A 65,287-nucleotide genomic window follows, 5' to 3' on the forward strand; every position below is an offset into this window, starting at 1 on the left:
GGTTTTACCAGCTAGAGATCAGTCAATGTATGGTCGGTGATGGGGGATCCTTGGATTATCTAAATAATAATAATAATAAGTTTTCTTGATGTCTATGAATTGTTGGTCATAAATATCAGAATCTACTCTCTTAGACTTCATGTTCACTATGGCCTATTTAATCTCCTCATAATCTTCAATGTCAAACTTATGAAAAAAAATTATATGAATAATAGAAGTTAGAACCATTGGACTCAAACAGAAAATCTCTCTCTTGCTTACCATACACTCTAATCAGTTGGACAAACATGGTGTTTCTTACACATATTATACCTGTATTTTATAAATTGTATTCTCACGATCTTACACGAGCTGAGACAAAGACTGAAAAATTCTAATAGATCAAATAAATATAGTCTAAATATTAAAAAACTTAAAACCAACAAAAAAAATAGAGAAAATCAACATAGATAAGAAATATATGAGAGAGAGAGGGCAGACTTGAAGAAACCTAGCATGCGGTTGGGGAGGGGCTGGAGAGTTAAATGGACTGCTGATTTATTTACCAGTAATAAGAAAAAATAAGCACAACCTAGCATGGGGTTGGGGAGTGGCTGGAGAGTTAAATCATAAATGGACTGCTAATTTATTTACCAGTAATAAGAAAAAATAAGCACAAACAGCTAATACACGTCATAAACTTTTGTGTTGGAAACCTTTATCAATCTTTAATTAGAAGCATAGAAAGGCAAAGATTACCCAGTAATAAACTATTATTCTTTGCAATAATCAGATGCCAACAAAACAAAAAGACAACCATTCTACAACACCAGCAAATACAATCACCAGTTTGTTCCTTTGATTTGAGAACCATATAGTCCCAAATCTTCTGCTAAGATAGCTTCTAAAATTCTATCATATTCATTCCCTCTACACCCCCAAATTCCAACAATATCAATATATTTGCATGCCCTTAACTTCCCAAAACCCCTCCTTCTCACCCAACCCTTACCACAACATTGAATTATTAATAATTCACTAACCTAACAAATTCAAGTAGAATTAAAGTTCAGCAACATATTAAATCTATCAACTAGCAATGCCATATCCCTGTCTTTTTTTGTCATCAACTCAACACAACTGTCAACAACAAAAACATGAAAACTCTCTCTCTCTCTCTCTCTCTCTCTCTCTCTCTCTCTCTCTCTCTCTCTCTCTCTCATGCAAGATAGGTAAGATCAATGGAACACTAATCGTTATCAAATATGAACTTTAGTGCAAAAAGAATATGGTAAAAGACCTTTAGCCCATCTTCAAGAAAGGGCCAAAAAAGAGTTCTAGTGAGCAGTATGAGCCTTCTTCTTGCCAATGAAGTTTCCTTTCCCGTGAGATTTCAAAGAATGCACACAAAGCATTTTTCAGCTTTTTACTTTCTTGCGGTCTCCAACTCAAAGGGTTGATTTGGTAGGATATAAGATGAAAAGAAGCTATGCACACATTTGACCAAGGGGGGCTCTGTTTTTCAGTTAGTACATGTCACCTTGTGTTGGGACGTTGCAAGTTCGAACCCCAAATGGTATGGTTGTATAACTGGTAAGGGGTCTGCCTAAACCAGCTTTCTCTGTCGAAAAAAGTATGCACACATTTCAAATGACCAAATTGATTAAAATGATAAAGAAAACTTGCAATTCTTGACGGGGGCATCTTTTTTATTCTAAAACAAATTAAAAAATAACATATAAACCATATTACATGTAATGCCATTGAAAAGATTTTTATAAAAGCATCTCAAAATTTTGCACAAGTGCCCTTCGTCTGTCTTTAAGAAGTAGACACACACACCATTGATTTTGTGAACCATTGTTAGCATCAATCTCTGTTTTTTTAGAATCAACGGTGGTTGAGATATAACTATTAGAAAACTTAACAATGATTTTAATGAATGAAAGGGAATAATATGTCTATTATCAGGAGGCTAGTACTTGGTAAAAAAATTATACACAGAATCTGCATACTAAAACTCATTGATCAACTTTATTGACAAAGTTACTCTATACAGTGAAATATGTGTTTTACAATTACATAAAAAAATAAGCATGTAAAACATCATAAAAAAGAAAAGAAATGTCGCATAAATTGTTTAGCCAAAGATTAAAATATCTTATGAATTCACCATTAAAGTATGCATATATAATGCTTGAAATTTTTATTAAAAGTTTTCTTTACTAACAACTTTATATTGAGTCATCCAAAGGAAAGTTTGTGCTTGCACTATAAAAAACAATGACCAATTAGGTACATCTCATGTATCAATCAGCCACTTAAATTGAATTGCAACTTAATTAAGAAACATCATATAAATTACTAAAACAAAAGTACATTATTAATAATCCACTTTTTTCATTAAAATGATAATGACTTTACTTATTTTCAGTAAAACTATAATAAATAAATAAAAATGTTATCCAAACAATGAATAAAGAATTTAAACTAAATACAAATAAAATTTGTTAATATAATTAAATCAAAATATGACAAAAATAGACTAAAGTTTGATAAAATAAAAGTCAAATACAAATAATACTCTCGCTTTTTGCTAAAATAATAACCTTTTATTTATTAAAAAATCTATAATATATAAATGAAAACATTCTTTAAAATAAAATAAGTTATTTTATTTTTGTTAAAAAGATGGTGTTTGCTTATAGAATGATTTATTTTAAATTATAATTATTTAAAATAAATAAAAATAATACATTGTAATTAAAACATGTGCATTTTTGTATTTTCCTTAAACATTACATATAGTACATGATTGTATTCCATAATAAAAATAAAAACATACTAAGAAAATAGAATTTTGTAATAATACATATAATTGAATTAATAACAAATTAAAAAATAATAATAGTCTTTAACATTATATAATAAGGAATAAAAAAAGTATAAATAAAACTACAACATAATGTATAATACCTTTGTTTGGGTTGTATGTGTAATGTAGTATTTTTTATAAAAAATATATATTACTTTTGTCATATATCATATTTTCATATAATATGCATTTGTTTATCTTATGACATGTATAAAAATATATTGTTTGTAAAAATCATACAAGTTTTCCATTATATGAAGAATATATATAAATTATATACTTTGATGTTTTGTTCGTACTTTAGCAGGATGCACGATGACTACTTCTCCATTCTCTCCTCCCAGTCATCCTTATCTCGCCACCATTCTTGGATGTGGTATGTTGTTCCCTTTGCTAGTGGCTTTCATTGCGACAACAACATGACATTGATGCTATGTAATTAATCGGTTTGTCCAAACTCAACTGGCTTTATGATGCAAGTGAGAACTATCTTTTTGAAAAACCCTTTTAAGTACAAGATGTCGAGATCCATACAAGATCAGTCATCGTATATATGTTTCCCGATCGAAGCGAGACCACTCTAGCATCGAGTCATTGTCAAAGAGCACTTTGTCTCTCCCCACATCAAAGAAGACAATTGCATAAACTGTAACTATATATATATATATTATTTTATATACATAAAGTCATTAAAATTATAATTATAAAGTCTATTAGCGATTATAAAATTTATAAGTAAATTAATATTTATTAATATTAAAAGAAAATTAATATTTAAGTTATGAAAGATGTATAAACAAGTATATGTAATGTTTTTTTTTTCTTTTGTGATATTGGTTTATTTATTATTCTTATTATTCTTATAATTCTTATAATTCTTATAAATGTAAATATAATTAATACTTTCCCTTTTTGTTAAAAAGTTATTGTTTTGCATATTCAAAAATCTATAATATATAAATGAAAATATTCTTTAAAATAAGTAAGTTATTATATTTTTTTAAAAAAGATGGTGCTTTGTTTTGAGGATAATTTATTTATTCATTATAGATTTTTAAAAATAAATAAATATATATTTTTCATTAAAAAAGTGCATTTTCATATTTTCCTTAAATTATTACATATAGCACATGATTTCATTTTTTAATAAAAATAAAAACATAATAAGAACATTAAATTTGTTAATAATGCATATAATTGAATTAGTGACAAAATGAATAAAAACTAATAGTCTTTAACATTATACAATAAAGAATGAAAAAGTATAAATAAAAATATAGCATAAAGTGTAATGCATCCATTTGGGTTGTATGTGTAATGTAATATATTTTTTATAAAAAATATATTACTTTTATAGTATATCATATTTTTCATAATTTATATGAAAAACAATCATATATTATGTATTTGTCTATCTTATGACATGTATAAAAAATATTGTTTGTTAAACTCATACAAGTTTTTATTTATATGAAAATAATGAAAATTGTTTATATAGATTATATACTTCAATTTTTTGTCTTATCAATTCAAGTTTGAGTTAGGTGCTTTTTGTTAATTTATGAATAAATAGTTGTTCAGACGTTATTATTTTATAAAGTTTGATTCGAAAAATGCCTTATTTATGCACTTGTCACAAAAAGACACCATCAATCACCTTACATTAGAGAATAGATACTAGTACGAGGATAGATTCTGATGCAAGGAATGCTCATTATCCTCATCAGTATTGTCTTCTTGTTCATGTGTGTGTGTTGAGGAACTGTCGTTGATAAAAGTTACACAACATAAATCTCTTTTTTGTACTGTCTTAATCTTTATGATATGGTACAAGCAAAATTTATAATTACATGATTTTATTTACAAAAAATCATTAAGTTATAATTATAAAGTTTAATTGCAATCATAAAGTTCATAATTAAATTAACATTAAAAATAGTATTTTACTTTATAAACAAAATTGGTTTATATAATCAAATCAAAATATGACAAAAAAGATGTCAAAATTTAATTCTACAATTTTTTTGTTCAATGTATATATGCCCTTATCTAGATGGGGTTTTGAATCATCATAATTGTACCTTTCACACAAGTTGCTTCAGTAGTAGAAAGTTGAGTGCAGAATTCACAAGTGGACCTAAGATGTAAGATAAGCATATTGGCTGCACTTAGTGTTATATGTTTTTTATTGGTTTGTTTCATGCATCATGTTTGACCTATTTATTAAATACATGGTGCATAAGAAATCTGTTGTGGTTGTTCATTTACTTATACATTACTTACTAAATTTTGATTGATTAAACTTTGACTAGGTAATGTTTTCAACATCAAAGCAATTAGATGTGTTTTTAGTAATATTCTTTCTTTTAACTTATTCTTCAATATCGAAATAAATCAATAAGTTGATAAGAAAAGTGTGGGTGGGTTAGTTGTGGAGAAGAACTTGAATGGAAGACAACAGAAGTCAACACTAAGTGAAATATCATACCTCGACATCAGAGGTGGCCAAACTTGGTATGAACATCTTTTAGTTGAATTCCTTGAACCATTCGCTATTTTAGTGATTGCTAATAGGGGTGGCAATTTCTGACCCGACCCGCCAACCCGCCTCTTAGGCGGGTTCGGGTTGGGCTTAAGCCAACCCATTTAATAAACGGGTCGACCCGCGTAACCCGTTTATTAAACAGGTCGGGTTCGGGTTGGGGGTATGCCAACCCGCCAACCCGGCTGACCCGTTTAATAAACGGGTTAGGCGGGTGGGTCAACCCGCCAACCCGTCTGCCCGACCCGTCAACCCGCCAACCCGACCCGTCGACCCGCCAACCTACCTACCTGCCAACCCGATCCATCAACCCGCCAACCTGACCCTCGAACCTGAAAACCCGTTTACCCGACCCAACCCATTTATTAAATGGGTTGGCGGGTCGTGTCGGGTTACCCGTTTATTAAACGGGTCGGGTTCGGGTTGAGGTATGCTGACACGCCAACCCGACCCGATTGCCACCCCTAATTGCTAATGTCCACTAAATTTAGCTTGGTGTTTACATACAAAATGACTTTTGCATGCCCATTATATATATATATATATATATATTGCAAGTTGATCACCAATAATGTATAAACAAAAACCTATTTAAATATTATTTAGCGATATAAAATGATAACAAAGTAAATATTTAAGCACATATACATAGATATTTAATAATGGTGTTAATTTCTTAGGTTTTAAAAGCATTTGTCATTATCTTAATATTTTTATATCAATTATCATCATTTTATAATAGAAGAATCTAAAAAAAATAAGAAAAATAATTAATAAAATGAACAAAACTTAACAAAATTTACAAACATGTCATATGTGAAGAAAATGTAACAAAAACCAAATTAGTAAAGTTGTTCCAAAGTCATTTCTTTTATAAAGTAAAATGAAGCTTTGTTAAGAATATTAAAAATGCTAACAAGGTGTTGGCAACATAGGGTAGAGTAAGAAAAAAAGAAAGAAAGAACAATTAATTCAAATTCAAAATTTCCTTAAAAAACAATGCTTTCTTTGCACAATTTTTTTATCATCTCGTACATTTTTATTAAAAAAATCAAAACATCACCCTTTTAAGAAAAAAAATTAATTATATTTTACATTTGTTTTGATAACTTTTTTATGAATTTTTTATTTAAATAATATAGTTTTTTAAATGTAAAAAAAACCATGTTTCATTGGGAAAAAAGGTAAAGTATTTATGAATGTAGCAATACAAACTACGCTTCCAATTAACTATGTTGTTAACATATATGGGATAAGAATAAACTCTTGCAAAATTTATACTAATGATGGTAAGCAATTATAATACTTATGGTATTCGGTTGCTATTATATTGTTTAAGCATTGATTTGTATTTTAGAATTTGTTTAAACCTTATAATTCATCATTTACTTTATTTACGTGGTTTCTTTTATATGTATTTTTAATAGTTTTAAATTAAAAACAAGTTTTCAAATAGACTGGTTCAAAATTATTCAAGTTGATTTATTTTTTAAACCGTATAAATTAAGTAAATGATAGCTTATATGGTTTAATCAAATTATAAAATATGCACTTAATACTTAAATAATATAACAACAAAATACCATAGTTATAAAAAATAAATAGAGTTAGGTTGTAACAATATAATTCAATTGAAACTCAGCAAGTATATGCCACGGCCTGCGAAATCGTCCATCTAATTGGTGGTCATGATTCGGAAATATTATATGGGAAACCATATTTGCTACAATCGTTTGTATGTATAAATTGATCATTTTTTATTTTTCATTTCTTTGTTTTGTTATGAAAACAACCATACAAATGTGATATGCGATGTACATGTTTTTCTTAGTGAGAATCAGCCCTTAAACTGTCTCTCTCGTGGATATTTTTTTTTTTTTAAACAAGGACCAACAATGTGCAATACTTTATGGGATCATAAAATCATGTTATTTCATTAAAAAAAATGAGTCAAAAGCCGGTAGGTACTATTTTGAACATGTTAAATCTAATTATGAGGTCTAATTGGGATCAAAACAACCTGAGTCATGGTGATCTAAAGGCCTTTATACATGCAAACATTTTTCACACATACCTCTCTCTCTCTCTCTCTCTCTCTCTCTCTATATATATATATATATATATGTGTGTGTGTGTGTGTGTGTGTGTGTGTGTGTGTGCATTTTCTTTGGACAAATTCATGATTTTGAGTGAAATTAGAAAATACCAACTTGAGAACTAACCACGTGAACTTTTGCTTAACTGTAAAATAATGAGGTGTGCGTTTGAATTGCCAAAAAATTTTAGGTATTAGTGAGTTATAACAAATTTTTTAGTATGCTTTGTAAATAAATCCATTATCAAAACAACACTAACAGTAACTAACTGTTCCCAAAACCGGTGGAACTAAAATTTGGTGTCGTTATTAATCTCCTGGTTTTCCCTCACTATTCACTCAACTAATTTCTAACCCAAACTGCCTTCCTCCCTATCTCTGGAACTATATATCTCCATCTCTCTCATCCTCTCCATAGTCCATACCATCACCATCTGTGTGTGTGTGTGCGCGTGCGGGTGTGATCATGGAGCCATTGGCTATAGTGGCATTCACCGGAGGTGTGATCGGGCAGATCGGGATCATCATAATGCGTTTTCGACCAGCTTTCGACGTAGTGCATCGGCTTATCGAGTGCCTCCGGCACCCGCGGCCGCCACCGCCGAGGGCCGTTACTGCTGCTGCCATTATGCAGGGTCTACAATCCTTGAGCAAACCCCATGAAGCTTGAACTTCTGTGACTTACTCACTGCGGCACCTCTATGAATCTTTGCCTACGATCTTGGTCAAATGCCAAAATTTGTCCCATTCCCATTCTTCTCATAATGGCCAATCTAGCTATAAGTTGGCTTTTAAAGCTCAAGTTTAGTGTTGTGTCCATTTTATAAAATCATCGATTCTTTGTAATCTCTCCAAGAATTTAATCTGGGTTATTATGAGGAAGTTATTCATAAGAAATGTAAAATGATTTGTTTATTTTTCAATTTGTGTTGACTCTGAACCATATCAGAAGTCCAGCTCCAGATTCAAGAGCAGGGTCCAAAAAATAACATGATGATACCAAATTCTTGTCATAGAGATTTGGATCCAGTTTGGAATCAAGCAAGATCGGATCCAAAAATTTGCAAGCAAAAAATGACTGGGCCCCGTCAGATCACAACACGGAACCAGACCCGCACCAGCAATGACAAATTACCTTTTGGTCTAAGTGGACTTTGGACCCATGTGAGCATGCCCAGTAAGCTCATTGAACCCAGTAGACATATCTCTCTCGGACAATGGTGCAATTGGGTTTGGGCTCTGACCAGATTTTGAACTGGATCCAACTTGTATAGTCAGATACGGGTAATTCAATACTGAATGCAAGACAGATCTGGAGAATATGTCGCTACTTCTCGGATCAAGATCCAAAATTAGGCAACCATTAAAAATCAGATTTGGGTCGGAATTCGACCAAACATGACCACTTTTATTTTCTTCAATGTAAAAGAAAAAAGTAAAGACAATGGAGAGTGGGCGTTTCATCCAGGGTTGTCAATGAGTTGGGTTTGTATCGGGTACCCAACTTGGACCTTACCCAAATACCCAAGTGTGGGCAGAAAAGATGGTGACCTGGATAATATTTGGGTTGACCCAAACCTAACCCAAATAATATGCAGTTGGTTTTGGGTTGTGACTTTTATTGGATATCCGGCTGACCCGGCTTGACCTGAGCCCTTATTCACTACCACCCCGCGGCACCGGTGGTAGCTATTCTCTATCTCCGTTGTTGTGGAAGCAACCCTCCGTGCTTTACAATACCCCAAGGAGCTAGACGTACCACTTACTCTCTCATTGTAAGCCACACAAGAATTAATATTCACATTCTTAATTAGTTAACTCCCATGACATACATACTTAACAAAAAATTTAGACTTCTACAATGGCCTCCATTGGGCACCAGTACACATGATTTTATTTTCACTGTTCAGACACTCATTAGCCATCACATTGGGGCATATAGATTACAAATTTATTTTTCAGAGGTCCAGAACAGATATGACATTTCTTATTGCCTTGCGACTCAGTTTAGACATTTCACTAAAGTGTCTCAAATCACATACTGACTTTCTTTGCATTTATCAGTTAATACCATCCAATTGGTTGTCAAACCATTCGTATTATTTGAATACATGAATTTTCTTTTTTATTGAAAAAGTGCATTCTTTCATAAATAAAAATGTTATATATATATATATATATATATTAATAATTGTCATAAAAAGCATGAGATAAAACTAATATGATGTTTAAAGATCATTTAGGCGTACTAATAGAACCGTATTTCATCAAAACATAAATCAGGACTAAAAGTCTATTTATAAACCAACACCATTTTCTAAATTCATCAAAACTTAAATCACAAACCAGAACTTATTTATAAACTGACACCATTTTCTAAACTTATCAAAACCAAAATCCATTTATAAACAGTCACCATTTTTTAAACTTATTAAAATCCAAAATCCCTTTATAGACCGGTTGCGTTTTTGTTTTTAAGCCAAAGAACTTAATATATAGCAAAATCGATATTGTTGTTGTTGTTGTTGTTGTTGTTGTTGTTGTTGTTGTTGTTGTTGTTTTATATATTCACAACATGAATCAAACTTTGCCTTCGCTTTTTTTTTCTCAAAGAAGCTAGTTATTTGATAAGTCCTTTAAAGTATATGAATCCGAGTTTGAGATTTCATTTTCTTAACCAAACAACAACAAGAACTAAACCCAATTAACAACTAATTACTTGTGTGGGTTTGGTTCATCCAGATGGGTCAGATATCTGACCGATTGAGAGGCCTAATTTCATCTGATCTAGTACCAAAAAAGTTCAAATGAGATATGGATGTTAGTACGTGGTTTGAGTCGGATCAAATCCAAGTTCACAATGGAACTTGTATTCCTCGAAAGAGTCAGAAATCCCTTGTTGACTCGGACAAAGTTGAGAAGTAGGGATGTGATGTAAATCCAAGGACGGATTTACAAAAAACTCTACCCAACTGCAAATTTATCTAAAAGAAGCATGAAATTAAAGAAAAACACAAAAAAAATAGAAAATAAAGAAAATAAAATAACTTATTCATCCCATTCAATTGTCCATCTACAAAAATCTTTCAGATGAAATTTTACCTAATTCTAAATAAAGTAAAATACTTAATCTGATAACCTTCTAAAAAAATAGCACTTATCTTAAAGATATGGATCAAACATAATGATTCAATATCCAAGAATTTTAAAATCTAAAATGAGTTCTTATGAACCCTAGGTCTTCAACTCTGCTCATGCATCATTCTCCCAAGGTTAGAGAAGGCTTGCCCTTAACTCTGAATTCTGCGTGTGCTTTTTTTTATCTCGTTTCACCTTATGGGTTATGGGCCCACAATATGAAATTGAATCTTTGTGCTACTCTATAAATTGAACAAATCAAATAGAATCTACCTCAACATGCATATTGAAACCAAAAACATTCTTTTCAAACCAACTAAAGTCACATAAGATGCTTTCAAAGTAAAACAAGTCAAACTGGATCTAGAGCATATGACTCAAACAAAATTTAAACCCACTATAAAGGAATATCATCCATATTTGTTTGTGGAAGCCCATATTGATCTTATCCATGCAAGATGAAAGTTTGGAGCAAGCTTGTGTTAGGCAAGATGGAGTTTAGATAGTTTCATATTTGATTTTTAAGGTTTGGATCATGAATATGTTTGGGTATGGGTAGGGTTTGCGGAAGGTCGCTCTAGATTGGGTCAAGTGGGTTTAGGATTGGATCTTTGGGACCTAAGGTGGTTTCCATCAGATCCAGTAGATAGGTTTGGATCCATCAAAAGATTTTGGATCCAAATAATCTTTAATTGGATACTGAACTTCAAATATGTCTTGAATGGATTTAAATGAAAGCTTATTTGGGTAGGCTCTAACAAAGTATTGGGTATCTTTTGGGCCAAAAGCGAGGAGTTGTTGATCCATGAATTTGACCCACATCAATTGCCTCATCTTGATTCATATTGAATCTTTGTTCATTTTTTTACTCTCATGGTTGAATTGCACATCCATCCACCACCATCTAGCAACCTTGTGAAACACAATAGTGGCTAAGAGGACATTTTGATACTCTGAAATTTGGTTCTCCTCGAAACTCCGCTCCATCACTTGAATCCAATCAAATAATGCATTTGGATTGTGGCGGCCTGTGAACTTTGAAATACCCAATTCATCACCATACTCAGCATAGATCCAATACTCTAACCATTGCTCTATAATTTTTTGTGGATATATGGATCTTAGAATATGTACTTGTTCTCGGTTCTTGATAAGGTTTGGGTATGCTCTTGATCGGTTGGGTTATTGTCAAGAGTTTGGTTTTGGTTTGAATATCAAAACCAAAAATGATGAAACACTAGAATGATACAAAGCTAAGCTAGTAATTAAAGGGTTTAGTCAAGAATATGGGTTAGACTATAAGGAAACATTTGCCCCAATAGTTAGGATGACCATAGTTAAAACCCTCATTACCATAACATCTATTAGAAAATGACTTATCTTTCAAATGGATGTTAAAAAAAAAAATCTAAATGAAACCCTTAATGAAAAAGGCTATATGAAACCTCCTTCCGAGTTACGTTTGGCATATGAAAAAGTTATTTATTTGCAAAAGGCTTTATATGGTCTAAAACGAGCGCTTAAGGCTTGGTATGACCGTTTTAGCGATGTGATGGTTCAATTAAGATTTAGATCTTGTTATTACTGATATTGCCTTGTTTGTTAAGTCTTCTGATGTAGGTATAGTTATTTTACTCATTTACATGGACGATGATAAACAATAAGTTAATCATATCAAAGATGTTCTCAAAAGCAACTTTGATATGATATATCTTGGTTTTCTTCGATACTTTCTTATAATAAAAGTTGTTTATTCACCTCGAAAGTATTTTTTAACTCAGACTAAGTATACAATTGAGATAGTTGAAAGGACAGGTCTTACTGATGAAAATAGAGTTGACATGCTAGAGGTCATCAATATAAAAATGAAGAAAGATAATAGAGAACCTCTGTAATATCCAACTCCATATCGCCAAATGATTAACACCCTAACTTACCTTTCTATTACTCGTCTTGATATTGCTCATGTTATTTATACTGCTAGTCAATTTTAACATTCTTCCACTACAATACATATGAGTGTTGTAATAAAAATAATTAGATATGTTAAAAATGCCATTAATTATGGTTTATTTTTATCATCTTCATCTCCATTAGATGTTATTACATATACTGACTTTGATTGGAGAGGAGATGTAAATGCTCGTCGCTTAACCACCAGTTTTTGTATTTTTGTAGGTGATTCCTTGATATCTTAGATATGCAAAAACCAATAAAAGGCATCACTGTCCTCTACATAAGCCAAAAATTGTGTCATCGCCACTACGACTTCTGAATTGGTGTGGTTACAATAATTACTAGAAGACTTAGGACTTTACATAAATCCTCAAGATTATGCTTTGATAACATGAGTGTCATCTATATTGCAAGCAATCATACATTTCACAAGCGTAGAATAAGATCAAGAAGCCTCCACACACCTCAAGCAAGAGGCACAATCACACACACAAGTAGTTCCAATAACAAGGGCAACTTTTGGGCCAATAAAGAAAACATAAGAGCTAAAAAATATAATCTTTATTGATGGTAAATGCACACAAAAAGCATAACTTTACAAGGGGCTCAAGGCCCATATTTATAGACAAAGGAGGGAGTGAGAGGCTCCTAAATAAAGCTGTTGGGGGCTCCCAGCAACTAGAAATCTAACCTTTGGGGAGCCCCCAAAGGTTATATTGTCAAGGACTTAAATGACCCTGACAATATAACAATGTCTAACAAAAAAGAAAAAGAAAAAAAAGGTTCAGCCTCTAATGGGTTGTTCCTATTACACAGGTAAAAACACCAAAATACCTCTAGAGGGTAAAACATATTACAATTATATATATATATATATAAGCACACATGTTCTAACAAAGCCAACAAAGCATATTGAAATGGATTGCATATTGAAATGGATTGCCATGATGTCCGTGAAGAATTCTTAAAGAAAACTATCACTCTACCATATGTACCATCTAGGGGTTGTTGATGGCTTGTCCAGGATTGGACAAAATGAACAAACATAATGGAACACAACATTGATTATGTTCTTTTTCTTTCAAGTCCAACAAATGTTCGTTGTTTGATGGGGAAAGAATGAAGAAGAAGAAACCCTAATCAATGAAAAAAAAACTAATCAATAAAATCAAACAAAAACCTAATCTATAAAAATCAAACAAAAACCCCTAATCTAAGAAAACCCTCACATATGAAAACCTAAAAATGCCCTAAAAAGAAATTTGATTCAAATTGTAATAAAAGAAAGAAGAAAGAAGAAAAGTGGAACCTTGCCAGCGGCCTCGCGTTGCCTTGATGATGGCCTCATCCCCAGTGGCCTCGCATCGCCTCACCGACCTCTCATCGCCTCGACGATGACCTCATCTCTGGCATCGGTGACCCTTTGACTGCAAAGGAGAGAGAGTCGAGGGACCTCTACCCCTGACTTTTTTTAACATGTGTTCCCTGCGTCCTGTTCTTTTTGTAACAGGGGGAGAGGTTATGAAAATAACACCTTTTTAAGGATGTGATGGACGTCGTTCTGAACACCCACCGCATCCAACATTTATTGAAAACACCATCCCCTGCGTTTATTTCGTCCCATTTCGGGTGGGGGACGGTGATTCAAACATACTTTTAAGTATCAACTGACGAATTTCTTCACTAAGGCGTTGTCCTCTCATAGATTTCACTTTCTACTTGGCAAATTCTCGGTTATGATTTCGTGAGTTAAATGAAAGTGTTAGCATATATATATATATATATAACTGAACATATTAGGCCCCATTTCTTATTTTGCCCCATAAGATTCAAGTGTTTTATGATAGATCTGAACTGATAGATGTGTTTAACATGCTTGATTTAGTGGGAATCAACTCTTCGATCATGTTTTTCCGACAAAAAAACATATTTTTTTTAGTCGAGAAAAACTAATACCTTCATAGCCATTGATTTTGGATCACCGAAAAAACATGTATACACGTCAGATTCCAGCAATTCAAAAGTCGGTTCCCACTAAACAAAACCTATAGATCACATCTACATTGTTAGACGTAAGAAAAAATACTTAAAACTATGATTTTTAAAGGGGCCTAACGAGACCTAAAGAAAAAGGGGGCATATATATATATATATATATATATATATATATATATATATATATATATATATATATATATATATATTTATTTGTGAATGTAATATGTTATACCCTTTAAGGGTATTTTGGTCTTTTGACGCTGATAATAGAAACAACACATTAGTGGCTGAATTGTTTTTTTTATTTTCTCTTTATTTTTTAGCCATGTTTGGCGTTTGCTATATTGTCAAAGGCATTATTGCCCTTGAAAATATAACCGTTGGGGAGACCCAATGGCTAGAAATATAGTCGTTGGGAGCTCCCAAGAGCTATATTTTGGAAGCTCCTCACACCCTTCTTTGTATATAAATATGGGCCTTGAGCCCCTTGTAATGTATGCATTATACTCTTAGTAAAGATTATATTTTTTTTTACCTCTTGTGTGTTCTTTATTGACTGACTCATAAGTGGCTCTTGTTCTTGGATCTACTTGAGTGTGTGTGATTGTGCCTATTGCTTGAGGTGTGTGGAAGCTCCTTGATTAGGGGGTAGTTGTCTACTCTGATCCATGTCAACCGCCATCATATTGGGCTTTTAAAAGGTTCTTTCATATTTTACTCAAATATGACCATACAAATGTATTCTACATGCTTGATTTTATAGGAATGGTTTATTGGAGCATTCAATTCTGACATGTGGGAAGGTTTTTATAAGGTTTGAAAATTGATTGTCTTAAATTTTCATAATTATTCAACTTAAAACTTCATGTTTTTTTATAAGAAAAACACAATCCCAAGTATCATTTTCTAGCAAATTGACTATGTCGAACACATCTGTGGGGTCAGATTTGTGAAGAACACCTCAAAAACCCCTGTGCGCTTGCGGTAGGCACCTACTTCGTATGTATATATATGTATGTATGCACAAGTTTATACAAGGATATAAGAAAGTTAAAATATTATCCTAGGTATTACAGGAGATTGAAAAAATGATTGCTTTGTCATGATACAACATAAGTCCATAATAGTTGTTAAAAAAGGGGAAAAAACAAGAGCGGGAGATTGCAAGTGGCTCCTCCTATTCCATAAGTTGGAAATTAAGGGCAAAGGAAAGATACTTGTATGTTGATCCAGCCAAACATTGAATCATATTTGGAATGTTATAGTAGCTTGCATTCACCTGGCTGTAAATGAAGTATCAATGTCATAGTTCATACATGAGCCAGAAAGGGAAAATGACAAAAATTATTTGCAAAAAATCTAAAAGGCACACTGCATTAATTAGGGATTATCTACTTGGATTAACCAACATAACCTAGTAAATAACCAAGGAAGGGCTTCAAATGAAGTAGTTTATAGCTTTAGATTTCTCAGGACTGTTTGTCCAGCAGACATATTTTACTGGGTTATTAGATTAAGAGGGGTTAACTAGAGAAGTTTGTTAGCATAATTTCATGTTTTTTCAGTTGTCCTAATAGAGTTAATTCATTTTCTTTCCTTATGTTCCTTACATTTAGTTGTATAGACTGTGTTATAGATTTCATGAATTGGTATGATAAGTATATTGTGTAACCTTTTGTAGGCTTTCGGTGATGTCTTAAATCATCAATGTGCACAAAAACAAGATTTTAGATATTTAATGTCCTACTTTTTTTGAAAATTCTCACATGTTATGCAATTTTTGTGCATCTTGTGATGAAAGTTGTTATAACATGTTTTGTTTTAGAAGTTCACTAGTGTTAGGCCATTGAGTGTCAAATGCTACTACTTAAAGAAAGATTATCTATTTTAAGTTTTTAACTTTAAGCACTAGACAATTTTACATCAATTCTATTAATGTTTAAATGATGAAAGATAGATGCACAAGTGTGGGATATAGGAAGGTAGAACAAACTATTCTAGCAAAATTTTGAATATTAGCTAGACAATTACAAAAATGGTTTATTAGACATGGTAATAAATTCATTTTTTTATGTTAGAGGATTAGTTGTTTTCAGTGGATTTTATTCCATAAAATATAAAGAAAAAACTCAAGTATAATTTTAATTTTAAAGCTTTGATGTTTACTCAAATTTGGACTTGTACTCTGTGAATTATTTCACGATATAAATTTAGATGGGATAATCAAAATCCACAAAAGAAAATTCAAGATAATCATGTTTGGTCTTAAACAAAAAAAATGAAAAGAATTATCTATGTTCCTGCAGGCCTGATAGCCAAAAGGAGGGTAGGGGCTGCGCCCCTACCCGCTGGCCGGAAAAGGAAAAATGGGGAGGGCAAGGGTTGCACCCCTACCCACCGACCTGTCAGAGAGAGGGAGGGCAGGGGTCGTGCCCTTGCCCGCCGTCTGAAAAAAAGATGGAGGGTAGGGGTTGCACCCCTGTCCGCCGATTAGATAGAGAGAAGGAGGAAAGGGGTCGTGCCCCTGCCTGTCGGTCTTGAAAAGAGAGGGAGGGCAGGGGCTGCGCCAGGCCAAAAAGTATATATATTTGTTTAAATTTCCGGTTTCTACAAATTTGGGGGTTTACCTCTGTGATCAAAAGTACAAAAGCCAAAAGAAAGCAGGTAGCCAGGATGCAGGTAGAAAGTGTGAGATCTCAAAACATGCTGCATCGTGCCAGGTGCTCAAAATAAGACAGTAAAGAACAAAAGCCAAAGCAAAGCATGCCCATAGGATAATCAATTATAGATATTAATGACAAAGTAACTATGCATGCAATTGTCTATGAACAATTAATTCTACAAGCAGAGAGTAGCTAAGCAAAGTAAAATAACTATCACAGATCAAGCACGGTATTATGCTACATGTTTTATGATATCCCAGATAGCTGACTGAGTCCGCTCCAAAGGGGAGGCCAGTGGCTAAGAGAGAATTTTTCAAAGGCATTTGTGGCCATAGATGCATTCGACTTCTAGCGAAGTGCCTGAGAGCTACCACCTAGGATAATTACAGTAGTCCCTTTCCCCTAATTCTGATGACTGGGGAAGCCGAGTCATTTGCCTGTGGGGTAATCGTTAACGACCTATCCATCAGAGTTTTTGTACCATCCATCATCTCTCTTGATGAACCGTAGGAGGCGAATGGGCACGATGGGGGTTTCTTAACCGTTGCCTCATTCTATATGCTCTAGTTTGTTAGATCCACTCGAGCATCTCACCTGTGAAGGCGCAACATCACCTTTTTGTGTGTTTCAACACGTGCTCAGTAAGCATGAGTTTCCCAATAGATAACCCAACACAAAATCTACATAAGTAAATCCATGCTCAGTCTTTACAACAAAGGTAACGTACAAACTTAGGATCGCTACAGATCCACACATTTCTCTCAAGCAACTCGACTCGGGGCGAAGCTAGCTGCGTTCAGCAGAGTACAGGGAAAAGGCTAGCTTAGCTATGCAACTGTACACTCGAGAAGACTGAAAAATAAACTATATAGAGGAAAAACTCCTTGAGGTTTCAGCGCCGATACACGATTTCGTGTCTTTTCGAAAAGAGCGAAAAATCGGTAAGCACAACCGTACACCCTATGAGGCTTGCCTAAGCAGAGTTTCAAGAGGCAAGGCCTCGCACCGAGCGCGACAACTCAGAAAGAAACAAGGGAAACAAAGATGCAACAGTCAATGCGGAAAGTAAAGGCATAATATATGCAGAAAAGTAAAGACAAATAGGAAATGCAGAAAAATAACGCGGAAAGTAAATGCGGCATGTAAATACAGAAAAATAAGTGCTGAAAAGTAAATGCAGAAGTATGCTTAGGAAAGTAAATGCAAGGAACTAGTTATCATTTGCTTTTCCATATTTATTCATTTTGTTTTAGCATTTTGTTCGTTTATAGTCTTTTCACGCAACTTGCCCCTACCTTAGGGGGTTGCGAGGCTGCTCGCGCGCCTACGAGCGTAGGTGATGATGGTCTCGGGCCACAGGGCATGAGTGGGCTCTGTTGCGCAAACTGCAAAGATACAACGAGTTGATATGATATTAAAAAAACAAGAGAAAGACAGGGCAGGAGCACAGTGCCCTGCCAGAAACTTAAAAGGCAGTAGGGGCCCCACCCCTACTTGCCAAAAGAGTAACAGAGGCAGGGGCGATGCGAGGGCCGGCTATAAGAGCGAGACTGTCCCTGCTCGTAGGCAACAGGGAGGCAGGGGGGATCCTGCCGCCTAGACGAGCCCAGCTCTGCCTGAATGCTAAAAAAGAGGTAGAGGCAGGAGCTTTCCCCTGCCTGTGCACTGGAAATGTCGAGAGCGGCATGAGCTTGGCCCCTGCCGACCCGTCAGTCAGGCCGAAAGTGGCAGAGCCCCGACCCCTGTCGACCTGCAGGGGCCTAGCCCCTTGTTGATCTACGAAAAGACAGATAGGGGCAGAGGCTTGGCCCCTGCCGACCTGCCAGAAAAACAGAAGATGGCAGGGGCTCGGACCCTGTCGACAAGAAGAACGGGAGGTGGCAGGAACTCGGCCCCTGCCGGCCCACAAAAGCCCAGGTGGCAGAGCCTTGCCCCCTGTCGGCTTGCCAGTAAACACCAAGGCCGAGGGGGGCAGAAAATCACAAAGGCATCTGACAGAAACATGCCTACCGAAAAATCACAAAAAACAAAGCGACAAGGGGCGAAGCCCCCATGCCTGCCAGAAAATTACAGAGGCAGGGGGCTCCGCTCTCTGCTAGATGGGAGGAGGCAGGGAGGCTCCGCTCCCTGCCTGTCGGAAAACCCGAGCAGCAGGGGGGGGGGGGGGGGGGGGGGGCTGAGGCCCCTGCCTGACAGGAAAAGCGAAGAGTAAGAAGGCATATAGAAGAAGAGGAAAAAGACAACGAAGGGGGGGGGGGGACTTTACCTGCGGCCGGCGAGGCGGCGGATGTCGACAGGGGCCGTTGGCGCGACTGCCGGAAAGGGGAGCAACGGGAGGGCGAGGGAAAAAGGTGCATCGACCTGGCGTTGCCGACACACACAGGGAGATGAAGAAGACAACGAGGGGGAGAAGGGGAGGTCGGCGATGGTCGCCATCAACAAAGAGAGAGAGATGAGAGGCATGGGAGGTCGGTAGGTCGCCGACGAGGGCTCCGAAAAAAAAAATGAGAGGGAGCGAGGGTGCAGGGGACATAGGGAAGAGGAAGGCCGACAGGTGGGGGAGGGGGCTTGCCCCTCCTCCTGTGTAACCTATTAAGGATGCAGGGCGGTGGGGCAGTGCCCCGACCCCGATGCCCTCTTGGATCCAGGTCAGACTTGGGTCCAATATTTCTTTTTCACGTGCATTTTGCATATTTGCTCGAGGAGTGGTTATTAACAACCTGTCCATCGGAGTTTTTGTACCATCTCATCCTTTCCCTCGACGGAAACAAAGAGACGAATGGGTACGTCAGGTTCTATTTTAACTGACGACCCATTCTGCATGCTCTGATCTTTCAAAACAAAACGAACATCTTACCTGTGAAGGCGATGATCACCATTTATGTGATTTTCATGTTATCATTGTGCATTTGCACGCTTCGATGTTACCATAACCTCTCATCCAATCATCGTAGTATTAACATGTCATGTATGTCTGATAGTACCGTTACGATGAGAGGGGTATCCGTTTCTCAAAAAGAAACCCCAACTTAATTGTGTGGTGAAAGAAACGATGTAACCATTTTAGTTTAATTTGACATGCTCTGGTATTTCAAATCACTTTTATATATATCATTGTGCAATTTGCACGTTACGAGATCACCACAAATCTCTCATCCAATTACCGTAGTATCAACATGCTGCGCATGTCTCGCGATGTTGCTTACGATAAAAGGAGTATGGGTTTCTTAGAAGAAATCCCATCCAGTCACGTCCCCATGCTCCCAACTGGGGGTATTCGGGTCATATCGGATATTAAACCGAAGTTCGTAAACACTTCTTCCTATTGTGCCGGTTTGGGAAAAACTTAGCTGCAATTAGGCAACCCTCGAGTGTTCGATTTTGCTTTTCAAAACTACGCATATTTGAATGCTAGATTCATGCAAGAAATCCCTTTTCTTTCAAGTTTTAGCGCACATGTGTAAATTTGTGTCTTTTGTAAAGATCAAGCATGATACATGGTAGGGAAGAGTACACAATTGCGTACCTTATAAAGTCGTATATATGTACGTATAATACATATATTACATAACGCAGGCCTGTGTACATTACAACGCGACAACAATGTATAAAGCAAGACTCGATGTGTGAAACCGCACATTAAGCTAAATAAATACATAAGTGCACGAATTTCGAAACTGTACCCTGGCTAAATAAATGTGTAAGCGGTGCACGAGGTACGAAACCGTACCTTCGCTAAATAAATGCATAAGCAATGCACGAGGTACGAAATTGTACCTACGCTAAATAAATGCGTAAGCAGTGCACGAGGTACAAAACCGTACCTTAGCCAAATAAATGTGTAAGCAGTAGCCTATGCACATGAAAGCGCTGCGGCAAATGACATAAGGCAAGGCTCGATGTGCGAAACCACACATCGAGCTAAATAAATGCGTAAGCAAAAACCTGTGCACGTAAAAGCGTGGCGGCAAAGTAAATGACATAAAGGAAAAGGAAGGACAAGTATTGCAAAACTGCATCCTTGAGTTAAAAGCGTACATATAATATATATATATATATATATATATATATATATATATATATATATATAATTATGTTTATTTACAAGTTTTAGCATTGTCTTTTCTTTGTTTTTCGTGCAACTTTCCCCTACCTTGGAGATTGCCAGATTTGCTGACGATTTCGAGCATAGGTTATCAAGGGCTTGTGCCTCGATGCACATGTCGAGTCCATTGCGCTCATGGGCTGCACTAAAAGATATTTTATTGCACTGCGAAAGAGAACGATGCAATCACTTAAAATAAATATAATAAGCAATGCTTGCGTCGCAAGGGTCGAACCCAAACCGGATTCGAGCCGACCAGCTGAGCCGGGGTGAGCTGAGTTGGGATCGGCGAGGATCGAGCTCACTCGGGCGAGTGAGTCGGTTAGGCCTCAACCGAGTCGGGCTCGGTTCGGCAAAAAGGAAAGCAGGGGAAACAGGGAGTGGGCTCGGTTTCTAGGTTGAGCCTTGCCCCAAGCTTGGATCCAACCAAGGACTCGGGTTGGGCTCGGTGTGGCTGTCGAGCCTGACCCGAACCATGGCAAGGGACCCAGCCTAGGCTCGGTCCTTCCCCAACGCTGGACTGGGCTCGGTTTAGATCCAGCCCATCAACAAGAGGGCAGAGGCGTCGCCCCTGCCAGCTGACTGTCATGATAGAACTCTAAAATCAATAAAAATATTCTATTTCAATATATATCTCATCAAGTTATTTAAATAAACTTAGTTTTGATCTACTACGTCAACATTTACTTATCCAACCTCATCATGTTCACGAATTAAGCAATTTTAAAAGATGTTTGACATGAGACTAACCATATAATATGTTTCTACATGTATATTAGTAAGAGACTATGACACTATAATCATATTTATCAATTACCATGCTTTTATATCAAACTCTGACAAAAAATTTCCACTACTCAAATTCTTAATGACAAAAAATATTTATAATAAAACATAATAAATCTTATGCAACACAAGTATCATTAAACATTCATAATGATAAACATATTTTGTAGCAATACATTTGTATTATCATACCATCACAAGAACTTTTACATAAAAATCAAACAATGTATTATACATATATCATGTATGCAATTTGAAGTAAACGTCAAGTTACAGTCATTTTAAATCTAAGTATAATCATAGATATAAATTCAGATTCATTGTATTCACTTGGGTCCAAATGCAAATTTGTAGATCTATTAAAAATCTATATCAAACTAGATCCATGTATAAGCAAGATCCAAAAATGAACTATTTGTCAAACATATCATACAACATTACAAAATAGTGATAGAACTCATACTCTGAACCAAAATGTCCAAACTCTCTCTTGTGATGGTAGAGATTCAACCCTAACAATAAATGAATTCACAATAAGCCATATTCAATCACTATCTTTATTGACTGACATCCTCTCACTTGCCCATAAATGTATATAAACTTCCTCCAACTTGAAGGCAAATTTTTATTATTCAGTTTAAATAAATCTAAAATATATGCTTCATACTATAGCTAATTCTATAAACAAAGACAAATCCAACATCCAAGAACCATATAATAGAAATAACCATTTTTTTAGTAAAAAAAAGATTAATCAATAATATTCATATATGACATGATTACATTAAATTAGATCATGCAAATCTTATTATCTGTAATTTTATTATGATTTTATAAATAGTAAACCAAAACATTTAAACTACAATTCTACAAGTATAACATGATTGAACATCTAAACAGAAAATATTTCTAAGGTCAGCATCAATATGTAATAAACCAGTTATTTTGCGAATTCAGAAACTCAAACAGCTAAACTGTAAATTTCATAAGTTCTGACGTCCCCTTTGTTAAAATACGAGCTTTCTTTTTTTAATTACTCAAAAACAAAACCACTATTAAAGAAATATCGTGCATTTTAACCACTTTTTTTTTTTTTTGAAAAAAGAAAAGAACCCGTTGAAATAGGGTTTTAGACAAAAGGATTTGATACAAGGGACGCGCAGCCGTCCCTCCCAGGGAGGTTTCGGGCCGATCGGGAAGCCCAATGGAAGAGGGCGATGTCTCCAGCGACGACGCTCCCCACTGTACTCTCCGCGGCAACACAGCAGACAAAAAAGAATGGGGGTGGGGGGGGGGGGGGGTGCGCGGGGGCGGGGGCGGAAACGATGTCCTGCCGGCCCTCTCAGGCGACTCATAAGAACAGGATGGCGGCCCTGCGACCACCGTAACCGGCGAAGCTTCTGCGATCACCCGCAGGAACCAGCCGGCCAACGACCAGCGAAGAAAAATATATTTGTGAGACCCATTGGCCACATTTGGATCCAACTTTTCTGCTGTTAGTTTGCTGCGTGGATAGGTCACTGGATTTTGTGATATTGTTGGTTGCATGCTTCTGTGTAGTTGAAGAATGTAATTCGTGAAATGTTAATAAGGAAAAAGTTATTTTTCTTTTTTGGTCCCTGGGGAAATCAGTTTTGAAATCGTTTAAGGTTAAAGTTTTAGAAGCAAACAGTATGGGATGTTGGGGAATTTGGATTTTTGAGAATTGTTTTGAAGATTTGGAATGTGATCTAGGTATGTCGTGTTGCTGTCGTTCTGTCTGTTTCTGCTGTTGTGATACTTATTCGTGTTTGTGATGACAATTCCAAAGGCTTGTCTCTCAAAACATTCGCAGTGGCCGCCTAAGAGCTTTCGCCTTCGCCAGGTTTGAGAGTTGGTGCTGCTAATTCTTTCTTGGATGTCTGAGGCTGTGCAGCCAGAAAGTTTGCGAATATTTTCGTTCTTGGTGATGCATGTTATTACAATTGCTAATGGCTCTATTAGTTTACTACTGTTTTGTAAAGGATCCTTCTCTCTAGTCTTGAGGACATGAAAAGTATTGCATACTTGCTCCTTTTCTATTTCATGATATTTTGTATTTATACTCCTCCCTTGGAGAAGGCTTGTGCAAGCGCTGCAATTTTTCTTTGTGGGTTCAGTTTTATGTCAAATACGATAATTCCAAAGGCTTGTTTCTCAAAACATTCGCAGTGGCTGCTTAAGAGCTCCCGCCTTCTCCAGGCTGGAGAGCTGGTGCTGCTAATTCTTCCTTGGATGTCAGATGCTATGCAGCCAGAAAATTTGCGAATATTCTCGTTCATGGTTATGTATGTTATTACAATTGCTAATAGCTGTATTAGTTTACTTCTATTTTGTAAAGGATCCTTTTATCTAGTCTTGAGGACTTGAAAAGTATTGCATACGCTAGCCTTTTATTTCATGATATTTTGTATTTATACTCCCTAGAAGATGAGTTGTTCTTTATGAATGTTTGTGCAAGCACTGCAAATTTTCTTTGTGAGTTCACTTTTATGTCAATGATGATAATTCCAAAGGCTTGCTTCTCAAAACATTCGCAGTGGCTGCCTAAGAGCTTTCGCCTTCGCCAGGCTTGAGAGCTGGTGCTGCTAATTCTTCCTTGGATGTTTGAGACATGTAGTGATTAGTATGCGTAGATTTCCACATTATGCTAATTTATGTGCAATAAATTGTAATGACGAATTTGTTTCTCTATGGTCGCATGCTGTGGGTGATGAAGAGGATTTCCTAACTGGATGTTTTTCAGATAACTCTATAAGCAGTGCAATGGCGGGGCTGCTAGGGATATTGTTTAATGCTTTGCTTTTGAAACATTAACTTCTTAGGATGAATTATCATATAGACAAATTCAGTTTTTGAGACCATTTTAAGATCACTGGCAATGATGGACTATTGAACTCATTAGCATAAACATCTATTTGGTTCAAGAAATGTATCTGTCACTGCACTTTTGTTATTTCTTGGCCTCTTTTGTCAATTTTTGTTTCTTTCATTCTTCTGCATTTTCTTTTGAGGTGTTTATTTAGAGGAGATGGCTTTTGTCCCTCTGCACTTTTGATTCTATTCTTGTTTATCTTGCCCCACTATCCAATAACCACCTCCTTAACTGCACTTCAAGGGTCCACTATCTTAGTTGTTCATTCGATTTCTTTTGTGAGACCCATTGGCCACATTTGGATCCAACTTTTCTGCTGTTAGTTTGCTGCGTGGATAGGTCACTGGATTTTGTGTTATTGTTGGTTGCATGCTTCTGTGTAGTTGAAGAATGTAATTCGTGAAATGTTAATAAGGAAAAAGTTATTTTTCTTTTTTGCTCCCTGGGGAAATCAGTTTTGAAATCGTTTAAGGTTAAAGTTTTAGAAGCAAACAATATGGGATGTTGGGGAATTTGGATTTTTGAGAATTGTTTTGAAGATTTGGAATGTGATCTGGGTATGTCGTGTTGCTGTCGTTCTGTCTGTTTCTGCTGTTGTGATACTTATTCGTGTCTGTGATGACAATTCCAAAGGTTTGTTTCTCAAAACATTCGCAGTGGCCGCCTAAGAGCTTTCGCCTTTGCCAGGCTTGAGAGCTAGTGCTGCTAATCCTTCCTTGGATGTCTGAGACTGTAGCTGTAAAATTTTTTACTCCTCCGGCTTTAGGTGTTGTATGCAATCATCATAGCTAATAGTTCCAATAGTTTTGTATTTCATGATCTTTTGAAGTAAGATACTTCCCAAGTTGATTGGTTATCATGCTGCTTTCATATGGTGTCTGTGGTGCCTGTTTTCTTTTCTTTTCTTCTTTTTTTTGTCAGAAGGGTTTAATTGATTATAGTTTTGTGGTTTAACCGTAATTTTCTATGTTGGTATATCTTATTACACATCAATATGCTCGACTTTTGACTGCCATGTTATCATGATATGAGTTTGCTGCTAGATAGTTTACTGGATTTTGTGATATTGTGGGTTGCAAGTCTCTGTGCAGCTGAAGAATGTAATTTGTGAAAATGTTTTAAATTCATTGTTTTTGTGGGGGAAATTAAGTTTCAAATCGTTTAAGTGGTTAAACTTTTGGTACAAGCAATATGGGATGTTGGGGGATTGGGATATTTGAGAACTCCAGTGAAGATTTGGAATGTGATCGAGGTTTGATGGTGTTTGTGTAGATGTGTTTGTTTCTGTTGTAGTGGTACTTATTCCTGTCTGTGATGACAATTCCAATGGCTTGTTTCTCAAAACATTCGCAGTGGCCGCCTAAGAGCTTTCGCCTTCGCCAGGCTTGAGAGCTGGTGCTGCTAATTCTTCCTTGGATGTCTGAGACTGTAGCCATGAAATTTTTTTCTGTTCTGGCTCTAGGTGTTGTATGCAATTATAATATTTAATAGTTCCAATAGTTTTCTATTTCATGATATGTGGAACTTAGACACTTTTTAAGTTGTTTTTGGTGAAAGTTTGTGCACGTGCTGTAGGTTTTCTTTGTCTGTCTACTTGTATGTGAATGATGACAATTCCAAAGGCTTGTTTCTCAAAACATTTGTGGCGGCTGCGCCTAAGAGCTTTCGAGCTAGTGCTGCTAATTCTTTCTTGGATGTCTGCGACTATTAATAGCATTTTTACTATTTTGGCTCTTGGAGTTGTATGCAAATTTAATGGCTAATAGTTCTAATAGTTTGTCTTGTTGTTTCTATTGCATGACCTTTTGAATTTATATACTTCCCAAGATGTTTTTGGTGAAAGTTTGTGCAATCGCCTTAGATTTTCCTTGGGAGTTTACTTATATGTCGATGATGAAAACTCCAAGGGCTTGTTTCTCAAAACATTTGCAGTGGCCGCCTAAGAGCTTTCACCTTTGCAAGCTAGTGCTGCTAATTCTTCCTTAACAATGCTTGGTTGTAAATTTTTTTTAATTCTTGCCAGGCTTGAGAGTTAGTCCTGTAGTTTGTTTAAGCTCTCTTATGTTTTCCAAGTTCTATTCATATCGGCTAGATGTCTAGCTGTATCTTCATCCCACTGTTCTTGTCCCTTAACAATGCTGGGTTGTAAACTTTTTTTAACGAATTACTGAATGAGTCTTCCTTAGAGTTTTTTGGTGCTGGTTTTTTTAATGCTTTTGGTTAGTTGCTCTGTGAAGTTTTTTATTTTGTTTGTGTTCATGTGTCAATGATGACAACTCCAAAGGCTTGTTTCTCAAAACATTCGCAGTGGCTGCCTTAGAGCTTTCGCCTTCGCCAGGTTTGAGAGCTGGTGCTGCTAATTCTTTCTTGGATGTCTGAGGCTGTGCAGCCAGAAAGTTTGCGAATATTTTCGTTCTTGGTGATGCATGTTATTACAATTGCTAATGGCTCTATTAGTTTACTACTGTTTTGTAAAGGATCCTTCTCTCTAGTCTTGAGGACATGAAAAGTATTGCATACTTGCTCCTTCTCTATTTCATGATATTTTGTATTTATACTCCTCCCTTGGAGAATGTTTGTGCAAGCGCTGCAATTTTTCTTTGTGGGTTCAGTTTTAGGTCAATGATGATAATTCCAAAGGCTTGTTTCTCAAAACATTCGCAGTGACTGCTTAGGAGCTCCCGCCTTCGCCAGGCTGGAGATCTGGTGCTGCTAATTCTTCTTTGGATGTCAGATGCTATGCAGCCAGAAAATTTGCGAATATTCTCGTTCTTGGTTATGTATGTTATTACAATTGCTAATAGCTCTATTAGTTTACTTCTGTTTTGTAAAGGATCCTTTTCTCTAGTCTTGAGGACTTGAAAAGTATTGCATACGCTAGCCTTTTATTTCATGATATTTTGTATTTATACTCCCTAGAAGATGAGTTTTTCTTTATAAATGCTTGTGCAAGCACTGCAAATTTTCTTTGTGAGTTCACTTTTATCATGTCAATGATGATAATTCCAAAGGCTTGTTTCTCAAAACATTCGCAGTGGCTGCCTAAGAGCTTTCGCCTTCGCCAGGCTTGAGAGCTGGTGCTGCTAATTCTTCCTTGGATGTCTGAGACATGTAGTGATTAGTGTGCGTAGATTTCCACATTATGCTAATTTATGTGCCATAAATTGTAATGACGAATTTGTTTCTCTATGGTCGCGTGCTGTGGGTGATGAAGAGGATTTCATAACTGGATGTTTTTCAGATAACTCTATAAGCAGTGCAATGGCGGGGCTGCTAGGGATCTTGTTTAATGTTTTGCTTTTGAAACATTAACTTCTTAGGATGAATTATCATATAGACAAATTCAGTTTTTGAGACCATTTTAAGATCACTAGCAATGATGGACTATTGAACTCATTAGCATAAACATCTATGTGGTTCAAGAAATGTATCTGTCACTCCACTTTTGTTATTTCTTGGCCTCTGTTGTCAATTTTTTTGTTTCTTTCATTCTTCTGCATTTTCTTTTGAGGTGTTTATTTAGAGGAGATGGCCTTTGTCCCTCTGCACTTTTGATTCTATTCTTGTTTATCTTGCCCCACTATCCAATAACCACCTCCTTAACTGCACTTCAAGGGTCCACTATCTTAGTTGTTCATTCGATTTCTTTTGTGAGACCCATTGGCCACATTTGGATCCAACTTTTCTGCTGTTAGTTTGCTGCGTGGATAGGTCACTGGATTTTGTGTTATTGTTGGTTGCATGCTTCTGTGTAGTTGAAGAATGTAATTCGTGAAATGTTAATAAGGAAAAAGTTATTTTTCTTTTTTGGTCCCTGGGGAAATCAGTTTTGAAATCGTTTAAGGTTAAAGTTTTAGAAGCAAACAATATGGGAGGTTGGGGAATTTGGATTTTTGAGAATTGTTTTGAAGATTTGGAATGTGATCTGGGTATGTCGTGTTGCTGTCGTGTTGCTGTCGTTCTGTCTGTTTCTGCTGCTGTGATACTTATTCGTGTCTGTGATGACAATTCCAAAGGCTTGTTTCTCAAAACATTCGCAGTGGCCGCCTAAGAGCTTTCGCCTTTGCCAGGCTTGAGAGCTAGTGCTGCTAATCCTTCCTTGGATGTCTGAGACTGTAGCTGTAAAATTTTTTACTCCTCCGGCTCTAGGTGTTGTATGCAATCATCATAGCTAATAGTTCCAATAGTTTTGTATTTCATGATCTTTTGAAGTAAGATACTTCCCAAGTTGATTGGTTATCATGCTGCTTTCATATGGTGTCTGTGGTGCCTGTTTTCTTTTCTTTTCTTCTTTTTTTTGTCAGAAGGGTTTAATTCATTATAGTTTTGTGGTTTAACCGTAAGTTTCTTTGTTGGTATATCTTATTACACATCAATATGCTCGACTTTTGACTGCCATGTTATCATGATATGAGTTTGCTGCTAGATAGTTTACTGGATTTTGTGATATTGTGGGTTGCAAGTTTCTGTGCAGCTGAAGAATGTAATTTGTGAAAATGTTTTAAATTCATTGTTTTTGTGGGGGAAAATAAGTTTCAAATCGTTTAAGTGGTTAAACTTTTGGTACAAGCAATATGGGATGTTGGGGGATTGGGATATTTGAGAACTCCAGTGAAGATTTGGAATGTGATCGAGGTTTGATGGTGTTTGTGTCGATGTGTTTGTTTCTGCTGTAGTGGTACTTATTCCTGTCTGTGATGACAATTCCAATGGCTTGTTTCTCAAAACATTCGCAGTGGCCGCCTAAGAGCTTTCGCCTTCGCCAGGCTTGAGAGCTAGTGCTGCTAATCCTTCCTTGGATGTCTGAGACTGTAGCTGTAATTTTTTTTACTCCTCCAGCTCTAGGTGTTGTATGCAATCATCATAGGTAATAGTTCCAATAGTTTTCTATTTCATGATCTTTTGAAGTTAGATACTTCCCAAGTTGATTGGTTATCATGCTGCTTTCATATGGTGTCTGTGGTGCCTGTTTTCTTTTCTTTTCTTCTTCTTTTTTTTCAGATGGGTTTAATTGATTATAGTTTTGTTGTTTAACCGTAATTTTCTATTTTGGTATATCTTATTACACATCAATATGCTCGACTTTTGACTGCCATGTTATCATGATATGAGTTTGCTGCTAGATAGTTTACTGGATTTTGTGATATTGTGGGTTGCAAGTTTCTGTGCAGCTGAAGAATGTAATTTGTGAAATTGTTTTAAATTCATTGTTTTTGTGGGGGAAATTAAGTTTCGAATCGTTTAAGTGGTTAAACTTTTGGTACAAGCAATATGGGATGTTGGGGGATTGGGATATTTGAGAACTCCATTGAAGATTTGGAATGTGATCAAGGTTTGATGGTGTTTGTGTAGATGTGTTTGTTTCTGCTGTAGTGGTACTTATTCCTGTCTGTGATGACAATTCCAATGGCTTGTTTCTCAAAACATTCGCAGTGGCCGCCTAAGAGCTTTCGCCTTCGCCAGGCTTGAGAGCTGGTGCTGCTAATTCTTCCTGGGATGTCTGAGACATGTAGTGATTAGTGTGCATAGATTTCCACATTATGCTAATTTATGTGCCATAAATTGTAATGACGAATTTGTTTCTCTATGGTCGCATGCTGTGGATGATGAAGAGGATTTCGTAAGTGGGTGTTTTTCAGATAACTCTATAAGCAGTGCAATGGCGGGGCTGCTAGGGATCTTGCTTACTGCTTTGCTTTTGAAACATTAACTTCTTAGGATGAATTATCATATATACAAATTCACTTTTTGAGACCATTTTAAGATTACTAGCAATGATGGACTATTGAACTCATTAGCATAAACATCTATTTGGTTCAAGAAATATATGTCACTCCACTTTTGTTACTTCTTGGCCTCTTTGTCAATTTTTTTGTTTCTTTCATTCTTCTGCATTTTCTTTTGAGGTGTTTATTTAGAGGAGATGGCCTTTGTCCCTCTGCACTTTTGATTCTATTCTTGTTTATCTTGCCCCACTATCCAATAACCACCTCCTTAACTGCACTTCAAGGGTCCACTATCTTAGTTGTTCATTCGATTTCTTTTGTGAGACCCATTGGCCACATTTGGATCCAACTTTTCTGCTGTTAGTTTGCTGCGTGGATAGGTCACTGGATTTTGTGTTATTGTTGGTTGCATGCTTCTGTGTAGTTGAAGAATGTAATTCGTGAAATGTTAATAAAGAAAAAGTTATTTTTCTTTTTTGGTCCCTGGGGAAATCAGTTTTGAAATCGTTTAAGGTTAAAGTTTTAGAAGCAAACAATATGGGATGTTGGGGAATTTGGATTTTTGAGAATTGTTTTGAAGATTTGGAATGTGATCTAGGTATGTCGTGTTGCTGTCTGTCTGTCTGTTTCTGCTGTTGTGATACTTATTCGTGTCTGTGATGACAATTCCAAAGGCTTGTTTCTCAAAACATTCGCAGTGGCCGCCTAAGAGCTTTCGCCTTTGCCAGGCTTGAGAGCTCGTGCTGCTAATCCTTCCTTGGATGTCTGAGACTGTAGCTGTAAAATTTTTTACTCCTCCGGCTCTAGGTGTTGTATGCAATCATCATAGCTAATAGTTCCAATAGTTTTCTATTTCATGATCTTTTGAAGTTAGATACTTCCCAAGTTGATTGGTTATCATGCTGCGTTCATATGGTGTCTGTGGTGCCTGTTTTCTTTTCTTTTCTTCTTTTTTTTCAGAAGTGTTTAATTGATTATAGTTTTGTTGTTTAACCGTAATTTTCTATTTTGGTATATCTTATTACTCATCAATATGCTCGACTTTTGACTGCCATGTTATCACGATATGAGTTTGCTGCTAGATAGTTTACTGGATTTTGTGATATTGTGGGTTGCAAGTTTCTGTGCAGCTGAAGAATGTAATTTGTGAAATTGTTTTAAATTCATTGTTTTTGTGGGGTAAATTAAGTTTCAAATCGTTTAAGTGGTTAAACTTTTGGTACAAGCAATATGGGATGTTGGGGGATTGGGATTTTTGACAACTCCAGTGAAGATTTGGAATGTGATCGAGGTTTGATGGTGTTTGTGTAGCTGTGTTTGTTTCTGCTGTAGTGGTACTTATTCCTGTCTGTGATGACAATTCCAATGGCTTGTTTCTCAAAACATTCGCAGTGGCCGCCTAAGAGCTTTCGCCTTCGCCAGGCTTGAGAGCTGGTGCTGCTAATTCTTCCTTGGATGTCTGAGACTGGCTGTAAAAATTTTTACTCCGGCTCTAGGTGTTGTTTGGCCCGTTAATGGATGGAGCCGACCGGCCAGTTTCTATTGTATTATATATAATATGATGCAGTCACTTGAATATGCGAACTAATGTGTGAACCACAAATTTCTTGGATTTTTTTTAAAATTTAACTGTACGAATGTGATTTTTACATGCTTGGTTTTATAATAACCATATTGAGTCATCTGATTTTGATGCATAAATGAATTTTTTTTTAAGGTTTTAAGATCAATCTCTCATAATCTTCATGAATATTCAATCATTCTACCATCTTGTTTTTTCATCAAAAAATACACGTTGGTTCCTTGCAATTTTACCATGCTAATTACATCCACATGGTTGGATTTTCCAAAAACAGTGCTTGAAATGCTCATACTTTTAGTTCTCATATTTCAGTGACTCGTAATATATATATATATATATATATATATATATATATATATATATATATATATATATATATATATATATATATATATAGCTTGGGTCTGCCTGATGCCCAACGTCTTTGTGTTATAAATTCAAAAAAAAATGATGAAAATTTGTTTTTAAGGGTGAAGTTAGGTTTGTAGTTTTTGTGGTGAAATCACGCAGGGGTTGGGGGGGGGGTTGAAATCAGGTAGCCCTCAGGCCTGTGTTCTTCTGGTCATATATATGAGCTGTTGCAGGGTTCTGGTGCGTTGATTAGGTTGTGGATCTAAAGGCTGACAGGATATTCTCGTCGACTTCTGTGACCGTTCTAATAGTTCTCCAAACAGGGAGCTAATCAGGGCCCTCTCTTTTCGTAGCTTTGCATTTTGTTCTGAACCAACTTTGAAGTGGTTTATGTCTGTATGTATTATTTCCATTTGTATAAGCGGCAGAAATTACTGAAAGGAAATATTGTACTCTGTTGAATTCGTGAGAGAGAGAGAGCTGTAAAACCTGTTATGTGGAATGAGTAGAGGCCAAAATTATTGTGAAGTTCACACTTTTCAGGTTGCCTGATGCCCAAGCATGATAGTTCTGTCTATCCATCTTTCCAAAAATGGCCATCTGTGAGGGGCACCATAATGGAAGGGGTCTATCATTTTGTTTTTATATCCCCAATGTCAAGATAAGAAAAGAGGGGAAATGGGAACTATATGTTTTTGGATTTTCATAATTTTTGATGTTTTCTTAATATTCTGACCCGATGTGATGTATATGTTTGTTTGTATAGGAATCATTTCTTGGGTCATTTTGATTCCGAAGCATGAATAGGTTTTTATAAGGTTTAAAAAACCAAGAGTCCAATTTTTATAATTTTTGTGGTCTAAATACCATTTTTTCATCCAAAATGCATGCATGATGTAAGCTGCTATTTTTTAGTAAATCAATCATGTTGATCCATCTACAGGTCAGAATTTCCAAAAATAGATTAAAAAATATACCGGAAATCTATGTTTAGTAGGTTTCCATTTTTCAGAAAATGAGTAATTGATGGTTCAATGCAATTTTTATTAATCGTTTTTGCTAGTAGCTTAATGATAAGTAAAAAAAGGCAGTTTGTCAACAATGCATTTGTCAAGGGACTAATAATCAGTCTTTTCATGCCTTTATTAGGAAAAATCTTGGATAAAATAGACAAAAATTAAAATGTTTTATATCCTTGATCACCAAAGGGATCATCCGTTGGTATTTCATAGTGCCCAACTTTATCTTTGAAGAAACACTGTAGAGTTATCACATTACACTGAATAACCAAAGCAATGTCTTTTAGGCATTCTAATCCATCGTATCTGGATGCCGACTAATTTTTAAGATGAACTGCAGTGATTAACCTATGTGATCGGTACCCAACGGGGCTCTGCTTGTTTGGTAGGAGCAGCTAGTGCACGTCACCATGTGTTGGGACGTTGCAGGTTCAAAACCCATTGGTATAGTTGTATAACTGGTAGGGGGTCTGCATAACCCTAGCTTGTCTTTAAAAAAAAAAAACTATGTGATCAGCAGGTTTATAAGTCAAGTTGAATGCTCACGCTGTAATCCTGCTGGCACATGGCGGATGCCTTTGCTGAGGCACACAAGGCTGGGTGGTCATGTCCTCAACTTGGAGTTTTACCTCATAAGGAGTCTATCTCATTAAGTGACCTGGTTTTCGTCAAAAAAAGACAGCTTGATATAGACTTCAATGTGATCCATCCACAGACTATTATGAGACAAGCATCTTATTTTCAGAAATATCAAAATGCCAATGATATTACATGTATGTTACTATGTCACATAGGTGCGGGTGCGGTGATGCAGCTCTTTAAAAAAACTTGGGTGTGAGGGTGCGGGGAGGGTATATATATATATATATTAACAGTTTTAAGTTAACACTAATGAAATAAAAACAATTATCATATCATCAATTCATCATGCAATAAATCAAATTAATAATCTACAATTGCTATTCCTTATCAATAAAAAATAACACCACACTCCTGCAGAGGTGCATATATATATATATATATATATATATATATATATATATATATATATATATATATGTGTGTGTGCATTTATGTATTTATATATATAATATAAACAAAACTGAAATTCATTAGGGTTAAATGAATCTACTTTTGAATGGAAATGGACCTCAGTGTGGTTGACTTCACCTAACACAAAGGAAGCTGAGTTCAAGTGTCGCACCCGCATGGGTGCGGGTGTGGTGCCCTGTTAAAAGAGTCCGTGTTACGTAGGCCTGTTACTGTAAAAATGTAAAAGTTGATGTTTCTACATACTTTAAATTCTTAAAATCTTAATCCTTTTACAAATATACTTTTAATTTATGGTGAGATTTCTCTTACCAGGAAAATCCCAATACTAGGACTTGTGACTTCAATATCATGCCATCTGTTTGATCGAAACCCTAAAAGACTGAAACTGGGTAGATACAGGCCATCAGGCAACAAATTTCTATCGGACAGATTGGCTCATCAATGCAACTAACTGGAGGAGCTAACATGCCATCCAATCACGGCTCCAAAGGGGATTGGTGTAGTGGGGTGAGTCTTGGCCACTAAACGGGTGATCAAGGTTCGATTCTCATGGACAGGGATCTTAGCCTAGGAGTTTTACGCCAGCACGATGATTGGTAGGTATGGCAGGCCGAGCCAGCGTAATCAGGTTTTTGTGCTGGGTGTGATTTTTTCATATTATAAAATCAGAAAAAAACGCCATTCAATGGACGACAGCGATAGACCATGGCCATTTTGAGGACTCGATGCTTCAAGGGTGCGTACGATCATTTGTGCAACTTGGAAGATCTATGATGGTGTATACACAATTCAAAGTCTTGCTACTTCCACTCTCTTTTCAAGATTGTACACACTAAAAACCAGCAAACGTGAAACAAAATAACTCACCACCAAAATCCATATGAACACCACATACTTATTCCTCCAAAATATGTGCAAACTCCTCCCCTTTTAAACCATCTTCTCACCAGGAAGGTAGGACGGCTTCCCACTTTCCACCTGATTCTTCTTCTTGTGGAAAATACCACTCAAACTTGACAACATCTTCTTCTTCTTTAAGGTCGACGACCTCTCCATTTTCTGGCTGCTGTTCACCAGCTTTTCCTGCCAGCGAGCTTTCACTACTGCTGTGGTGGCTGGCCCTACATCTGAAACCCTGTTAACCTCATCCTCCTTTTGGTTCACTGGCGGTCGTGGAGGCAGTTCGACAGAAGCCCGCTTCTTCTGCTCGCGTTCCCGCCATCTCTTCAGCTCTCCTTCTACCGCCTTCTTTGCTGCTGCTGCCATCTCAGACTTCTTGAGAGCTTCCTCTGTTGCAGCCTCCATCTCTTTGATTTCCTTCCTGATTGATTCCAGCTTCTTCAGTGCCTCCTGCTCGCTTGCCCTAACGGCTTCCACTTGCGCCATGGCAGCAGATATCTTCATCCCAGCCAGTGTGTCAGCATCATTCATCTTCCTCGTCAAAGAATCATATTCCTCCTTGGATATCGTAATGTTGGCGCCGTGTTCTGACGATGATGCACGGGCAGCACTTGCCTTCTCAGATAATAACTTGATCTGATTGAGAGCATCGGCTTCAGCAGCCTTAGCTTCTTCGGCCTCCCTCAAAGCGACCCACAGTCTCTTCTCGGCATCTTCAAGAGCGGTTCTCGTAGCCTCCGCCTCCCTTTTCAGCTCTTGCGCTTCTTGCCTCATTTTATCTGCCTCCACCTTCGCCTCTTCCGACTCTGAAGACAGCTGCTTAAGAGCCAACACAAGTTCATCAGATGCACCTTTTACTTTTGCCTCCGTGGCAAGTGCCATGACAAGCTCAGCCTTGGCATTTTGAAGCTTGGCGTGCAGTTCTGCAGCAATATTCTCGGCTTCAGCCTCTTTTTCCTCCAATTCTTGGTGATCCTTCTTCACATTCTCAAGTTCCACCTTCAATGACTCCAGTAGATTTCTCTGAGATTCTTCTTCTTCTGCAACTTTGTGGAGAGTTCCCTTGGCTTCAGTTAGATCTGCAGTTATATTTGCCAACGAATTTAACGTCAATGCTTTCACTGAATCAAGCTGCTTCTGCACACTTCCAACTTCATTCATTTTCACTGTCAATTTGGCCTCAAGATCTTCAGCACTCTCAGCATGGACCTCCTTTCGTAATGCTTCGAGTTTCTTTTGCGTTTGTTGGACGGGTGGACTAGACTGGTTTTCCTCAAGGGATTTCACAATATCTGCGTGCTCCTGCAGGGCTTGCATGTGAGCATGCTTGACTTGGGTGAGGGAGGCATTAGCAGCAGTGATCTCCACAGTCAGTTCACGTGCACGCTCCGTGTTGGCTTGAATGGCTTGTGCTGCATCAGTCACCTGCTGAATTGCAGAAGCCTTGGCATCCATTGATGCAGAAAACTCTTGCCGCATCCTTCTCAGCTCTTGCTTGGCCCCATCAAGCTCTGTCATGGCACTTGAATAGCGTTCCCTTGTTTTGCCCAATTCGGTTTGCCATGAAGTTTCATTGCTTATTGGTTGGCCGGAAGTTGCAGCTTCAAGTTCCTTGGCTTGAACCCTGGATGCTTCAGTCGCCTTAATAGCAGATTCCATAGACTCATTTATGCTATTTAGCTTTTGAGTCAGATCATTGACAGTTTTCCTTGCCTTCTCAAGTTCATCCAGGGCTTGGGCTTTTGTTGTCTCTGCATTCCGTAGCTGTTCCTTGTATTTGTTCAGTTCCTTCTGAGCCAAGTGAAGCTGTGTATCCTTTGCAACTCTTTTCTGCTCACAAATACCACAAAGAGGTTTATGACCGTCAGTAAACCTTTTTTGGTGGGCAACCAAGATTTGTAATCATCAAAATTTACATGTAAATAGCAACTTTACAATTTAGAAATGATCTGGTAAGAACTGCCGATAAGGTTCTTGAGAGTTCCCATTTTGTATGGTATGTAACATGAAGGAGTTTTTTCAAATAAGATAAGATCACAATCAGGTACATTTACAATTGGCAAATCCTTATCATTCTAATTCCATCTAGATACACGAGGTTTGCAGCCAAGAATCAGACAGCCGTATGCAAAAAGCCTCGACCAATTAGACCCAAGGTAGTTTATCCAGACAAGGAAGCTACTCGACTGAAGCTCCCTGTGTAGAGTGAGTGAGTTGAAGTGCTTCGTGTGTGTAGATTTTACAGGATTCTCATCGTTATACAAATCAAATAACTATTCTGTGAAATCTATTGTAGTGTGTCAACTCTCAATATCTTCATCAAGATTAACAGAACTTCAATTAAGTCTCAAGCATACAAGGTCAGTTTCATTGTTAGGATTAAAAAACAATTACAGTTATACAAATCAAATAGGTCAAACATAATAAATTAATCAAGGAATACCTCAAGATAAGGTGGCTTGGGCTTCTTCACAATGAGTTTCTCTGCAGATAATGCGCCTTCACCAAACAAGGTAACAGCAGCTTTAACAGATTCAAAGGGTGCACTGGTGTCAATCTCCCCGACCTCTGCTTTTGCAGAATCATTCACGCTTTGACGTGCTTTAACAACCATCATACTTTTGAGTTTTGACTATAAAAAGCAACAAGACTCTGCAAACATAATTAACATACGAGAATAAAACAACAGAACCAAGAAGAACAAAAGGAACACCAAAAGAATGCAGAAGAACAAACAGTGAATCAAGGGCAAATGATGAGCTAAAATATTTAAAATCACAAAAGATAATATTAAATTTTGAATTTGAAAATATATTAAATTGGAAAGTAACATCCCTCGTCAAAGAATTTTTTCTCGTATCGTTTTGTGACTTTTGTCAACTTGAAACCATATGGGTTTAATAATGTAACAAAGCAGGCCCTGGCGTATGAGTCCCTGACTGATTGGACTCAGCACACAGTATCAGTTGATCCCTCCCCACTTGACCAAGGCACTTTGTTCTCTGCTTTCAACATTATTATAATGTATGTCTACTCATTTTCACCAGATTCGAAAATTTGTGTGACAGAGCACACAACCCAGATCTAATTCAAGTAACCATTCTAAGGCTGCTGTTAAATTACAATTCCTCAACCCTAAAGCACAACAGGGAAACAGGGAAAATAAAATGAATTACACTAGTGATTGAATTTAAGGAGGCCAAAACATTGAAATCATGAGAAATGTAAGTAAATACCCATATTAACTAGCATGATTTCTGCAAATTATAAAAGAAGACCAATTATGACAGCTAAAAGTTGAATGTATCATACTTTTTTGACCCAAAGAGATCTTGAGAACATGTCGACTTGAGTTTGCATCTCTTCCTACATTTTCTTGGTGGCACAGGGATACTCCAATGCACTCACTAGTCATGTCCCCTTATGCTATACTATCCCTAGAGGGACCACAGAAAATAGCACGTCCTCGGTCCTTTTAGTCAAGTTCATGTGACAGCATTTTCTTATTCTTTCTAAAGCTTCTGGTACATGTCTGAAATGTTTCTCATTTATATAAATTTCCATCAAGTCTCATTGGTTTCACCTTAGGGAAGGGAAAACTAGAGTATAGTAGATCGTGGACATCTTGAAAAATCCCCCACTATCACCCAAAGAGTTGGTCTTTTGCAGTTTTTGAGAAACAAAAAGGGAAATCTGAAGTTATGGGAAAAAAAGGAAATCCAAAATCCCTTCTGGTGAAAAGGTAATTAAGGATTTTCTGTTAGTGTAATGTCATTACACATTCCTCTCTTCTACAAAATCAAAATCTACCCTATACCCTCCAAAAGTTCCACTCACAAATAACCTAAATCACATCGTGATGACATGTAAGTCTCAGAATTCCATTGAACCTACTGATCATTATTGTTTCCCATGAGACAATTGGGGTTTGGAATTGAATGTTACAGACATGCATTTCTATCATTTCCTTGTCATTCCAAATAATGGCATAGATAAATTCTTCAAAAGTTTGCAAGCACAGTATGGGAGGATCATTTGTCTTCTTATCATTTAGTTAGTTATAGATTTCCCTTTCTCAGTGATAAGGCTTTTCTTGAAAGCGTTGACATGTCAGGCAGGAGACCATCCAGATTTTGTAAGGAACTCTTAGAGTTTGGGCGGAGAAAATGAGGAGCGTATTATGGTAAGCCACACACAAACACACACCATTGTAAGGAGTAACGAGTATGAGATATATATAACTTTTACATGAGGTTCATCCTAGAAAATACATAGGCATCTCTTGCAATGGGAATGCTGCAGCCTCTAGTGGAGCGTGTGAGGGGGACATATTTCAAATTTTCAACAAACACCCTCAATTCCATGTTGATCGTGATTTTAATCAATCGGGTATTTCACTTGTACTCCTCCTAAGAAAAATTCGTTTCCTGGATAAATTTCAAGCAAGCGGTACGTTGATGCCCCACTCATCCAGAAAATTAGGATAAGTTGAGACTTTCATTTTACACTACTGTGTAACGACCAAGCTTCTCCACAAGTGAGCGCACCGCTAAAGAGTCACGCGAAAGAGCGCGAAAATGCTCTTCACTAAAAAAGGTTAATCTGACACCTAACCAGGCGGCAGAGCCTGAAAAGACTCGGAATTGAGGACCCGAAACTAGCTCGACTCGGCCTATTAGTCCTTGGGAATGACTCAATCGATACGTTTACCGACTCGGCTATGCTTCAACCTTCGTTGTCTTCACAAACCATGATTAGCAGAGCCAGGGTGGACATGGAGGAAGACGAACGTAACTTTAACCGGTCAACCCCTGGCCGGACAACACGATGCATCGAGATGCACCGTGTTTCCCAAAAAGACCACGGAGAAATGAGCAAATCGACATGCGAAAATTGCTATCTTTGCTAAGAAATAGGGAAGGAAAAACAGAGAAAATCCAAAAAAAAAATCTCCATTAACATCAACTACGTTCCATAATGATGAACAACAACGAAAGCTAACGATCGAATGTTCAAGAACATCCAAAAAAATCAAACAAGAACCGTATCTTACCTGAAAACGACGGAAAATCGAGCCTGAAAACGCCGTCCGCTATCTTAAAAAATCCTTCCTTTCCCCTCCGTTCACCCGTTTCGATCATCGCCCATGGCGACCGTCAAAAACCACCAGAAACCAAGAGGAGGACGAAGATCGGTTGATCCTCACACGATCCGCCGTAAATCAGCTCGATCGCCTCCCTCCAACTCTTCCGGCGCCTCGGAAGCCTTCCTCTGAGCGAGCTCCCCGAAGCGATGGGGGAAGGAAACGGAAACGGAGAGGCGTCGCGATAATCGGGATTTCCGTTCGGTTTCTGGCTGAGCGGGAGGCTTCCGGACACGGGACAGCGGTTTCCCGGCAGCGGTTTCCGTACGCGCGATTGGCGGTATTGTTATATATATATACAGAGAGAGAGAGAGAGAGAGTTTGAAAGTTTGAAAGCAGTTTTAGGGCTCCTTATATTTGTTTCTCGGCCTTCCTACTTTTCCACCGTCCGAAAAATGTCCCACCCAGAGAGGAAGACAACGAATGGCCTAGAGGCGAATTTTCACCCTTTGAATTTCCAAATATTACGATTGAGCCATTACGTACATACTGAAGCCAAAAAGTTTTGAATTCAACAAAACAAAAGAGAAAAGTCGGAGTTTCCAAGGGGCACGTTTGAAAGCAAGAAAATTCTAACACGACGAAAACAATTTGCCTAACTAGTTTGGACAACTTTTCTAAATGATTTTTTTTTTTTTACTTTGTGTAGTGTGAGAAAAACAAAATAAAAAATGTGAAAAAAAATACAAGGTTATCAGTATATGTCGAAACACTTCGTATCGGCAAAATTTCTATACACTGCAGACTTGAACCGGATGTTTTTTAATAAATGTAAAAAATACCAAAAAAATATTTTTTTAATATTATTTTTAAATCATTTTAATGGTTTTAACAAGTGTCATGCTATGATTGATACATAATATTTATTATTATTTTTTAGCCGATACAGAACAATCCAGCTGAGTATTAGTATCGGCTGATACAAACGATTCAGGGCCGATACCGATACTGACAACATTGAAAAATGAGAGAGAGAGAGAGCTTGAAATGGTGGTGGGTGAGAAGAAGATGAGAATGAAGAACTTGTTGTGGCCGCTTATGAGATGAGATGTGTTGTGAGTGAATGGTCGTCCTAATCAAAAAGAATTTTTATATGAAAATTTTTCTTTACTCTCGGGTACAAGAATTTTTTTCTATAAAAAATCTCACTTTTTGAATGAAGTTTGAAAGCAAAAAAAAATCACCTATGAGAAGTTTTGATAGAATAACTTTTCTAAATGAAAATTGTTTACTTGTTTGTGTAACATGAGAAAAACAGAATGAAAATGTGAGAAAAATGAGAGGGTTGGGGGTTGATCAACCCTCTCTACCGTGTGTGTGTATATATATATATATATATATATATATATATATATATATATATATATATATATATATATATAGAGAGAGAGAGAGAGAGAGAGAGAGAGAGAGAGGATGGACCACACCCAAAAGGGAGAGAAAGAGTGAGTGGTGGTGGGTTGGAAGAAGATGAAGATAGAAGAAGCTCTTGTTGTGGCAACTCATGGGATGAGATGAGATCTATTGCGGGTGAATGGTAGACCTAATCAAAAAGAATTTTTGATAAAAAAATTGAGTGTAGGATTTTTGTTTTTATAAAAAATGAAACTTTTTAAAAAAACTTTTTTTTTCCAAATTTTTCTCATTTGGAATGGTTGGAAAAGTTGTCATATTTTCTTTCCTACTTACATTTTTTATCATTTTTTCACTTTCAAACTTGCTCTTAAAAAAACTTCTTTCAAAAAAAAAAAAATCATTTGAAATGATTGAAAAGCTTACCATTTTTTCTTTTCTACTTGCATTTTTCTTACCATTTTCTTGCTTTCAAATGTGCCTACGTATGAAAGTGAGAAATGATTTTATAAGGAAGAAAATTTTACATGCAAGAAATTTTCTCTCGTTTCAAACCAAGGAGAAAGGCAAACATTTTACTTTTCCAACCCCCATTTTTTCTTATTATCTTTCACTTTCAAATGTTTTGAAAGGGGGGAAAGAATGTCATAAGAAAGAAAGTTTTGCCCATGAAAAGTTTTCATATGATAACTTTTCTTTATGATTTTTTTTCTCATTTTGTGTGGCATGAGATATGATAAGAAATCAAGTTGAAGAAAAGTTAAGAGAGTTTTGATTGGGGTGAGGGCTCGATTGATCGTTACCCATGGCGAAGCCCTTAGAGGAATGATCGATGCGCCTTTTTCCTTATGATCTTTTCACTTCGCAAAGCTAGGGCTTTCATAGAGTTTCCCCAGTAAGCTTTTTTGGTGCTATGCTCTCAAAACTGAAAAACTTTCTATCTTTGAGATGAAAATATTTTTTGTCAAAATTAAAAAAAAAACTTTTCTTTCAATTTTTTTTATTGTGTGGACCATATGGAAAAGTTGCCACTTTTCTTTCTAAGTTGCATTTTTTATAGCATTTTCCCACTTTCATATGTGCTTTTACTGTGTGTTTGGTTATAGTAGGAAAATTATTGAGAACACAAATTCTCCTTGAGCCCCACAATTTCTGGGTTTTAGGAGATCTGAGAATTTGTCGTTTGCTATCTTTTTTAAATTCTTAAAAAAGATAAAAATAGCCATTTTAATTCTAATTGCCAATTATAGAGGTAATGGATTGAATTTTTAAAACATGTCGGCTCATATCTTTTTGTTATTTTGTGTAATGTCATGTCAATTTACAGTTTAGCACATACTGAATTAATAGTTTCCTTGTCAACCATATTTGGATCCACCACAAAATAAATATCCAAAATTTTAAATAGTCTGATTAAACAAATCCAAAACCTCATTTAAGCACACATTCGGATCTTATTTTAAGGATCCTTATCCAAAATTAAACTATTGTATTTTTTTTTTAAAGGCAAGCTGGGGTTAGGCAGACCCGGCCAGTTATTATTAAACATACCACTGGGGTTTGAACCTGCAATGTCTCCTCACAAGGTATACAATGGCAGTTCCTACCAACCATGAGGAGCCACTGTTGGTTAAACTAGTTATTGGGAGTGCCTAACTAAGTCAGGGAAGCGCGCTCTAAAGTGGGAAGACTCGCTTCCCTCTGGCATCATTTTTGTTTCCAACTAGTTTTCCTTTTGCTTTCCACTCACTTTTTTCTTATTTTTGTGTTCTGCATGTTAATAATATTAGTAGTTGTTTTGCTTCTCCCTTGCTTCTCACTCATCTTCCTCCTTATGTTTCTTTTTCACTTCTTACACGCTTCCACAATCGCTTCCCAAAACGAGACCAGCTTCACGCTTCTTAATACTTTTTAACACGCGCTTCTCTGCCTTGGCTTCACGCAACAATTGCAGTACCCATTTCGCTTCGTCGTAACTATGGTCCAATCAGAGCTGATCCACTTATACGTATATGTTGTTTTCATTTAGTATTTTTCATATTCCAAAATGTGCCCCTAGACCTTGGGTTTTTCAAGAAGCATAGTGTACAGTTTTGGAGGGATAATGCAAAAAGGCTGAGGTTAGTTTTGTCACTAAAAGAATGGCTAAAGTTGCTTTTTCATATTGAGGATCGCCTTTTAACGCGTTTGGATTGGAAGGGAGATAGGCGTTGGACTTTCTTTTCCAAGCACTCGCTTCTCAATGCCTAATAATAAAAAAAAAAGAACATTCTAAAAGATGACTTTAATTTTCCATTCCTTTGATGATGATATGAGAAATTACCATTGCTTTTTAGGTTTTATTTGGGAATAGGTGTTAGAGGGATTTGCAAGGAGTTCGAGAAAATACAAAAACTGGATTTCAAAGAAAATAAATTTCAAAGGAAATAAATTTCAAAGGAGTTGTGAATTCCTTCTATTGTTTGGAAACATAAGTAACTCTTCCAAATATTTAAGCTTTCAATTTCTCCTTATTCCTCACCATGTTGCAGGTGGGTGTAGTTGTAAGCCTCTTGACTACACCATTATTGCAGTCAATAATAGGGTAAAATAGGTGAACATAAGATTTAATGCGGTAAAATGTGGTAAAAAATTTTAACCATAAAAAATTTAAGAACCCACCGAAATCCTTGTAATTCTAGGAATTGTAAATATCTTCTCTTTATCAGAAGAGGTAAATTTTGAAATTTCAAGTATTTGAAGTTGGCTGATTCCCAGTCACATTCACACTTCCCTCCACTTCTATCTTCCAAACACAATCCAAATCTGTTTGGACCCTGTCAAGTCATGTAATCGTCTTTGACGCCGTCTAGCCCTTTCGATACCCTTCTCTCAAAGAGAACCTTAGGCCATGTTTGGGGAGCGTTGAATCAACGGTTGTGTTGTGGTTTTCACCGTGCTCTCGTACTCTCCTTTTTAGTTTGAGAGTGGTGGGGTTGATGAAACAAGGAGTAGGGATTGACACCACGTCTCACTTTTCATACAACAACAACAACTACGCCTTCATCCCAAAACAATTGGGGTCGGCGATATGATCCAACAAAGAAAATCATTATGGGTCTTCCACATGAATCCTTCTCCTCCAATCATTTCTATCCAATGCCATGTCCTCGGTGAGGTTTAAAGCATTTATATCATGTCCTATCATCTCCATCCAAGTCTTCCTAGGCCTACCCCAAAGTCTCACTTTTCATAGAGGATGTTTTTGGCAACTTCATCTCTCAACATCACACATTGACAAAACCATACTTTGTCCACCCACCCATTACAAGGCTCCTCAACACAACCTTAATCTTTGTTTCAAAGGTGGATTAGTATACTCAATGTTGTTAAAATATTTTTTTTTTTAAACAAATAATCTAATCAAGCCAAACCGTTTTTTGAATCAAAAGGTTTTTTATTAAAAAAAACAGAAAAACAAAAAACTAAGAAAAACAAAATTTGACTGATTTTGGTCTCTAACGATTCTGGTGGGTCAGTTGCTTTGAATAAGTTAAAAGGCAAATGGACCAAGTTTGACATCATTTTTTTAGGGGTTAGGTAGACCCCACTAGTTACAATTGGGTTTTGAACCTTCAACATCCCGACACAAGGTGACATGCACTAACTGCTCCTACCAAACAAGTAGAGCCCCGTTGGTTATACTATCCCGGGAAAGGGGTCTCAAGTTTAAAATCTGCTTGTAAATATTTTCGGTTTAATACAACTTTCTTCAATATGGATCCCATCACATTACATATAATGGTATATTCATCCTAGGGGTGGCAATCGTGTCGGGTTGGCGGGTCTACCCGACGGGTTGGCGGGTCAGCATACCTCAACCCGAACCCAACCCGTTTATTAAACAGGTCGGCTGTGGCAAACACGAACCCGTCCTGTTTAATAAACTGGTAACCCGACACGACCCGCCAACCCATTTAATAAATGGGTTGGGTCGGGTAAACGGGTTCTCAGGTTCGCGGGTCGGGTTGACGGGTCGTGTCAGGTTTTGCCACCCCTAATTCATCCTATCTCTGTCATAGCCGTCCAACTAATGGCTAAAATTAGTCCACATTGATCGCCTACCAAACTAATGGTTTCTCTCGTCTGGTAGGGGCAACTTGTGAATGTCACCACAAGTTCAAAACCCACGGCTGGCATCCCTTGTCACAAGGTCGAAGCTCAGTGTACTCTCCGGTGGGCAGAGAGACCTTAAGGGTTTTACCAAATGGAGGCCAGCCAAGGTGCGGTCGGCGATGGGGAGAGGTGTTTTCCCTTGGATTATCCAAAAAAAAAAATGTGAAGTAATCTTAACCGTTCAAATTCATCGGTTGGACAATTAGGATCGACATGGGATCATACAGCATCATATGCCATAAGATAGGATCCTTCTTCCACTTTAAATTGTTTGAAGCACCGGGTAGAACTTTCCAATGCGACGAAGATTGGGAATTTGGTTTTTGGGAGGTGTCTCTTGTATTTCCTCCATGGCGTTTGTTGGAAAGTGCTTTCCCGCATTTGTGTGTGCTTTCCAAGTCTCATCCATAGTAACAGATATTAGTGACATTTTTTAAATATTATAATTTTATCATGATATTCAAAACCCGACGTAATCCCATTGTTTTTATATAATTTTAATTTTTTCATTTTATTTCTATGTACCTTCTTCTAATACTTTTTTTCGAGAAAATCCTACACCTATCCAAACAGGATATTATGGCCGATGTGAAAAGCTAGTGAGTCATTGAGGGTATATTCGTCATATAACTAACGGCTACAAATATATCCGTTTCGTTACCCTCGTGAGCCTTTTTAGCTGTCAAGGAGTGAGTTTTCGAGGGATTTTTAAGTGATTTTTGTCAGAAAAAAACAAAGCTAAAAAGATCAGACAATTTTCAGCTTATTTTTAAATGACTAAACTACCCTCGATTCAGAATCTGTTCACCTGTCTCGAGGATATTTTCTTTGACTTTCCCTGGTTCGAAGCAGGGGATACGCTGAGCCTGACTGGGTCCACAATGGGTCTGAGCCAGAAACCAACCCGGGTCTGAGCAACTGCTTCAAATTGTCGAGTTCTATACACAACTCGGGCTAAGTCAACCCCCAAAAATTTCTCACTGGGAGCGGTCTTGGGGCAGACTTGCTCGATCTTTAAAGGTGGTGCCGGCGACACTTGACCAGTCCATCCAGGCATTGTGAGGCGTGGTCAAGTTGTATAGACAAGGGCCAGTCAAGTCAGCAATATGCAGGAGAATACCCTGGTCAAGTTCTTGGTTTGACAAGACTCAGTTGGCTCGACCAATTCTTGTGTAGGCTCGACAAGGGTTTTGTGTCAGCTTGCCCAACCAAACCAAGACCCACTGCATCTAGGCCAAGACTCAGTTGAATATATTGATTTTTAAATATAATATTACAAAATTTTCATTTACTGGCCAACCTTTTGCCCTTAATTTTAAATATGGGCCACACGTTTATGAAATTCTAAACATGAGCTGAACTTTTCCTAAAAACTATCAAAACTACTCTCTCTCTCTCTCTCTCTCTCTCTCTCTCTCTATATATATATATATATATATATATATATATATATATATATATATATATATATATATATATATATATTAAAGGGGGATGGTCCTACTTTTTTTGTTGTACTTTCAAGTTTTTTTTGTTGGATTTGTATTATTAAATGTGTTTATTGTTGTTTACTCAAAACATGTATTTGATTAAGATTTTTTATACCTAGATGTATATCTTAAAAGGGCGAAGAAATCAATGGTTGATATTATACTAGAATGTGATAATAAAATATTTATATTTTATATTAAATTAATTTAAAATAAAGTTTGTTTTTTTAAGTAAACAAGCCATGATAATTGATAGACACATCTAATGGTTGAAATCCAGAAAAAATACTTGAAAGTATGACTTTTAGAGGGTCTTAATAGGACCTAACAAATAAAGGGCTAACACCATCCCCCTTCTCATGTGGCCGTGTGTATGTGCCACAGTATGGTCTCATGGTACAAAACATATATATATATATATATATATATATATATATAAGATGAGTGTTCACAGCTTAGGTGTGAACTCTTAGAGGGCACTACTGGTGTAGGTATTATTATTTTTTGATAATTTGACTATATGAATGTGTTTGACATGTTTAGTTTGCTTTGTGTTTTTTTTATAGAAAAAAATATGAATTTATAGTTTAAAAAAATATAGGCAGGTGATCTTTTAGCCTTTTAAAAAACCTGTTTACTTATTTAGAATTTGATGATTCAAAAACTGGTATTTACTGATTTATCCATGAGCACGGTGTATTCAAATTTTCACCATTTTTTTTTATTTTAAAAAAATTCTTTGATAATTTTAAGATTTTGTTTGTAATTTGAACCACACCAATATGATACACAAGGTTTATTTGGTATTCCATGTGGTAAGCCGGGTCCTGTGTCAAGCTAAAGACCCAGGATCGAATCCCCCTGAGTAACCTCTGCCTAACTTTAAAAAGAAACGTATTTTGAATCATGTAATTGTGACATTTAAGCAGTTTTTTCTAAGGTTGCAAGAATTAACGGCCAACAATGTAATATAGTTTCATGACCTATCCCAAAAAGCCAAAGGGATTTGATGCAGACGTGGATGGCATCTTTTGTAATTGGGAAAGTAGTGCAAAATGTCTCTTTCTTAGAGTTTGGGTCGTCTAAGTAACTAGGCATGGAGCAGGAACGAAGGACATGAAATAAGAAGGATAGAGATGAAAATTAAAAATCAGTGCGGACCCCTGCCCACCTGAAGCGGACCAGGTCATGCTGAACATGAGCGTTTTTTGCTGATGCCGACATCGTGGCCATCCGATTTGCATTTTAAAAAGTTCAAAAGTCAGCAAAACCACGTGGCATTCATCCAAAATGCAAACAGACGGCCACGATGTCGGCATGAGCAAAAACGTTCATGTTCAGCATGACCTGATCCGCTCCCCTGACCACCTGGGAGTACACCTACCTTTCACCTTGCAGCAAGCGACATCACTTGTGGATTTCAAACTTGTGACATCTTGTCAACTTGATGATGTTCACAACTCTCTCTTAGCAAGAGAAAAACTCTTTTCATTAAGGATCACATATTAGATGGCATCCAATTGATAAAATCCTTGCGGACCACGAAAGAACCGGCCCAGCTTCGACCATGAATGGATTAGAGCTCTTGACGTCAAGAGTGATTTTATGTTTATTGATATAAATCAATGAATTACAAAAAAGTGGTCGATTTCGCATACCGAAGGCATGCTTAATCATCTCTGACTAATAAGTAATGAGACCCACAAAGACTCTCACGGAGAAATAGGGATGGCAGTGGACCCGGGGAAAGCGGGGCCCCACCCCACCTCGCCCCGTTTGGACTGGGGATGAAGGGTATGAAATGGGGATGGAGGCGGGGACGAAGGTTAAAATCCATCTCCGTCCAGAGATAGAGGTGAGGATGGACGTACACTTTCCCCCGCCCTGCCACGATTCCTGCCTCATCCTCGCCCCGACCCCATCCCCACCACTTTTCCTCACAATAGCCCCGCCCCGCCTCATCCCCGTTTGAACCGGGGATGGAGGACGTGAAACGGGGATGAAGGTTCAAATCCATCTCCGTCGGGGATGGAGGTTCTAATCTTCTGCCATCCCTACGGAGAAACTTAATCTCTATTTAGTGGACCACTTGAAAGTGACATCCCTCGTTACAGTGACCAGAACAATGTTGTCAGTATCGGTATCAGCCCTGAGAACCTGAGAATTTGAGATCTATGACTATGGTCCTACACCTGTCCAAACAGGCAAACAGGATATTATGGCCGATGTGAAAAGCTAGTGAGTCAATGAGGGCATATTCGTCATATAACTAACGGCTACAAATATATCGGTTTCATTACCATCGTGAACCTTTTTTGCTGTCAAGGGCTGAGTTTTCGAGGGATTTTTAAGTAATTTTTGTCAGAGCAAAACAAAGCTAAAAAAGATCAGACATTTTTCAGCTTATTTTTAAATGACGAAACTACCCTTGATACTGAATCTGTTGACCTGTCTCGAGGATATTTTCTTTGACTTTTCCTGGTTCGAAGCAGGGGACACGCTGAGCCTGACTGGGTCCACAATGGGTCCGAGCCTAGAGTCAGGTTCAGTAGAGGGCTCGCAGAAACCAACCTGGGTCTGAGCAACTGCTTCAAATTGTCGAGTTCTATACACCACTCGGGCTAAGTCAACCCACAAAAAATTCTCACTGGGAGCGGTCTTGGGGCAGACTTGCTCAATCTTTAAAGGTGGTGCCGGCGAGACTTGACCGATCCATCCAGGCATTGTGAGGCATGGTCAAGTTGTATAGACAAGGGCCGGTCAAGTCAGCAATATGCAGGAGAATGCCCTGGTCAAGTTCTTGGTTGAATCAGACTCGGTTGGCTCGGCCAATTCTTGTGTAGGCTCGATATCGGTTTTGTGTCAGCTTGCCCAACCCAACCAAGATCCACAAAATCTAGGCCAAGACTCAGTTGGACGAATAGGCATAATATATTTATTTTTATATTATATAATATTACAAATTTTTCAGGCCAACCTTTTGCCCCTAATTTTAAATATGGGCCACACGTTTCTGAAATTCTAAATATGAACTATCAAACAAGACCCTCTCTCTCTCTCTCTCTCTCTCTATATATATATATATATATATATATATATATATATATTAAACGGGGATGGTCCTACATTTTTGTTGTACTTTCAAGTTTTTTTGTTGGATTTGTATTATTAAATGTGTTTATTGTTGTTTACTCAATAAAAATGTATTTGATTAAGATTTTTATGCCCAGATGTCTATTTTAAAGGGGCCAAAGAATAAATGGTTGATATTATGTTAAAATATGCTAATAAAATATTTATATTTTTATATCAAATTAATTTTAAAAAAAATTTGTTTTTTTCGTAGACAAGCCATGATAATTGATAAACACATCAAATGGTTGAGATCGAGAATTAAGAAAATACTTGAAAGTATGACTTTTAGAGGGTCTTAATATGACCTAACAAATAAAGGGCTAAGACCATCCCCCTTCTCATATTGTGTGTGTGCGTGTATGTGCCACCGTATGGTCTCATGGTACAAAACCACCAAACACACACACACACACATATATATATATATATATATATATATATATATATATATATATATACACACTCCACACTGGTGTAGATAATGTTTTTCGATAATTTGACTATATGAATGTGTTTGACATGTTTCATTTGCTAAGAATCGACTTTTGATTTGTGCTTTTTTATCAAAAAAATATGAATTTGTAATGTTTAAAAAATATAAGCAAGTGATATTTTAACCTTTGAAAAAAACTGTTTACTTATTTAGAATTTGTTGATTCAAGAACTGGTATTTACTAATTTGAACGTATAGAATACATCTATATGGTCAAAATAAAAAAAATGGTAAAAATTTGAATACACTGTTCTCATGGATAAATCAGTCTACACTTCTCTCTCTCTCTCTCTCTCTCTCTCTCTCTCTCTCTATATATATATATATATATATATATATATATATATATATATATATATATATATTTAGGTGACGAAGGTATGAAACTATTGGGTAGAAATCACGCCGCATGACCTAAAATTCTTTTATAATTTTAAGATTTTGTTTGTAATTTGAGTAAATAGGAGAGAGAAAGAGAGAGGAAGAGATGAAATAAGAGAAAGAGAGAAAATATAAGAAAGAGGGGGGGGGGGGGCGGGGCGGGGCATGAACCCCTACTCTTCAAATAGGGTCCATCTTTCCTTAAAAAAAAATCTCTAACTCGCATATGCCTCTCAAATTTACAGCCTCTTTATAATATATATATATATATATATATATATATATATATATATATATATATAGAGAGAGAGAGAGAGAGAGAGAGAGAGTCACTAGAATATTAAAACTGAAAATATGAAAACTAATGTGTGAACCACAATTTTCATAATTTTTTTATTCTTTTCTCTTGAATCTAACCATACGTATGTGATCTACATGCTTGGTTTCATGAGAACACGCTCTTGGATTATCTGATTTTAATGCATAAATGAGATTTTTTTAAGCTTTAAAATCAATGGCTCAATTCTTTATAAATATTTAAGCATTGAAAAATCATATTTTTCATCAAAAATACACTATCCAATATTGATTCCTAGCAAATTCATTATGTCAAGCACATCCACATGGTTGGATTTGTAAAAAAAGTGTTGAAATGCCCATATTTCTACTTCTCATATTTTGGTTCTCATATTCTAGTGATTATATATACATGGTCACTTGAATATGTTAACTTAAAATATGTGAACTGAAGTATGAACTAAGCATTTTTTATACTTTTTTTTTACAAATCCAACCTTCAGATGCATTTGTCTTGGTCCATTTGCTAGGAATTGACTACTGATGGCATTTGCTAGGAGGTTTGTCTGACCTACTTGTTGGACAATGCGCCTCTCTCTCTCTCTATATATATATATATATTAATATATATATATATGAGAGAGAGAGAGATAATCTTTGTAATCTCCTGCGTGCCTACTTTTCAAAGACAAGCTACAAATGATTGAGACTAAAAACACCCAGGTAGCATTGGATCTATTGGTTGGGTGATACACCAAAGTTACTTTGTCCATATGACATAAGGAAAATTTTCCAAAGGACAAACAGAAAGGAAATGCAGGAAATGCTAAAATTGAGGCTACAAGATGTTGAGTGCTGCACTTCCATGCTCATTTGTTTTAGTATTGCTGCTACAGCGAGGTTCTTGTTGGGTTTACATCACCAAGAGAGAGAGAGATATATCTTAATACTATTTTGTTCTGTTCTAGAATTTAATATACATTCAGATGCAACCAACAAAGAAATGAAAAACTTGTAAGCTCTTCACTAGCTAAAGGGTAAAGTGCCCATAACATACTGCCAATAATTAATCAAACTATGAAATAAAAGACAAGATTGTATACTATTTTTGTCCCCTTATCAAATAAGACTCAACTAGCTTCCTATTTTACAGACAGTAATGGAGATTTTTATTTTCCTTATATGAAATGTGAAAAAGAACCTTTTATTCCATGCATGGTGGGGGGCTCAGATGGTACCTGTGTTTCCCATCATATGAAAATGCAGTCACTCTCCACCCACTGAGCGAAGTGGTGTGCAGTTGCACCTGATCACCCTTGATATGTTGTTGAGCCCTACATCTAACAAACTATATCTCAAAGATGGAGGGTCATCTGGTGCAGCAGCACAAAGTGTGATTTCAATGTGCTGCTACACCTGATGACTTTCTATTGGCTGTCAGCTCCCACAGTTGACAGAAATGTGACCTGATCGTTTAATGTGATTGTACACTTTCAGTGTGCTGCTGCACCTGGTGACTATTCATCTGCCATTAGGCCCCACAGCTGACTGGCACAATAAAAGTATGCAATCACATTGCATTGAGTGTGAACATTGAGGGCATGCACCATGTCCACGTATGAGAAGAGAATAAAAGAAGTGATTAATGGCCTGCATCATCAGGGGTTTTCTTATTGGTTCTCTTCCTATAGTGTACATGGGCTGGTGATATACAGTCCTTTTCCTAGTAGCTGTTATCCTAGCCTTGAATGAGTATTTAATCCCATTCAATCCAATATTTAACTCACATGTTACGCGAATTACTAGTCCACCATTGCGTGACTCTTTGAATTTTGGTGTGAGACCCTTATGGCCACACTGGATTCAAATTCAGCATCACATCTTTCACTTACCATACAGGATGAACACCTACATTGCATCATAATTGGTGCATCACATATAGTATTTCATGATAAGACGTGCACCAAATAGCTATGCACAATTTTTTGGGTTATATCAATGATATTTTTCTCACATGTTATGTGTTATTTCTCACATAATCACTTAGATTTTCTTTATCATTATTTAATATGAGGTTTTCCACATAGTCACATGGATCTTCTTTCATTTTCAATATGATATTTATTGTATATACTATAGGTTATTTTTCACATAGTCATACATTTTTTCACCATCATATGAACCATGATACTTTTTCACATACAATATGAGTTTAGCCATGACATCATAAGTTTTTTCATATACTAGCTAAATTTCTCTTTCATATCATGAGACTATACACAAAATAAGTTGTTTTTCTATCACGATCTTTTTATGCACTCATTTCACATAAATATTTTGGATATGCCACATAAAATATGCTCATTCCAAGACTTTAATTTTATACAAGTTTATATCTATTACCGGATTCACTCAAAAAATCTATATCAAAATCCATTGAATTTGTATAAGATCATATCCAAATGCAACTTGAGATGTTCTCGTCAAGTCCAACACAATCCATATTAAAATTCAATTGGATCTCATAAAAAATAAGATAATGGATCATAAAGAATTTGATCATAATCCAAATTCACATCCATATATTCTAAATACAAATGGATCCACATCTTACATCTAACATTATTTTTATATGTATCTATTTGGGTCAAACTTGGACTCATACATAATATATTATTAAGTCCAAATATTTGACTTAATATTATCCAATCATAAACTTTGGATCAAATCTAGATCCATATCCCACATCAGAGCATTGTACTATATGAATACAACATAAACTCTGGATCAAATCTAGATCCATACCCTATTAACGAGATATATTTAAATCTATTCAAGTTCAACAAGATCCAAAAACATTGTCTTGATCCAAAACTAATTCAACTGGATCTATACTCAATCAATTTGAACTATCTAACCAATATCACTTTACTGGATCGAACTAGGTATATGTCACCTTACTAGATCCAAACATCTGGTCTAATACTAAACAGATCTAATATTGACCTAAACAATAGATCCAATGGATCCTAGTCCAATTAAACTTGATTCATATAAGAATTGAATCTAAACTAAGTCATATCATATCCAGATCCATATAAATTAGGATCCAAAATTTGGATCGACATCTAGATCTAAAACATATCCACCATTCTACTATCTGAATTTATCACAAAACTAAATCAAATCTTGATCTAGACCCATATATATTTGACCAGAGCATCCAAAGAAGTACCAAACAAAATACACACATAATGGATTAATTATATAAATAAATAAATTTTGGATCCAATTAAACTTATTGGGATCTAACTTACCCTCAATTTGGATCATGACAAGATCCAAACCAGGTCTTGCCAAAAATATTACAACATGGCAAGGTTTTCAGCATAAAACAACTTTTCTGCAATATTTAAAAAGTTAAAAGGTTGTTCTAGGCAACAACAATAAATCAGAACCTGTTTATAAAAAATAAAACTTATAACCCTATCTCGGTTATTTGACCCTTTTGTAGAATTTCTCAGAAATAGGGTCTCTTTTGAAAAATAAAAGAGAACATGAGTAATTAATAGAAAGTAATAGGGATAATTCTGTGATCTTACTCAACAAAGATAAATTACCAAAAAAGAACATAGGTAAAATTTGAATTCAAGTTTAATAGACAGAAATTTTCAAAAAAATTTAAGAATAACATGGTAATTGAACGTAAAATAACGAAATTATCAAATAAGACAGGTAATAATTAAATCATTATACAAGAATTTTAGAAAAATGAGAAGGGCATTTCAATAATTTTACTTTAATTTTTTTTTTCTTCTTTTCCGTTTCTCTCTGTTTTTTTTTTCCTTCCTCCCTCTTCTTCTTTCATTTTTTTTTACAGAATCAGCAGCCACACCACCGCTGCCTTTATTCCAGCAGCGTTCTCGGTGGGCATTCTTCTTCCCCTCTATTTTGTTTTTTTCGGTCTTATCTGACAGCAATTGGCACCTCCGGCGCCACCGACCGGCAGTTTGCAAGTCACCCCTGACAGGCGTAGCTTCCTCCGACTCTGGCTTACTTATGACACCATCGTTCGATGAGTTACAGGTGGTGCCTTACCTATGGAGTTTCCTTCGACTTTTCTGCAATTTCTTATGACCGCAACAACGACAGCCAAAGTGTGATAACCACTTTGTTGGATTAACCACCACGATTGGTGTGGTGGTTATCCACGATGTGGATACATCCCCACATCAGGGATGATCCATCCGATAAATGTGCATGCGATTAAGGGGAACGGTTACGCAAACCGTTCCCACCGTATGCTTTATAAAGACTGGGTATCATGAGCGACCCAAGTCAAGAATATACAGAAGGGAAATACAGGTCTACTCACCGACTGCATACAGAAGCCTGGGCTCGTGGAGGGCAGCAGTCCGGCTGAGCAGAAATTCCGGCGACCTCCGACCTCCGTAAATGGCAGCATCAGGTACGCTGTCTACTGTTTTTCTTCTATTTTGTTTTTTGCAGGGTCACTGCCATACAGTGACGCCGTCTGGTATGCCGCCTCGCCGGAAAACCCCCGCCGGACCCGACATTGGGTTATGGGCCCACACCCTGCTTCCGCCGCGGGGTGTGCTCCGGTTTTGACCAGAAACGCAGGTCACTGTGGGGTGACCCTGCTGCTGGTCACCGGCGCCTGTCGCTGGCACCGGTGACTGTCGCCGTTGGGCGACAGTATAATAATAATAAAAAAAAGAGGACTTACCTCTGGTTTTTTGAGGGTTTTTTTTCTGTCGGTGAGTTTCCCGCCGGCGTCTTCTTCATCATCCGCCATTAGGAGGCCGCGAGAGCTGTCACCAGCGATTTTTTGAGTCGCCGGATTTTCAGCAATCTTCTGCGGCATCGGGTTTTGGCCGGCGGATGGAAGCTTTCGCCGGAGAAGGGCGCCATCTGATGGTGGCGTTGGTCGCCGGCGGACGGCGACAATGATCGCCGGCAGGCGCCAGCGTTTTTTGCCGGCAGGCGGCGGCAACACCCTGCATTTGGATTTTGAAAAAGGGCGAAATGGATTTCTGTAAACCCTAATTCGACCCTTATTTTTGTTTTTCGGGTCGGGTTCATTTTCTAAACCGGACCCGACCACCCGAAACCGATCCATAAAGTGATTCGAATCGGATCAAGGTTTCGGGTGGGGACCCGCTCGGGTCCGACCCGGATAAGGTAAACCCCGGGTCAGACCCGGATCCAGCGATTACCGAGTCCGACCCGGATCCGGTTCTTACCGGGTCCGACCCGGATCCAGTAATACCGGGTTAGACCCGGTCCGGGCTGTACCGGGTACAACCCGGATCCGGTCTTAACCGGGTCTGACCCGGATCCGGTTGTAACTGGGTCCGACCCGAATCAGGACTGTACCGAGTCCGACCCGGATCCGGATAACCCCAGGTCTGACCCGGATCCAGTAAGCAGTCGGGTCTGACCCGGATCCAGAAGGGTCCAGGCACTATTTGGCCTGAACCGGATCAGGGACTGACTCAGTCCTCTTCTGAGACCGGTTCAGAGCCGTTTTTGGCCGGTTCCTTCTAGTTTCTCACCGGTTCTGAGATGCTAAGACCCTGTTTTTTTAAATATAAGAAAATATAGGGGTTTTGGCATACGGTTATAGGGTTTTAATGAACTTTTATTCATATTTGACCCGGTTTATAAGGTTCAGAACCGGTTCGGACCCTTGGATGACCGGTTCGGGGCTGTTTCAGACCGGTTCAGAGTACTTTAAGACCGGTTCGTGAAACATATGACTGGTTCATTCAGTTTAGAACCATTTCGAGAGTCATATATCTGGTCCATTCAGTTTACGGACCATTTTAAGATATAATTTTGCATATTAGCATTAAGGACAGTTAGATGAATCAGTGTTTTCATGTCACCAAAGTGACTGAATACACGTGAGTCATAAATGAATTTTATACTATCATACAGTTCCTAAGCCGATATGCATATTGTACTTATATTCATGAAACAATAGACGACCCAAAGGTAGTTTTATTGTGTTTGGAATTTAAGTAGGGTAGAATAAGGTAAATGTGTCGAGATACATCACACATGTGTATCCAAAGATACCTTGTGTTGATGGTCTATCTTCACAAGAACCTTAGTTTTACCGAATATGATCGGTAGGCGAAGTGGTTTCGCGTGTCGGAGCTCTTACCAAAGTAGGACTCCGATGACCCCCTTCACTCGTCTGGAAAGAAGCATATCAAGGCCTTTATCATTTTGCTTTTTCCACTAAAGTTTTAGTCTCGTATGAATGCTTTTTGATACGTGTCTTTTGTCATGCAGTTTCTAGTTCTGTGATCTTAGATGGCTCTAGCTCTATACCTTTTCTAGATGGATCCAATTTTAGTGATCGGAAAGAAACTGTTTTATTTGTATTAGGGTATATGGATCTAAATCTAGCTCTAAGGATAGATGAACCCGCTGCCCTCACTGATCAGAGTACTGCTGATCAAAAGATTGCTTTTGAGAAGTGGGAGCGCTCGAATAGACTTAGCTTGTTGCTTTTGCAATCTAAAGTAGCTAAAAACATTCGGAGTGTTATCCCACAATGCAGAACAGTGAGGGAATTCATGAATGCCATTGAGGCACAGTTTGTGAGTTCAAACAAGGCCAGAGCCAGTACCCTGATGTCAAAACTGATATATATGAAATATACTGGAGGGGGAAACATTCGTCAACACATTTTGGAGATGAGAAACATAGCGTCTCAGCTGAATGACATGAAGCTCACCATCTCTGATTCTTTCCTAGTGCATTTAGTTCTAACGTCCTTACCTTTGGAATACGGACCTTTCAAAATCTCGTACAACACACATAATGATGAATGGACATTTAATGAACTTATGTTCAAGTGTGTTGAAGAAGAAGAGAGAATGAAAGGTGAGAAGGTGCAAAGTGCACATATGGCTTCTCATACGTCCAAGGTAGGACCAAGGAAGAATGCATTTAAGAGAAATGCTAGGAAGAAGACAACTGGGGATAAGTCATCCCAAGATAAGCAATCCAACTCTGCTCCCATAAAGTGCTTCTTTTGCAAGAAGAAGGGACACATAAAGGCAGATTGCATAAAGTACAAGAAGTGGTTGGAAAAGAGAGGTAATTTGTCATTTATTTCTCATGAATGTAATTTATTACAAATTCCTGAAAATAGCTGGTGGATTGATTCTGGTGCTACTGTTCATATTTCCAACTGTCTACAGTTGTTCCTGAGCAGAAGGGAACCAACAATGCATGAGAAAAGCATCTATTCGGGAAACAAGATGCGTTCACATGTGAAGGGTGTTGGAACCTGCAGGATTACTTTGGATACGGGCGTAGTTTTAGATCTTCATGATGTCTTTTATATTCCATCGTATAGTAGAAACTTAATTTCAATTTCAAAGTTGGATAAATTTGGATATTGTTTTAAGTTTGAAAATTCCAAATTGTTCATATTCAGAAATTCAATTGAAATTGGTTCTGCATCTGTTTATGATGGTTTATATAGATTGAATGTGAAGATCAAAACTCAGGAGTCTTTGACTTCTGAATACGCATTGGTTGAAAATAAACGTAGCATGACAGATAATAAATCTTACATGCTTTGGCATCAAAGGCTGGGTCATATCTCTGAAAAGAGAATAAAGAGACTGGTAAATGAAGGGATCTTGTAATCTCTAGATTTTACTGACAATGACCCATGTGTTGATTGCATAAAGGCTAAGCATACAAACACATATAAAGAGGGTGTCAAACACAGTAGTGAGATATTAGAAATAGTCCATACAGATGTATGTGGACCATTTTCCCCCTGTTACACAGGCGAAAAATATTTCGTTACCTTTATTGATGACTATTCTCGGTATATGTATCTCTACTTGATTTTCGAAAAATCTGATGTTTTTCAGATGTTTAAAGAATTTAAGAAAGAAGTAGAGAAACAAACTGATAAGGTTATTAAAATAGTCAGGTCTGATAGAGGTTGCAAATATTATGGTAGGTTTACTGAGATGGGGCAAAGAGAAGGACCATTAGCGCGATTTCTTAAAGAGGAAGGCATTGTGCCTCAATATACCATGCCTGGTAGTGCCTATCAGAATGGTGTAGCTGAAAAGAGAAATCGTACGCTTAAAGAAATGGTCAGGGCTATGTTGAATTATTCAACACTTCCCATAAAGTTGTGGGGTGAAGCCTTAAGGACTGCTGTGCATATTTTGAATAAGGTTCCTACGAAATCTGTGCCTAAAACTCCTTACGAGTTGTGGACAGGTAGGAAACCATCACTGTCTTATATGCACATATGGGGATGTCCTGCAGAGGCTAAATTATATAACCCCCACATTAAAGCCTTTGATCCAAGAACAACCAGTGGATATTTCATTGGTTATCCAGAAAGATCAAAAGGGTACAGGTTTTATTGCCCATCTCACTCACCACAGATTGTTGAAACGGATAAGACTAAATTCCTAGAAGATGGTTCAGTAGGATTAAGTGCACTTCAAAGCATTGGTTTTGAGAAAATACAAGATCCAGTTTCATCACCTGTTAAGGAAAACATTGAAAGATACCACATTGTTATTCCTAATGATGGTGTGGTTGATCATTCGATTGTTAATGCACAAATCCAAAGTGAACCTATTGTGGACAATGCGGAAGAGCATGAACAGGAGGATCAGGTTCAATCTGAGCCTGAGGAACGACCTGTTTGGAGATCCACAAGGATTAGGAGATTTGCCATACATCCTGATTATGTGGTGTACCTTCAGGAGCCTGGTGATTTCATAGATATGGATTATGACCCGTTGAATTTTATGGAAGTTGTTGAAAGCAAACAATCTTCGCACTGAATTGAAGCCATGAAAGAAGAGTTAGACTCTATGGCTAAAAATCAAGTGTGGGATCTTGTCACGTTACCTAAAGGAGTAAAGCCCGTAGGGTGTAAATGGGTCTTTAAGACCAAGAAGGACTCCAAAGGTAACATAGAGAGACATAAAACAAGATTGGTTGCTAAAGGATTCACCCAGATGGAGGGCATTGACTATAATGAGATATTTTCTCCTGTCTCAACTAAGGAGTCAATGAGGATTATTCTTGCCCTTGTAGCTCATTATGACTTAGAGCTACATCAGATGGATGTGAAAACAACGTTCCTCAACGGGGATCTGAATGAAGAGGTATACATGGAACAACCTCTTGGTTTCTCTGAAAATGATCGTTTGGTTTGTAAGCTTAACAAATCAATATATGGACTTAAACAGGCCTCCCGACAGTGGTATATTAAATTTTCCCAAGTCATTGTGACTTTCGGGTTTACAAAAAACATTATTGATCAATGTATATACCTTAAGGAAAGTAGGAGTAAGTTCATTATATTGATGTTGTATGTGGATGACATCTTACTTGCAACCAACGATATGAAGTTACTTTCAGAGACAAAACAGTTTCTTGCATCATATTTTGATATGAAAGATATGGGTGAGGCTGCTTATGTTCTTGGCATTGAGATTCGTCGAGACCGAGCAAAAGGGTTTCTAGGCCTCTCCCAAAGATCCTATATAGAAAAGGTGTTAAAGCGATATGGGATGGAGAATTGTTCTCCTACTTCAACACCCATATCAAAAGGTGACAAGCTGAGCCTAAAGGATTGTCCACAGAACGATATTGACAAAGCACAGATGAGTGCTTATCCATATGCATCAGTTGTTGGCAGCTTGTAGTACGCGCAGACATGTTCTCGACCAGATATTTCTTTTGCAGTAGGGGTACTTGGCAGATTTCAGTCTAATCCAGGTTTACCCCATTGGAAGGCTGCCAAGAAAGTCTTGCGGTATTTGTAAGGGAAAGAAGACTATATGTTAACGTATCATAAAGTTGACCACCTCGAGGTCATTGGCTACTCAGATGCGGATTTAGGAGGATGTCTTGATAGTAAAAAGTCTACTACTGGGTACGTCTTCTTACTTGCTGGGGGAGCGATCTCTTGGAGGAGTGGAAAGCAGACGACTACTGCTGCCCACACCATGGAGGCAGAATTCATTGCATTGTACGAGACTACTTCGCAAGCTATATGGTTAAAGAACTTCATATCACAGTTAAAGGTGGTCGATTCCATTGGGAAGCCACTGAAGGTCTACTGTGATAATGAAGCTGCGGTGTCCTTTTTAAACAACAACAAAAGTACTACGTCATGCAAGCATATGGAATTGAAGTATTTTGTTGTTAAAGAAAGGACGGAGAATCATTTAGTGCATATTGTCAATATTGGTACCAAAGAGATGATCGCTGATCCTCTTACTAAAGGGCTAGCACCGGGATTATATTCCGAACATGTAATGAGGATGGGATTGTTAAACTTTTTTTGACATATGCATATAAATAAAGTGATCACTTCCAGTCTTTTGATTCTCATTATGGTTGTTGTTAATCTCATAAGGATTAGAGATTCAACTAAGGACCTTTAGAATAGAATATAAAGGTCATTTTATTCATCAAGTTAATTCCCATAAAGTTTTTTTTTCTGGTTAAAGAATTTATCGTCGGATCAAGTGGGAGAATGTTGGATTAACCACCACGATTGGCGTGGTGGTTATCCACGATGTGGATACATCCCCACACCAGGGATGATCCATCCGATAAACGCGCATGCGATTAAGGGGAACGGTTACGCAAACCGTTCCCACCGTATGCTTTATAAAGACTGGGTATCATGAGCGACCCAAGTCAAGAATATACAGAAGGGAAATACAGGTCTACTCACCGACTGCATACGGAAGCCTGGGCTCGTGGAGGGCAGCAGTCCGGCTGAGCAGAAATTCCGGCGACTAACTCCGGCGACCTCCGACCTCCGTAAATGGCAGCATCTGGTACGCTGTCTACTGTTTTTCTTCTGTTTTGTTTTTTGCAGGGTCACTGTCATACAATAACGGCGTCTGGTATGCCGCCTCGCCGGAAAACCCCCGCCGGACCCGACACACTTGACATAAAAGGGGGTTTCCTCTACTCTACTATAATAGATTCCGGTAGCTGCTTACCTCCGGCCAGAAGAATCCTCGGCGGTGGCGCTCGAACAGAGAGTGGGTTTCCAATGATCCCCTTCTTTTTTTCCCTCTCTTCTCACCTCTAGCCACCTCTCTGCACTGCTGCTGCTGCCTCTATCATGGCAGCGGGCCCGGTAGACACAGGGGGCCGCCTATCGGCGGCGAGTGTCATAAAAAACACATGACATCGGCACCAAAAGCTGTTGGCATCCTTTTTTTTTTTCACTGCAGCCATGCAGTCCACCAGCAAGGATCTGACGGAGGAGCGTCCTCCTCAGCCACCTCCTCTCATGACAGAACCATCCGACAGGCTACTGCTCACTCCGTCCTACGGTGAGTAGCGAACCAAAAAGAAAACGAAAAAAAATGCAGGCCCGACCAGACTCACCTCGACAACACCGACTATCTTGGCCTGCCTCACTCTAGCGACACCGGCAAGCTCTCCGTCAGATTGCCAAATTCTTGACTGTCACCGGGTTCAGATTCATGGAGGTGTCGCGCGGCATGATAAGTAGGTTCGTCGAGTGTCTCAGTATTCCACATTTCCTTTTTTTTCTTTTCTCTTCGACTTTTTTTCTTACCACTGCCGCTTGTCACTGGCAAGAATGGCCTTCCGATGGACCCCCACCACCTTCACCCGATTTTCTAAGGCAGCACAGCCGAGCTCAGCCATTGGGGTGTGCACTGTTCCTTATCGGTTGTCTTCCTGCAGTTCACAATTGTATTGGATTTTGCATCTGAATCTGAGTTGGAGTTTGACCATGATCTGGGTCCAAATACATGTAAATGTTGGATTTTAAGTTATTTGGATTCAAATTCAGTTTTAGTTGATCACATCCAATTCCAAATCCGATTAGGTCAGATTCCATTAGATCCTACTTGGAATTGCCTAGACCCGACCCAAGACTGACCCCTTTACATCCCTAGGTAGTACTATGCAACCTGCACATCAGAAACCACTTTTTATATCAATTTAAATGGAGACCATATGAGGTCACAGTTTTGTCTGTGTCTTTCATGCATGAGATGAATGGCAAAAGAAACACTACCATTTTCCCTTGTTTTTCAACCGTTCATTTTTGGCTTTAGATGTCATTCATCTACAACGTGAATGGCTCTAAAAAATTTGGTGAGACCATCTGAGAAGTAAACTGTCCAATCATTATGTTTGGGTTGCCGTTCATCACATGGATGAACGTCATCCAAGGAACCTCTGATGCTATCATCAGAGGTGCTCCTCGGGTTGGGCTTGGGCCTATATGTTAGGCCCAAGATCGGCCCAAACTGGCCTGTGGGTTGTCAGACCCGTGTTTGTAGGTATATAATATATAATAATATAAGTAGAATATAATATATATATATATATAACGAGTAATGATACGCAGCTCTGAGAGTACCTCCTCCTGCATATTAGAAATCATGGCTGTAGGTTGTATCTTCTCAATTAAACCTTATGGATGTACTCAACATAGTTTATTTGATAGGAGTCATGATTTGGATAATGTTTTTTTGGACATAACAATACTTTTTTAAGTCATGAAATTTTAATACATTGTGAGCCATTGATTTTTAAGTCTTAAAAAATATAAGTGTGCGCTATAATCACATGATCCAAAACTTGTTTTTTATAGATTATATTCTTGATCAACAAAAATGTTTAAGAAATTTGAAAATCTAAAGCTTCTGTTAGGTGAGAGTAGTAGGTATTCCGGGAGCACCTTATCATTACCAATATATAATATACATTGTGTATATAATATAATAGGTCTGGTTAGGCCCACTGGCCTAATGGGCAGGCCATGGGTCTGGGTTTTCCCAATGGGTGGTCCGGCCCGTTGCCCACCTGCTGATCCTGTCTCATTTAAATGCTAGTTTTGGCTTAAAAAAAGGCAATCTAGTACACCCTAAAAGAGGCCTATAAACAGGAGAGTAGATTCAGTATTTAGCTGAGTGAGTACCTTTGCACATGCCTATAACCCCCCCCATCTCAAATCCTACCCTCCATCCTTGCTTCCATCTCCACATGAGTTTTGATTTTAACCTCCATCTCCACTTTCATCTTCGTTTCATGTCCTTCATCTCCTGTCCAAATGGAACAAGGGAGGGTGGAGCCGGTCTATTGCCA

General features: G+C 37.4%; 1 protein-coding gene and 10 non-coding genes across 12 annotated transcripts; 10 read left to right on the plus strand and 1 right to left on the minus strand.

Moving 5' to 3' along the window:
• The first annotated feature begins 24,648 nt into the window (after nt 1-24,648).
• On the plus strand, nt 24,649-24,770 carry LOC149812731 (small nucleolar RNA SNORD14). Its single transcript, XR_016428405.1, has one exon. It is a non-coding gene; the product is annotated as a small nucleolar RNA SNORD14 (small nucleolar RNA).
• An 870-nt stretch (nt 24,771-25,640) lies between these two features.
• Nucleotides 25,641-25,762, plus strand: LOC149812732 (small nucleolar RNA SNORD14). The gene has a single exon (XR_016428382.1). It is a non-coding gene; the product is annotated as a small nucleolar RNA SNORD14 (small nucleolar RNA).
• Nucleotides 25,763-26,336: 574 nt separating this feature from the next.
• Nucleotides 26,337-26,458, plus strand: LOC149812733 (small nucleolar RNA SNORD14). Its single transcript, XR_016428386.1, has one exon. It is a non-coding gene; the product is annotated as a small nucleolar RNA SNORD14 (small nucleolar RNA).
• Nucleotides 26,459-27,291: 833 nt separating this feature from the next.
• On the plus strand, nt 27,292-27,413 carry LOC149812734 (small nucleolar RNA SNORD14). The gene has a single exon (XR_016428406.1). It is a non-coding gene; the product is annotated as a small nucleolar RNA SNORD14 (small nucleolar RNA).
• A 605-nt stretch (nt 27,414-28,018) lies between these two features.
• LOC149812735 (small nucleolar RNA SNORD14) lies at nt 28,019-28,140 on the plus strand. The gene has a single exon (XR_016428420.1). It is a non-coding gene; the product is annotated as a small nucleolar RNA SNORD14 (small nucleolar RNA).
• Nucleotides 28,141-29,023: 883 nt separating this feature from the next.
• Nucleotides 29,024-29,145, plus strand: LOC149812736 (small nucleolar RNA SNORD14). Its single transcript, XR_016428411.1, has one exon. It is a non-coding gene; the product is annotated as a small nucleolar RNA SNORD14 (small nucleolar RNA).
• Nucleotides 29,146-29,719: 574 nt separating this feature from the next.
• Nucleotides 29,720-29,841, plus strand: LOC149812737 (small nucleolar RNA SNORD14). The gene has a single exon (XR_016428442.1). It is a non-coding gene; the product is annotated as a small nucleolar RNA SNORD14 (small nucleolar RNA).
• Nucleotides 29,842-30,416: 575 nt separating this feature from the next.
• On the plus strand, nt 30,417-30,538 carry LOC149812738 (small nucleolar RNA SNORD14). The gene has a single exon (XR_016428385.1). It is a non-coding gene; the product is annotated as a small nucleolar RNA SNORD14 (small nucleolar RNA).
• An 869-nt stretch (nt 30,539-31,407) lies between these two features.
• On the plus strand, nt 31,408-31,529 carry LOC149812739 (small nucleolar RNA SNORD14). Its single transcript, XR_016428431.1, has one exon. It is a non-coding gene; the product is annotated as a small nucleolar RNA SNORD14 (small nucleolar RNA).
• A 572-nt stretch (nt 31,530-32,101) lies between these two features.
• On the plus strand, nt 32,102-32,223 carry LOC149812740 (small nucleolar RNA SNORD14). The gene has a single exon (XR_016428395.1). It is a non-coding gene; the product is annotated as a small nucleolar RNA SNORD14 (small nucleolar RNA).
• Nucleotides 32,224-35,487: 3,264 nt separating this feature from the next.
• On the minus strand, nt 35,488-41,194 carry LOC149812741 (weak chloroplast movement under blue light protein (DUF827)). Of its 2 annotated transcripts, none has more exons than XM_089992367.1 (3): nt 40,715-41,194; nt 38,105-38,313; nt 35,488-37,491 (listed from the first exon to the last, which is right to left on the minus strand). In XM_089992367.1, the coding sequence occupies exons 2-3, from the start codon at nt 38,276-38,278 to the stop codon at nt 35,692-35,694; spliced, it is 1,974 nt and encodes a 657-aa protein (XP_089848493.1). In that variant the 5' UTR covers nt 38,279-38,313; nt 40,715-41,194; the 3' UTR covers nt 35,488-35,691. The 2 variants fall into 2 exon arrangements, with proteins under 2 accessions (XP_089848493.1, XP_089848494.1); XM_089992368.1 differs by having other exon boundaries at nt 38,105-38,293; nt 40,715-41,077.
• Between the last annotated feature and the right edge of the window lie 24,093 nt (nt 41,195-65,287).

The sequence above is a fragment of the Nuphar pumila genome, chromosome 16 (assembly GCF_984573655.1).
Source record: "Nuphar pumila chromosome 16, dmNupPumi1.hap1.1, whole genome shotgun sequence".
In the NCBI taxonomy this organism is placed as follows: domain Eukaryota; kingdom Viridiplantae; phylum Streptophyta; class Magnoliopsida; order Nymphaeales; family Nymphaeaceae; genus Nuphar; species Nuphar pumila.

Coding starts and splice junctions, on each gene's coding strand:
- LOC149812741 (XM_089992367.1), bottom strand. CDS start 38,278: ATGATGGTTGTTAAAGCACGTCAAAGCGTGAATGATTCTGCAAAAGCA. Junction 37,492..38,104: donor CCAAGCCACCTTATCTTGAG/GTATTCCTTGAT, acceptor ATTTGTGAGCAG/AAAAGAGTTGCAAAGGATAC.